Source organism: Arachis ipaensis, chromosome B1, assembly GCF_059453495.1.
Source record: "Arachis ipaensis isolate K30076 ecotype BB chromosome B1, ASM5945349v1, whole genome shotgun sequence".
NCBI classification, from domain to species: domain Eukaryota; kingdom Viridiplantae; phylum Streptophyta; class Magnoliopsida; order Fabales; family Fabaceae; genus Arachis; species Arachis ipaensis.
The window spans coordinates 148,740,163-148,812,251 of NC_142436.1; the positions used below are offsets into that span (position 1 = coordinate 148,740,163).

General features: G+C 34.1%; 6 protein-coding genes and 2 long non-coding RNA genes across 9 annotated transcripts; 4 read left to right on the forward strand and 4 right to left on the reverse strand.

Moving 5' to 3' along the window:
* Positions 1–4,339: 4,339 nt before the first annotated feature.
* On the reverse strand, positions 4,340–7,367 carry LOC107640302 (serine/threonine-protein kinase PBL34). Of its 2 annotated transcripts, none has more exons than XM_016343837.3 (6): positions 6,982–7,367; positions 6,236–6,555; positions 5,999–6,134; positions 5,741–5,874; positions 5,538–5,661; positions 4,340–5,213 (listed from the first exon to the last, which is right to left on the reverse strand). In XM_016343837.3, the coding sequence occupies exons 1-6, from the start codon at positions 7,103–7,105 to the stop codon at positions 4,759–4,761; spliced, it is 1,293 nt and encodes a 430-aa protein (XP_016199323.1). In that variant the 5' UTR covers positions 7,106–7,367; the 3' UTR covers positions 4,340–4,758. The 2 variants fall into 2 exon arrangements, with proteins under 2 accessions (XP_016199323.1, XP_088358304.1); XM_088502178.1 differs by having other exon boundaries at positions 7,057–7,246.
* A 497-nt stretch (positions 7,368–7,864) lies between these two features.
* LOC148578851 (uncharacterized) lies at positions 7,865–8,260 on the reverse strand. Its single transcript, XM_088503228.1, has one exon. The coding sequence runs from the start codon at positions 8,258–8,260 to the stop codon at positions 7,865–7,867; it is 396 nt and encodes a 131-aa protein (XP_088359354.1).
* Positions 8,261–14,480: 6,220 nt separating this feature from the next.
* LOC107615278 (uncharacterized) lies at positions 14,481–20,204 on the forward strand. Its single transcript, XM_021112471.2, has 6 exons — positions 14,481–15,074; positions 15,267–15,443; positions 15,600–15,689; positions 15,795–15,954; positions 16,861–17,223; positions 19,474–20,204. The coding sequence occupies exons 1-6, from the start codon at positions 14,481–14,483 to the stop codon at positions 20,202–20,204; spliced, it is 2,115 nt and encodes a 704-aa protein (XP_020968130.2).
* Positions 20,205–23,051: 2,847 nt separating this feature from the next.
* Positions 23,052–25,641, forward strand: LOC107640312 (Ubiquitin system component Cue protein). The gene is made up of 4 exons (XM_016343847.3): positions 23,052–23,625; positions 23,704–23,866; positions 24,339–24,559; positions 24,735–25,641. Exons 1-4 carry the CDS (start codon positions 23,440–23,442, stop codon positions 24,993–24,995), a joined length of 831 nt encoding a protein of 276 aa, XP_016199333.1. The 5' UTR covers positions 23,052–23,439; the 3' UTR covers positions 24,996–25,641.
* An 811-nt stretch (positions 25,642–26,452) lies between these two features.
* On the reverse strand, positions 26,453–27,908 carry LOC107640321 (calmodulin-like protein 2). Its single transcript, XM_016343853.3, has one exon. The coding sequence runs from the start codon at positions 27,776–27,778 to the stop codon at positions 27,038–27,040; it is 741 nt and encodes a 246-aa protein (XP_016199339.1). The 5' UTR covers positions 27,779–27,908; the 3' UTR covers positions 26,453–27,037.
* Positions 27,909–33,009: 5,101 nt separating this feature from the next.
* LOC107615286 (uncharacterized) lies at positions 33,010–33,510 on the forward strand. Its single transcript, XM_016317377.1, has one exon. It carries the CDS (start codon positions 33,010–33,012, stop codon positions 33,508–33,510), a length of 501 nt encoding a protein of 166 aa, XP_016172863.1.
* Positions 33,511–65,204: 31,694 nt separating this feature from the next.
* LOC148578852 (uncharacterized) lies at positions 65,205–66,391 on the reverse strand. Its single transcript, XR_015902607.1, has 2 exons — positions 66,252–66,391; positions 65,205–66,145 (listed from the first exon to the last, which is right to left on the reverse strand). It is a non-coding gene; the product is annotated as an uncharacterized LOC148578852 (long non-coding RNA).
* Positions 66,392–67,269: 878 nt separating this feature from the next.
* On the forward strand, positions 67,270–69,696 carry LOC148578853 (uncharacterized). The gene is made up of 2 exons (XR_015902606.1): positions 67,270–67,408; positions 67,544–69,696. It is a non-coding gene; the product is annotated as an uncharacterized LOC148578853 (long non-coding RNA).
* Positions 69,697–72,089: the final 2,393 nt, after the last annotated feature.

Here is a 72,089-nt window from a genome sequence, read left to right on the forward strand (position 1 = left end):
TGCTTACCCATTGTGCGCGCTCGTCTTTCGACGCCGGCCTGTCTCCGCGCCAGTAACTTGCATGCACGGTGTGCGCACCCTGCGTCTGCCTGGCTCCTGCCTCCTTCGTCAACTAGTTGAAGGCGTGACCGTTGGGCGGGTCACGGTCGCATTAGTGTTACGGCCCCTTCACAACTACCGTCGTCGTCTTCTCCTCATCTATTCAAGCTTTTTTTTTTTTCATTTTTTCATTTTATGGTTACATCAAATCATAAGACTCATGTGTCAAATTACACATTTTTTCTTTTTTTTAATAAAAATTAAATTGTTGGATGATCATAGTTGCTTCTTTTGTTTATTCATCTCCTTCTTCTTCTATTTTAATGGTCAATTTAGGATGGTCATTTTAGTAGGTATGCAGATGGTTATTTTAAATTTTATGTAGATGATTATTTTGACTGGATTGGATTTAGTTATATATAATTAAAATATGTTGGATGTTCAATTCATTAGGTAAGTAGATAGTTATTTATATTCTTAAGTGGATGGTTATTTTTAGGGTTAAGTATGATTTTGGTCTCCAACGTAGAGGTTGAAAATCGGAATCGTCCCCAACTTTTTTTTTGCTACGAAATGGTCCCCAAAGTTTCAGTTTGTTTTAAAATCGTCCCTCGGACAAAAATACCCTTCTCCCTTCACCCCAAAATCAACCACCACCACCACCACCAGAACATAAGTCTACGCCCAACCAGAATCACCACCACCATCAGTATCATCATGGTCATCATCATCTTCATCATGACTTTTCTCAAAATAATCAAGAACCCACCAGCACCACCACCATTATCATCATGCCCTCATCATCATCATCATCATCAGAAAAAATAATCAACAAATTTGTACCATCACAATAATCAACAAATTCAGCAACAACAATATTCCAAATTCAAATTTCAGCAACAACAATATTCCACAACAAATTTCACAAAAATATTCAAAATTTCACAAAAAATCCAATTCACAGAAGAAGAAGAAGCTCGTGGTGGTGCGGTGGTGCGGTGCGGTGCGGCAGGACGGCAGGGCGGCAAGGCGGCAGGGCGGCGAAGAAGAAGAAGAAGAAGAAGAAGAAGAAGAAGAAGAAGAAGAAGAAGAAGAAGAAGAAGAAGAAGAAGAAGAAGAAGAAGAAGAAGCTGGTGGTGGTGCGGTGCGGTGCGGCAGGCGGCAGGCGGCAGCGCGGCAGGCGACAGCACGGCGGTGTGGTGGTGCGGCAGTCCCCCTTCTCTCCCCCCTTTCTCACGCCCCCTTTCTCTCTCTCCCCACCTCCCGCTTATGTATCACTTTCTTTCTTTTTTTATTTATTTTATTTTATAATTTTTTATTGAGGGGTAATTTAGTAATAAGAAAATAAAATTAGTGAAAATGACGATTTTAAAGCTTATGTATCCCTTTCTTTCTTTTTTTTTATTTATTTTATTTTATAATTTTTTATTGAGGGGTAATTTAGTAATAAAAAAATAAAACTAGTAAAAAGGACGATTTTAAAACAAATTGAAATTTTGGAGACTATTTTGTAGCAAAAAAAAAGTTAGGGACGATTCTAATTTTCGACCTCTACGTTGGAGACCAAAATCATACTTAACCCTTATTTTAACTTAGGATGAGTGGCGTGTGGCAAGTCAAGCAACGAATGTGAAGTGGGATGATTATTGACGAATGTGGGGTGGCTGCCAGTTAAAAAGAAGAGGATATTATTGGAATGAAATATTTTGGTAAATTAAAATTTTGGATGGTTATTTTTTTTTAAATAATTGATTGGATTTTTTGAAAATTTAAAATTTGACGTGAAATAACTGAATGAAAACTTTTGAATCTAGAATAACGTGTGGAAGAATTTTTATTATTTATTTTTATTGTACTAAATAATTAACTTATTATATATATTGTCAAAATTTTTCATTATCTCCCTAATGAAATTATGAAAGAATAGACTTATAATCTTTTATATATATGGATATTAGGATGTAAATATATGTAATCCTCAACCACTATAATAATAAACAATAGAATTAAGGATATATATATATATATATATATATATATATATATATATATATATATATATATTTGTTATTGGAATTAAAGATATATATTGTTGGTTGTAATTACCTAAAGATTCTAGCTTGTAACATGAAGGGATAGTGATTAGAGAGTGCAGATTTAGAGATGTGTCTCTCTTACTCAAATTCCTTTTCGAATATAGAATAATAGTAATTAAAAAAAAAAAAAAAAAAGCATGCCCTCAAATTCAATTGTTGACATTGTGTTGCACGTACGCCAGGTTAAATATAAATATAAATATAAATATAAATATCTAACAACTCTTCTCTGACAGAGTGGATTTAAATTTTTTATTAATGCTCTATCCACTCCACTAATTAAATGCAAAAGAGATAATCAGATATCACGTATTTATTAACACACAGCTTTGAGCGGCCAATTTATTCCACCAGATATTTCAATTAAGAGTAATTCGATGGAGATAATAATTTAAAATTATTCTATTTAATTTAATATTTATAATTTAATATATAACATTTAAAATTATATAGTTATTATATTTAATATTATACATTTATTTTAGAATTAATTATTAAATATAAAATAAAATAATTTAATATTAATTTAGACTAATTTTTATTGTCTCTTGAATATTTTCGTTTTAATTAATTTGTAGTATGTAGTTATTAATTATTGCATACCATCACTTTTTAGTTATAGATCATTTAAGAATAAATCACTAAAAATACATCTAAATTATTTTGATGCTGACAAAAATATTTTTAAATTTTATTATTGATAAAAATATTTTAAATTATTTAAAAATGTGATAAAAATACCCTCATTCTTTTTGTTAATATAGAATGTCTCAATTCACGGGATATATTTTTTACATATTTTTAAATTATTTGAGAGTATTTTTATTGATAACAAAATTTTGAACATTTTTATCAATAACAAAATAATTTGGATGCATTTTTTGTGATTTACCCTTCATTTAATATCTATTCCAGAATATATAATCTACACGTACTAAAATTACATATTTATTATATCTAATATTATATAATTATTCTAACCGTAATTAAAAAAAAACAAAATACAAAATAAAATAACTTTGAGTTCCTTTTCATTAATTTTTAAATATTTTTTATCGATAAACTACTAAAAATACACCGGAATAAATTATCACTAACAAAAATATACTCAAATTTTGTTATCGACAAAAATATCCTCAAATAATTTAAAAACGCGATAAAAATGTCTAACATTAAAGATGTATTCTAAAAAAATGCTCTAGAGATTGGATTTTGATGTGATTTTTTGAAAGAATAATTAAAAAAATGAGATATTTTTATTTTTCAAATTTGATGATTTTTCGCTAAATATATTTTTTTGTGTTTTTTTTAACAACTAATAATACTTTTAAAAAATAAAAAAAAATATAGAGATAAAAATTTTATCTCCTTTTGTGTGTAGATTTTTTAAACAATTATCTAAATATTTCTATAAAATTTTGGATAAAATGCATAAGCGGTTTGTCAAATACAAAAATTTGTCACATACAAAAAAATAATATTCTTTTTAGACATTTTTATCACATTTTTAAATTATTTGAGGATATTTTTGTCGATAATAAATTTTTGGTACATTTTTTTCAGCAACAAAATTATTCGAATATATTTTTAGTAGTTCATCTATTTTTTATATATAAAAAAGGCTCAATTTTTTATGCTAAGAAACTTGAAACAAGTGATGTGAGGTGAGGTTGGGGAAAATTAAAAGCATGATTAGTACTAACTGCGGCGTAATTTTCCATAATTGACGCTAATAACCAAATTCTATGTAACCAACTAATTACCAGAAGGTGAACCTTTCTTGTGTTAAAAAAAAAAAAAGAATAAGTTAAAGCAAGAAAAATAAACAAAAAGAATAAGCTATAAAGCACTAAAGCAAAGTGAGGTTCTTTTTTCCAATTCAATTTGTCACTTGAAAACAGATGTTTATAGAATGCAGTCCACAGACAACAAATTATGCTAAGCATAAAGGCATTTATGCTCTTTGCATTGATATATATATATTTATCACCAAGCATATATGCTAACTTGGTTCAATTTTATTCAGCATTAACCACATGAGAATATAAGATGCTAATGCTATTTTTTGGGGTCATAAAAGCCTGCAACGTGTACATAAATATGTTCACATCACTTAACAGAATATTGTGAGTTCAACTCTTTTCAGTGCCTTTCATTCTTCTATCTATTTATCTAAAATTATTGTGATTAATGACACTAAAGAATGCATAAATTTGTGACCATTAATTGAAGGTGCATGAACAATAATGTTACTTCAACTGCTAATTGCTAAATGCAACTGATTTCATGTTGCAGCACACAAACTACTGAGATGTGAGACCTTTCATATACATACAAGATTTTCTGAATTACACAGCATTAGCAAACAGGAAATTAAAGTATATTAATGATGGTTAGCTCTCTAATAAAAAGAGCACAAGAAAATCAATTTATCAATACTTTTCCATCATTCTTCTGGCCTTCATCATGCAAGACAGGTTCTAAACACCCAAAGATTATGTAAGCTTGAAATGTCCATCTCCACAAACCAACACCACCAACAACAAAGGAGGCATTCTAACTCTTGTTTCAATCAATGATTGAGCAAGTAAATACAGAAGAAGATCGATCGTTTCGCTTCCTATCATCGACGCTGCTTGCTGGCATTCAAGGGAGAAGCCCTGATGATGCTCTTGGATTGTGTGTAGCTGAGATGTGGAGTTCCATCCGATTTCTTTTTTCGCCGCCCTTGCTGGGATATTCGAGAGTGATATGACAAGATTGCAAGGTCATTGAGATCTTGCAGCGGCATCAGAGCTTTCACCACTTCGTCCATGTTGGGACGGCATTTCGGGTCTCTACTGAGGCAACTGTAAGCTAACTGAGAGATTTTCTGCACCCCTTTTAGAGAATAATTTAATTCCAGCCGAGGATCCACAAGTTGATATAGCTTTCTCTTGTCAGCTAAATATGGCCTAGCCCATGAAACAAGATTCTGTTCCCCGCTCGGGCGCTTCTTGTCCATCGATCTTCTTCCTGTTAAAATCTCAAGTAATACAACTCCGAAACTATAAACATCACTTTTAGCCGTCAAGTGCCCTGGTAACAAAAAATTCAGAAACAGACAAGTTATTAGCTCTTTTAATTTCTTAGAAAGTCAAATGTGTACTATCATCCTGCTAGTTAGTTACAACATTACAAACTTAACAATCCCATAGTGATTGAGTTCTAGAACATGCTTACTTGTTTACCAAGATAGGGGGTACTGAAATTAATCATCTTGACATAGTGTGCTCTTTTCTACATTATGTTATGCTTTGTAGCAGAATCAATAATCTATCACACAACTTTGTTTAAGCACAGATTTTGCGAAAGCACATACGTGTGTGTGCATGTGTGTGTCCTAAACTGCTGCATTCTTACCTGTCATGACATATTCTGGAGCAGCATAGCCATATGTTCCGACAACTCGGGTAGAAACATGCGTCTTGTCTCCTTGAGGCCCTGCTTTTGCTAGACCAAAATCTGAAAGCTTTGCATTATATTCCTATAAAACAAAATGTGAATAAATCCGTAGACTGCAAAAATCTTCTCGGACACTAATATTGCTAACCAGATACACATACCGTATCAAGCAAAATATTTGATGTTTTAAAATCTCTATAAATGACTGGTTCAGGACCATTATGGAGGAAGGCCAATCCTTTTGCTGCACCAAGTGCAATCTTAACCCTGTTGGACCACGGAAGAGGTACGGTTCCTTCAAAATGAAGGAAACATCAGCAGTTTTATTGTAAGACACAATAATCAAGAGGAAAGCAACACCTAGAAATTATTTATCACACACTCCAGAAACTAGATTCTAAGTCAAGGCAGAAACTCACTTCTGAAAAGATGATTCTCTAGACTTCCCCGGGTCATAAACTCATATACAAGAAGCCTCTGATCATCTTCAATGCAGTAGCCAATAAGTTTGACAAGGTTAGGATGATGAAGCTGTCCGAGAAAGGTAACCTCAGCCTGCATTAATAAAATGCCATGTGACAATCCAATGAACCAGCATGTCCTAAGCAATTCTTTATGAATTCAATCTACTAACCCAAAGGCAGATATTTACTAACCACCCATTCTCTATGGCCCTGAAGACCATCTGGCTTTAAGTTTTTGACAGCCACGGTAACCCCTGACCCAGGTTTCGCCGGGGCGGTTCCGTCTTCCTCTATCCACCCTTTGAAAACATAACCAAAACCACCCTCCCCAAGAATACTATCCGGTCTGAAATTTCCGGTTGCAGCTTTAAGTTCTTGAAATGTAAATTTAAGAAGTGGGCAAGGAGCCTTATTCTCCTGAGGTGGAGGATCAGGATTGTCAGAAGATACTCTAGCTTCATTCGGAGGGCATAGTTCTCGATTGCTAGCATTCAGGTATCTTGTCTCAGTTGCTGCAACAATGCAAAGAAATGTGAAGCCTTCCTTCTTCAAATTTTAACCACTTTATTGAACATGATTGATTATACATGACAATTGCATTTAGCTTGGTTTTTGGATCTGATATAATGTAAATAGAACCAACATAGACAAAATTGGCTAACTTACTGAGAGTAAATTTATAATGATAGAAAAATCATGAAATTCGGCAACACTTAAAAGAAAGAATGAGAAAATTGGAGCAGTCTGTAGTTGAATGGAAGTGTTTAATTTTGTTTATGCAGTAGCAGAATGGGGGGAAAGGGTACTGGGAAAGCAATAAAGCATAGTTAGAAAGAAGAAAAAAGGATCCATGTTTTTTGATAGGAGGGAGCAGATGAGAATTGAAATCCATAAAAAAAGGAGCTTTCCCCGAAAAACAAAGTAATGAAGAAGGGTACCTGCATCATAAACGAGACTAGTACGAGGGATAGTGTTAGGGGAGTGTCTGGAAGCTGAAGAAGATTTGCACGAACCTCTAACACCGCGTTTGAGGACAGACCAGCAACCGCACTTGTTCTCCATCTAGCAGTTGAGTGTGGTTGCATGTGGTGGTTCCATAAGAGAGAAGAGAGAAGAGAGAAAGAGAGAGAGAGAATGATGATCGTAGTGGCATCATGGCGGAGTGTAGAAAAAGAGGTTTTTGTTGCCACCACCTTTTTCTGTGGGGGATGCCATGCCCCAATTCCAATGGGGACACTCCACTCTCTCTCTCCTCCTCTCTACGCTTTTTCAAAAATTAAAAACCAGTTAACAATTTTATATAAAGTTAACTGTATTTAAATTTTTTTTTTTACTATCAATAATAAAATAAATTTATATAATGATCTTATCTTTAGGCATGGTAACACCGCTCGAATTCGCGGGTTTCTACCCGTCCTTATCTGTTCGGGGTGAATAATTATCCGTCCCGTATCGGGCAGATTTTTAGTGGGACAGATTGTTGGGCAGAGTGAGGTCGGGTTTAAGTACTATCCGCCTCTACCTGCTCCGATATATATATAATATATTTTTTTGGGTGAACAACAAAAAAAAAAGAGCAGAAAAGAAAAAGAAAATAAATCAGGTTCTTAACCGTAAGAGAGGACAAACCACTTCTGGTGGCTGGTGCCAAAGGTGAACCTCATCAGTTTCGCTACCTCCAGATCCCATCTTTGTCAACCGATCTGCCACGACATTAGCTTCTCTCGGGATAAGCTCAAAACGAATATCCCAATCCCTTCTTAACTTCAAGTCAAAGATCAGTTGTATTACTTCTTTTTCAAGATGCCAGAGTGGAACTTGTCAACCAGTCACTAGCTCAAAAGCTGCTGTGCAATCTGTCTCACAGACAACAAGCTTAAGACCCGCCTCCCAAGCCCAAGCCAAACCTTTCCATATACTCCACAACTCCATCTTGATGACACTAGATCCAAAGGAATTTCCTGAGCATCCCATTACCCATTGACTGGAGCTATCACGAATTACCCACTCAAAACCAGCACAATCATCCCCCAAGTTCACACTCCCATCACAATTTAACTTCCAAGCACCAGGTTCTAGCGGAGACCAAGACAGAGGTTTTAATCCCTGGATGCAACACACTCGATTCTGAGTTGTATATTCAAAATCCACCATGCACCTGCGAGCCTTGTATGCAATTGACCCGGCAGATCCAAAAACTCCCTGAAAATTACCCATATTTCTGTCTTGCCAAATTGACCATATTATAGGTGCAAATTTAGAACAACCTTCATTGAGGAGGCCATGCTTGAACCAATCATGCACCTCGTGAGAGCCAAAGAAACACACATCAGAAAAACCTAGAGAAACCCAAACTGATCGCACCACTTCACAATCCCGAAAACAATGAAGAATTGTCTCCGGAAGTTGATTGCAACGTGTACATAAGGATGAGGAGGAGAGATGTCGCCGAAAACGCAGATATTGAATTGGTACAGCATCATGAAGGCAAAGCCACACTAGGAGCCTCAACTTTTCAGGGACCCGCGCCTTCCAAAACCAAAGCCAATTGATATTCCTATCCCAATTATATATATATAATTTTAATATATAATATGTGTAATATATGTAAAATAATTTAGTAAAATGATTGATAATATTATATCATATTTAAAATTTTACTTTAATTTATGTGATGTATTTAACGATGGTTATATAAATTTTGAAATTTAATTTTATTTATTAGATTGTAATAATTATAGGGGCGAGTATCTGCGGAGGCGGGTTAGGGTTCAACCATTTACTATCCGCCAATAAAAACGGGTTTATTGCGGATTATTATAAAACGATGTGGGGTCGGGTAAAGCAAAAATCCGCTCCTATCCGTCCCGTTGCCACTCCTACTTATTTTAAGATTAAAATATGTTATAACACATAAATTTATTTTCAAATGGAATTATATAAGTGTAATACATTAAAATAAAGGTGACATAGTTAAAAATAGACTAGTTACATAACAAAAATATTATTTTCTATTGTTTTAATTTTTTAAATTTTAAAATTAAAAATAAAAAAATTGATTGAGTTAGCTTATACTATATAATTAGCCCCTAGACTTTTTTTTTTATTACAAGACATGTTTTACGTAAGTCACGTATACTAATGTATGAATGAAGGAATATTACTATTTTTTCTAATTGATTTCAATTTGTTTCATAAAGAAATGTATGCAATGTGATGATGAGTGCGATATAACAAAGATTCATGTTATTGTAGTTTTTAAAACATTAGCGTACCTTACACAAAATGTAATAATGTACCTGTCTTACAAAATAACTAATATGCATTAAGGGTGGTGATAGTAATTTTATCCGCGGGTATCATATATATGTTAAAGGGTGAGGGGTTAAATCAAGAATTTTATTTATATAAAAAGTATTTAATCATTAAATCAAGATTTTTAATTAAAAATTTAATATTTTTATCTATATAAAAATCAAATATATTTAGTAATATATAAATATTAAATTACAATCTTAAAATCTCATTAAATTATTAAATATTGTAATTTTTTATTATCCACAAATAATATTGTCATATTATAAATTTATAGATAAAATAAGATTAGGTTTTACTGAAATTAATTTACAAATAAAATTGGATACCTATAAATTAAAAACAGATATAATTAAAATTGACATGTTATAAATTTACGAATAGAATAAAATTTTAATTAAAAAAATCAATTTATAAATATAATTAGGACTAAATCTAAATTCTATCTTATTTATGGTCACTCCTAACATGTATGGATAAAAAGAAAGCCTTGACAACTCTCATGATACTTTTCACTTTTTGAATTATCAATGGATTTTTCATCAATAATTTTTTTTTTATAAAAATACATTATTTTTTAATGGAATTATCGACGGATAATTGTATCAATCTCATATTTCATTAAAAAATAAAATTGACTGTATGATTTATTATTTTATGTCTAATTTATAATTTTTTGCTTTGTGGGATTCATTACTCTATTAATTATTTTTTGAAAAAAAAGAAAAAACAAAAGTATACCACACTTAACCTAATAATTATAAAATTAAATAAGAAGTTGAACATGCTAAAACAAATGAGGGTAATGTTAGAAAATTATTAATTTTCATAGCTGTTTATTGCTAATACATATATTAATTATAATCGTAAATTAAATTATTTTATAATAAATAACTTATATGATTTTATTTATTATTATAAATATTAAATTGAATATGTTATGATTACTTTTAATTTTGAATTTAATAAGAATTAAATCATAAATATTATTTTACTTGGCCTTTAGAATTTAATAGGTGTCATACTCAAATATAAATAGTAATTTTAAATTTTTGGTTTCTAACGCACCAAAATCGCTTCTGTAACTCTTTTTCTAACAGAGATGTTACAATTCAGCGCTACTAAAATACAGAAGGATTTGGTTAAGAAAAATTGAAACAACTCTTTTATTACTTTTATGAGTATAAATACGCTTCTGTATCATGATATATATATATATATATATATATTTGATAGTTTAATATGGATGATCTGGATTATAAAATTATGAGAAAAAGACAAATAGATTCTTAATCTATTGATCCGTAAATATTTAAATCCTCAGACATTTGAAAATACATTTGATATGAAAAAAAGATAAACAAAATGACATAAATTGAAATTGAATAAAAAATATACATTAAAATTAAAATAGAAAAAAAAATAAGTTAAAATTGAATGTAAAGATAATCACTTCACTTTATATCTAATTTCTTGATACAACAAGAAAAGAACTCCTCAACTTAACTTGTACACATTATAATTTGAGAATTGAATCGAAAAGATTTATCAACATTCTATCCAATTTTCCGTGCAATAAGAGAGGTACTCACTCAACTACACTTGTCTACACAATGGTTTCATTACGAAAAAAAAGTGCTTTGACACATCTAATCACTAATACTATGACTACAAGAGCTAAAGAGGTATTTATAATCTCATATTAGATTAAAATAAAGAAAATTCTAAAACTCATAAACATAAACCCAATCTAATAACTAAATAAATAAAAATAAAAATTCATCAAAATAAACTAATAACTTTTAAATAATATTTGATCTTTTCATATCACGAACATTTGAATTTTGAAGCATGTATCAATATTTAAGTCCCTGACCTTTTCAAAACTTGAACATATCGTTTCATCATGTTCACTTGGTCTGTCAGACCCAACAAAAAAATCAAACGTGATTTTTATTGTAAATCTGGTTGATACAAATGTACACGTGAGAGAGTTTTTAAAATAGGACAAATTAGACCCAAAGATCAATGTGTCTAAATTTTAAAGAGGGTAAGGACTTAAATGTATTTTTTAATTTTCAGAAGCTTAAAAATCGATTTGTTTTTTTTTTAATTATTTATTCTAACAGAAAAATATGAATTATAAATATATTAAATTAACAAATTAAATTAATAATTAAAAAATAATAAATTTGGATAGGTTTTAAATATTTCTCTTGCGATATATAAGCAATCTCCAAAATCCTACAATTAGGCGTCAATTAAGTTAGAACAATATGATAATTAATTAAAACAATTCAGAATTATGTTATATATTGCTTGGTCAAAACTAACGAAAAGATGGTCAACAGCATATTTGAGTGCAATCCCATCACTCTTTCTCTCTCTTGCCCCCAATAAGGGAGGAGACCATATATTCTTACGTGGATGATCAATGGCTTTAGAATAAAAAGAAATAGTTGTATTATTTTTCTATATTCTTATGCTCTGTTTTTTTATTTTTTCATAAATCACTTCTAGTGAAAAAAAAAAAACATATAACATTCTTTTCATCGAAAGCAATTTTTTTTTTTTTAAATTGAAGGATGACTTATAGGTGTTTTTAGAACTAGAATTAGATTAAGTGTTCTAGATTTGTTTTTGTAAATCATACACTATTTGCTGCAAAACAACGACAGCAGTAGTGACTAAAAAAAACGTAAGGGTGATTTATCGTCACCAATAATATGGAAAAGAGTGTATATATATAGCTATATCTAAGAGTAATTCACTTAAATAAATTGTTTTACTTTTAAAATTACGCAAATGCATTGTTTTCAAAACGAAGACACAAATGCATTATTTCACATATCTATAAAAACTGCTACTGGCACAACTCAATGTAATCTGGCAGCAGTGGATTTTGTATTTGTGTAAATTGCTACTACCAGTAGCGATTTCTATAGATATGTGAAACAATGCATTTGCGTCTTCGTTTTGGAAACAATGCATTTGCGTAATTTTAAAAGTGAAACAATTTATTTAAGTGAATTGCCCTATATCTAATGGTAGTCACAAAAAATATCTAATAATAATAATAATAATAATAATAATAATAATAATAAAAGAGTGTACATATTATAATTTTCTTGGGTTAAAAGCTTTTAAGTGTTTTTCATATTTAAGGTGTGTTTGGCAAAGAGAAAAAATTTATAGATAAATCAAATCCATCTACATATTTTGTTTTATAGTATCTTTTTATACAAATAATATTTACAATGGTATGTTTATTATATTTAATATTATTTAATTAATCTAATAAAATAAAAAATATAAAATAAATAATTCAAAATTATTTCATGTTGATTTTTTATTATTTTCTAAATATTTGTGTATTCTGAGGGTGTTATAAATATTTTCTCTTAATAGAAAAAGGGAAAGAGTAAGTGGGGAATGGGGGGAGGGCCGATGGAGAGGTTGCAGAGTGCTTGGTGAGATGTCATTTCATCAACCAACAATAAACAAAATTGTATTCTATATATGATGCTTCTATGAATGAAAAGCAATTTCAGATACTATTATTTATTTATTTGTATTTTTTTTTATTGTCTACGGTATTTCCTAATTCGATATGCCAAAAATTAATCTGTCACAAATCTGAGCTCCATTTGAGGGTTAATGGCTAGCCAATAAGTTGCTACATGCACAAGGTAAGATTCGAAGTCCAAACACTTACTTAAGCGAACGAATGAGCTGACCACTTGACCAATCCAAGTTGGTTTAATTATTTGTATTTTGTATACTATTATTTGCAACTTGACATGCCTTGTTGGAAAGGAAGTGATGCCAATTTTTTGACCCCACTAGGTATGTGGGTTCCACTAACAAATACAAGACAAAGAGGGTGTTTGGAATGAGAAAAACTCAAAAAAAAAAAATATATCAGCAGAATTTAAAATTTTTATCTATTATTTTTAATTATTATTCTAATTTCTTTAATTTAATAATATATTTTTAAATATTATTAATTAAAAATAATAATTAAAAACAATAAATTTTATCATCTTTTTGTATTTCTCTTCTAATATTTTTCCGTAAATAGTGATCACTGGTCACTCATGAGTGTAAGGCACTCAATTAGATCATATGGCCAAAAACAAAAGTTCCTGTTGTTGGATCCATAAAGTTAACACTCGAAATAATTGGCACAATAAGGTGAAAAACTAAAAGTGCTTATCTGAATTTCTTTACATTTTTGCAGATGTATATATTATATAATGTGACGCACAATAACAAATGTGCCAGACTTTTTGAATAATGCTAACTCCACAATTATTGGGGCATTATCAGTGCCCAAAATTTTCCAACTAAATAATTTTTTAATTTATTTTTTAAAAATATTTAAATATATAAATTTTAATTAAATAATTATATAAATGTTTGTACATAATCAATATACTAAAATTAAACTTATATTAAATTTGATTAATATTGTTAGTTAATATATATGCTGAAAATAATATTTTTAAATTTAAAAGATTTGTTAGTATATTTTTGTTTGTTTGTTAGATTGTTTAGCTGACTAGTTTGTTAGGATTAGCTAATATATAGTTTGTTATTCCTTTTTGTTTTTACACCTTTTGCACGGCTATATAAACCATATAGCATAATGTGAAGTTCTTATGATGTATCATTTAATTGGAATCAGAAAATTCATCATCACAACACTTTTCTCTCTCGGTTTCTTCTTAATCATTATTTTCTTCCTTTTTTTTCTCATTCTGCTGCAGCCATTTCACTTGCTGCCAGCAACTCTTTCTTTACTTTCTCCATTTATTGTTAATTTACTGCTTAAGATTGATACCATTTTACATGGTATCAGAGCCTGGTTACATCAATGGCAATAAACGAAGAAAACAGCTCAAATGCCAACACTTAAGTAGATTCCGCTGCAGATTTTGAATGATTCACAGCGTTTATGCGTCAATTATCGCAATTTCAGGCTCAGCTCAACAGATCGAACTCTTCTTTTCCAATCTCTAACCCCATCATTCCGTATTATCTGCATCTAAGTGAAAGCTCAGGTACGACTTTGATTCCGCTTCAGCTTACTTCTCAAAACTATTACCAATGGTCACACGATATGTGGAGAGCACTCAGATCGAAGAACAAGGTGAAGTTCTTGGATGGTTCGATTCCAAAACCAGCTGAGAATCAACCTTTGTTTAAAGCTTGGGATCGCTGCAATAACATCTTGCTTTCATGGCTCAACCTCTCGCTCTCCCCAGAAATTGCTAAGAGTGTGATGTGGATTAGCAATGCTTCAGATTTGTGGAAGGACTTGAAGAATCATTATTCACATGGAGATGTCTTCAGAGTTGGAGAATTGAAAGAGGAATTCTACACTATCAGGCAAGGTGATTTAACTGTTACTTCCTACTTTACCAAATTGAAGTCTATTTGGGAAGAATTAGAAAACCTTCGTACAATCCCTAGCTATATAGCTTGTGTTAATGGATGCAACTGTGGATTAAAAATTATTAGGGATTATGCTTCTGAGAAATACGTTGTGAAATTTCTCAGAGGTCTAAATGAGCAAAACTCTACTGTGAAATCTCAGATTATGTTGCTAAAACCTTTGCCTGATATCAATGCTGTTTTGGCAATGCTAACTCAACAAGAGAGGGAACTAAGTTCAGATTTCTTGGATGCAAAGATAATCACAAATTCTATGAAAGTACAACATCAACAAAGAGGTAGTTATTCTTCAAGAGGCAGAGGACGAGGTCGAAGTGGTGGCAAGAAAAACACTGCTCAGAAGACTTTTGGTAAATGATACACTCTCAAATTATGCACTTACTACAACAGAATTGGACATTTGGTTGAGAATTGCTACAAGAAAAATGGTTTTTCTGCACACTGGAAGCAGAAAAGTGCAAATCACATCAGCACTGAAGGTGAAATTGAAGATTCAGGTGCTGGTGGTGACATTACTGATTCTGGTCAAGAAGAAGGTGGTAATGAAACTGCTCTTGTCTTGACTCCAGACCAGAAGCAAACTTTAATTGCTCTTCTCCAGCAACCACTCATGACAGCTTCAAGTAGTGTGAATCATATCACTTCCTCAGCCACCTTAACTCAACCAAAAGGTAGACATATTTTGAATGCATGTTTTACTAAAACCTCTTGGATACTAGACAGTGGTGCTACTGATCATACCTGTTATCTTCAAGATTTTTTTAAAACTTTTTATCATATAAAGCCTGTTTTGGTTAATCTGCCTGATGGATCTAAGATCTCTACGAATATTTGTGGAAATGTGCAATTGTCAACCTCTTTAATCCTTACCAATGTTTTATTCATACCTCACTTTAAATATAATTTAAATTCTGTTTCCAAGCTTACTAAATCATTACATTGTGAATTTAGATTTACTGATTCTTACTGTGAGATACAGGCACTTCCTTCATTGAAGATGATTGGGCAAGCTGAGATGCAAGGAGACTTATATGTGATGAATACTGAACCTATGAAATTGCTTTCATTAGATTTTAGGATACAATCTATAGCTCTTAGTGTGCAGCAAGACCTAGGAATTCTTTGGCATGATAGACTAGGTCATTTACCTTACAGCAGAATGATTATTATGCAAAAAGACTTTCCTTTTATTGATTGCATTGCTTCTTCACATGTTTGTGATTCTTGTCAATATGCTAGACAAAGAAAATTACCTTTCACAACAAGTAATACAAATTCTGAAAATGCTTTCAATTTATTGCATATTGATATTTGGGGACCTCTTTCTATTCAATCAACTTCAGGTCATAAATATTTTCTAACTATAGTTGAGGACAAAAATTGGTTCACATGGATTTATTGCATGAAATTAAAATCTGAAACTAGAAAATTGGTTCAAGACTTTGTCCAACTTGTGCAAACACAATTCAGCAAAAGAATTAAGCAAATTCGAACTGATAATGGTATGGAATTTAAAATGGACTCATTTTATAGTTCAAAAGGCATAGAACATCAAACTTCTTGTGTTGAAACTCCACAACAAAATGGTGTTGTGGAGAGAAAGCATCAACACCTACTGACAGTTGCAAGAACATTATTGTTTCACTCAAATGTTCCCAAATGCTTTTGGCATTATGCTGTGCAACATTCAGTTCATTTAATTAATAGGTTGCCTAGTGCCTTTTTGAACAATATAACTCCATATGAGGCTTTATTTCATTCAAAACCTGATCTACATGAGCTTAAAGTTTTTGGTTGTCTTGTGTTTGCTTCAACACTTACAGCTGGTAGGATAAAACTAGATCCTAGAGCTCGAAAGTGTACTTTCTTATGATCCAAGTCAGGAACCAGAGGTTCTATTTTGTTTGATTTAAACACAAAAGAAATTTTTATCTCACGAAATACAGAATTTTTTGAACACATCTTTCCTTTCAAATCTGTTCAAACAACAACCAGGACTCATGCAAACTCAAATTTTCACCCACAACACTCTTTTAATCCAACAGATTTTGATCCTTTTCCTGAATTGCAATTGCCTTCTGCATCACATTATGAGGATATTATTCATACATCATCACATCCTAGAATTACTGTTGATGTCTCTAATAACAATAGCTCTCTTTCATCTTTGAATAATGACATTAGTAAGAATTCTACATCTTTTGCATCTGCATCATACATTCATGAAAATAGTGATAATGCTACTGCCCTTATGCCTCATGTTGATCACATTCAACCTGAACCAACTCAGCCTGCCCTGAGAAGGTCTGAGAGGGATAGAAAACTACCCTCATACCTTAAGGACTTTCATTGTTTCAGTATGGCATCACATGAGGATCCCATCAATGCTGTTCGTTCTTCTTCAAACTGTAAGTACCCTTTATCACACCATTGTCATATGTATCTTTCTCTCCAAAATACCTAGCCTTCACTTTTGCACTTATAAATAACTAGGGGTGTAATTGGTTCGGTTTGGTTCGATTTTGGACCGAAAACCAACCGAACCGACCTGATCGGTTGTATGTTGATATCAACCATTCGGTTGACTGCTTTCTGGACAACCGAACCGAACCGAACCGAACCAACAGCGGTTTGGTTCGGTCAGTTTTTTCGGTTTTTTTATACCTAATAAACAAAATTTAAAATATCATAAAATAAAGTTTAAAACCTTCAATAAACTAGAATAACAAGAGTATATCACATTCAAATCCAATACAAATTCAACTTAATTAAATATAAAACAAAGGCAATTAAAAATGTCTAGCAAACCAACAAAAATAAACACACTTTAAACCGTAACAGTCACTTTAAAACAAATAAAAACCAAACAGCCAATCAACCACCATGCTTAATCTGAATTCACACCAGACTCATCCTCATCTTCTCCGGTTGGTGCAATTTCTACAAAAATAAAACAAGAAAATCAATATAGATTATAAATATAATATAGATTATAGATTATAAACATAAACCATGAAAGGAACTACAAAACTATGCAGCCATATATATGCAGAACAAAATCACAGCAGCTCATAACAGTACAATTGGCTAGTTTATTTGCATCATTTAATACTCACCAACTGCCATATAATCAAGCAGAATTTAAATTCATTAACAGCTCTAACAGTCCACCAAAACAAGCATCATTGGATTTAAAAACAACATAAATGATTTAAAAACAACATATTCTAACAAGTAGAAGGCAAGTTATTATTTCACAAGCAATGTATTCAATGAATATCTCTATTTCTCATCCAGGAAAAAAATTAAAATAAATAAATAAAGCGATGCATTATCCAGCCAATTCTATTTTATATATACCTTGTTATGTATATGACATTATTATTACAGAAAATTACTCTACACAAATTACTCTAATGATTCAGCCATTGCACAAAATCTTCACATTAAAGGATCTTGGTTCCTTATCATAGTTTCTTGGAATTGAAGTTCATAGAACAGATTCTATGCAGTTTGTCCCAAACAAAATATATAATAGACCTTCTATCAAAATTGGGAATGAGTGAAGCTAGTCCAATGCCTATCTCAATGATTTCATCCCTAAAATTACTATCAACTGGATCAGAGAAGTTTAATAGTAACGAAAGTTAGCCAGTTCATGCATAGTCCACTAAAGCTAAATTCTAAAGCTTGACAGCTGCTGAAGCAGAGATCACATGGGTTTAGAATCTACCTCAAAAATTAAACATCAAACTTCATATTATTTCACAAGCAATGTATTTCACAAGCATTATCCTGTGAGTTCTTGATGCAGCCAATACAAACAGACTATCTAAAAATAGAATTTCTAAAAAACATAACCACAAAGGCACAAACAGAATTTCTAAAAATCATAACCACAAACAGAATTTGTAAAAACAATTGTTCAGGCTAAATCAAGCACAATATTACTAAACAGAATCTCTAAAAATAATTGTTCAGAATTTCTAACCTCCGAAGAAGACATTGTGGAGTTGCTTTTTGCAGGAGATGGGAGATGGCTTGGTGACAGGAGTGCTGCTCTGTGCTCGAGTTGGACTGCGACGGCCACTGGAGTCTTGCTTGGAGACTGGACTGCTGCTCGGTGACAGGACTGCTTCTCGGTGAATCGATTGCCCCTCGGCGACGGCGACCCAGCGACGCAGCGACGGCGACCCAGCGACGGCGACCCTGTGACGGCGACCCTGCGACGGCGATGACTGAAGAGAAGAAGAGAGGAAGATAAGCTAGGGTTCTCCTTCAGGGTCTCCTTCTCTCGAGCATGGTGGAATCGAAGGTGGAAGTGTGGAACCGTGGAAGAGAAGAAGAGAGGAAGAATGCTAGGGTTCTGGATTTGGTTTTCGCGTAAAAGAGAGGAAGAAAGCTAGGGTTGTGTGTGAAGTTGCCCTTTTATACCTAGGTTAAAGGGCAACTTAGTAAAAGCACACCATTGAACCCTCATTCTTCGGTTTGGTTTACTTCGAAAAAAAAAATTGATTTTTCGGTTTTTTAATCGGTTGTTGTAAAATTCGGTTTGGTTCTGCGGTAATTTTCGGTCCGGTTCGGTAACTTACACCCCTATAAATAACCCTGACCCAAAGCACTACTCTGAGGCTGTTATGTATGATTGTTGGAGAAAGCTATTGATGTAGAACTTGCTGCTCTTGAGCAAAACAAGACCTGGATCATTACTTCTCTTCCTCCTGGCAAGAATGCAGTAGGTTGTAAATGGATTTTTCGCACAAAATTCAACCCAAATGGGACAATTGAAAGACACAAGGCTCGGTTAGTTGCTCAGGGATTCACTCAAATTTCAGGCATTGATTATATTGACACTTTCAGCCCAGTTGTTAAAATGAGCACAGTGAGAGTTCTCTTAGCAATTGCAGCATCAAAGAATTGGCATCTTCATCAACTTGATGTCACTGCTATTTTGGTCTATGTCGATGATCTTGTGTTAGCTGGTGGTGATCTCTCGAAAATTGAAGCTGTCAAACGCTTCTTGGATAGCAAATTCAAGATAAAGGATCTTGGTATTTTAAAATTCTTCATTGGCATAGAAGTAGCAAGAAGTAAAATAGGGATTGCTCTTTATCAAAGAAAATACGCTTTAGATTTGATTAATGATTGTGGGTTACTTGGAGCCAAACCTGCCACTACACCCATGGATTATACTACATCTTTGTCAAAAAATTTTGGCTCTCCTCTACCTGATGCTGCTCTTTATAGAAGGCTGATTGGTCGCCTTCTTTATCTCACCAATACCAGACCCGACCTGAGCTACCCTGTAGGTTGTCTTACTCAATTCATGGATTGTCCCACTGATGTTTATCTCAAGACAGTTTATAGAGTGATTCGATACTTGAAATAGTCACCAGCATCAGATCTTTTTTTTCTGCCTCTAATTCTCTTATTCTCTCTGGCTATACTGATTCTGATTGGGGGCTTATAAGGATACTAGAAAATCTATTATTGGTTATTTCTTCTTTCTTGACCAAACTCTTATATCTTGGAAAAGCAAGAAGCAAACAACAGTTTCTAGATCCTCTTCTGAAGCTGAATATTGAGCTCTAGCAAATGGAACTTGTGAACTTGTATGGTTGCTAAAATTTCTAAAAGAATTCAAGATTTCTCCTTCCCTGCCAGTTGATATATTCTATGACAATAAATCTGCTATATATATTGCCTCAAATCCAGTTTTTCATGAACGGACAAAGCATGTTGAAATTGACTGTCATGTAGCTTGTAACAAATATAAAGAAGGAGTTTCAAATCTTCAACATATTGCCTCTAGTGAGCAGCTGGCTGATCTGTTTACAAAGCCTCTTGCACCGGGACCCTTCTCCTACTTGCTATTCAAGCTGGGATTACTTGATCTACATAAGTCAAGTAATACCAGCTTGTGGGGGATGTTAGTTAATATATATGCTGAAAATAATATTTTCAAATTTAAAAGATTTGTTAGTATATTTTTGTTTGTTTATTAGATTGTTCAGCTGACTAGTTTGTTAGGACTAGCTAATATATAGTTTGTTATTCCTTTTTGTTTTTACACCTTTTGCACAGCTATATAAACCATATAGCATAGTGTGAAGTTCTTATGATGTATCATTTAATTGGAATCAGAAAATTCATCATCACAACACTCTCCTCTCTCGGTTTCTTCTCAATCATTCTTTTCTTTCTTTTCTTTCTCATTCTGCTGCTGTCATTTCACTTGCTGCCAGCAACTTTTTTTTACTTTCTCCATTTATTGTTAATTTGCTGCTTAAAATTGATACTATTTTACAAATATTATTTCAATTGAAAAATGTGTGTCTAATTAAACTATAAAATCAATAACATCAAGATTTAAGGATGCAGTAAATAAAGATGCCATTAGAACCAAAGACTAAAAGACTAAACTATGAAATCAATGGCAAACTATGATAACATGTTTTTTATATGGTAAAAAAACTAAAACCTCATGCAGTTATTTTTTTATAAAGTTAATAAATAAAAATTATTAATTTTATATAAAAATAACCGCAGATAAATTTTTATTTTTTTATGTCTACTTACTTTAAATAAAAAAATAATAATATTTGAATGATAAAAAAATTAACTAAAATAGTTTAAATTTATTTTATTTAATATTTATTAATGATCGCTACAATTAATAATATTAAATAAGATAAATTTAGTAAAAAAAAAGAAGATAAATTTGATTACCGATAGAGAAATATGGAGCATAAACCTATACCGAAGAAATCAAGAAGGAAAAATTAATAGCAAAACGCATTTTCACATTCACATAGTAATACGTAATGATTAAGATTGGCAAACAGTTATAAATGAGCTTTTATTCTTGTGATATGTTTGATTATTATGTCTCCTTAACGTAAAGTAGAGCAAATGATGAACCTAAACCATTTATTGGAAAGTGACATCTTGAGTAAGATTTGTCCAAGAGAAAGGTTAAGATTCCCATGGTTTGATGGACCAAATTAAATCTCATGTTCTTTTAAAATTGTGCTAATCAATCAAGCTTGTTAGCTGGTAAAATTAAAGTGTTTTATTATTGAGGATGCATCATGCATTTCCTCAATTAATGAATGTACGTTGTTTTTAGGTTACACCGCTTATTTTTAGTCAAATTTTATTTTATTACTCTTCTGCTAACCTACCTTGTGGAAAAAGCTTTGGTTTCATGACTTTTTCGGATAATAGTCACCATCTTTATATAGTAGTAGATACTAATTAAGTGCATGGGATGGAACATACATACAAGTCTCTACCTGTAAGCTAGAGTTGATTTATTTTATTATCTCAACTTTAATTATTAGATAAGACATTAAAAATAATAATTGGAAATTGGAAATGGGATAAGAATTAATGTATAATTTGATTGCATAAAACTGGGTTATTAGCTACAAAGGAACCTTGACAAGATATTGCTCGTTATTATTGCTGAATAATTGAATCCGTTTGGAACTGTGGACTCGATTCATAGTCATAAGCAACAACATTCATTAATAATAATATAAATGAAAAAGTATAGTTAGGGAGAAAATCTTTTCTACCCAATTATTTTTGGTGTATTTTTTTCTTCTTAAGATATTTTTTACCTCTACAGATTAATAACTAATCTATAATTAAATTATTGCATGTATAATATGAAATTCGAATTTTCGATTCGTAGTTTTTTTTTTTATCTTTTGTATCTACTCCACTCATTTTTGCTAAAGTAGCGGGGCCGGAGGAAACCCTTTTTAAAGAAAGTCTTTCGTTTGGATTTGTTTCTTGATCCACATGTGTCGTGGGATCGTGGCCCAACTTATTTTTGTGTAAACCAAAAATAAAAACCAAAGAACAAGGAAAGATAAATTTAGAGTGAAAATTTACTATTCAGTATATCAAGATATTTTTTAGAATAAGGTATTATTTTTATTTTTAACATTTAGAATAAGCTTTAAAATTATTCTTAACAGTTAAATTATTATATTTAAATTTTTAATATTTTAAAGTTGTCTCAATGTTATTCTGCTGTAAAAAATTTATTAACAAAATTAATACAGGATAAAATTGAAATATTTTAAAATATTAAAAACTTAAATACGACGAAAACATTAAAAATTAAACGATATATTACTCTTAAAAAAAAATCAAATCAAGTAAAATTTATTTAAATTTTAAAAATTATTTAAACATTATAGACAACTTTTAAATCTTGCACTAATCTTTGCACAAAAATAATACTTTCCTCTATTTTGTTAAATAATTTATAGAACACATTATTTAAATAATTTACTCAAACCATTCATAACATAATGTCATAATCTAAAGAAAGATGCAGGAATTAATGAAAAGTGTATTTGATTAGTGAATGGGAAGTGGATAGAGGGGTAATCGGAAGGGACGGCTGACAGCTGTGTGATTCACCTGATTGGTGATTGCTCCTTCTTCATCGTCTTCATCTTCATCTCCATTTTCTTAGGGTTTGTTTCTCTCTTATCCAATTGGGGTTCTGGAATCTGCATGAACAGATCGGCGACGTTTGTAACCGCTGGCCATCGGAGGAGGAGGAGGAGGAGGTTAAAGTAATCTGTCGAAGCAGTTAGAATAACATGTCTGCCATCGTGTGCGGCAAGAGATCCGCCATATTCGAAGACCTTCCTTCTGCTTCTGCCTCTTCTTCTTCCTCCTCCCCTCCCGTCTCCAAGAGGATCCGCTTCTCCTCCTCTTCCCCCGTTCGCAGGCACTCCTTCCTCCTCGATCATCTCGTCGCTTTCTTCCCTGACATGGACAAGCAGGTTAGCTTCTTCCTTCGTTTCTTCTTTTTACCATTAGCGATTCATTATTGCTCACCGCCGTTTTCGTCTTTCTTGCAGCTACTGGAGAAGGCACTCGAAGAATGCGGGAATGATCTCGATTCTGCCATCAGGAGCTTGAACGACCTTCGCCTCGGAGGATTTCACGATAACTCCATTGATTCTGCTCCTGCCGTTGGCTCCCATGTACCGATAGATCCAACTGCTCACCTTCTTCCCCAAGGTAATGCCTACGAACGAACCTCTTGGATGTTGATATCTTACGAATATGCTTATGTCATCATGTGGATTCCGAATCTTTCTCTTGTGTCTGTGGTTATATGCTGATGCCTACAAGTATTGAATGTAACAGAGTTGTATGTATACATAAACAGGACAATTCTATGAAAAAGAAAAACTAGTCACAACGTATCGGATTTTATATATTCTTCAAGTTAATATGTAACACTCTGCATCCTTGAACTCAAGTTCCTAATGGTTCATGTTCACGTGCCGATGTAAGAAGTATGTGATTTATAGCTCAAATTCAATTGAATTCAGGAAGAATGTATGGTGATATATAGCAGTTACTATGATAGTAAGGCGAGTTTTGCTCTTGCTCTTCTTAATGTTACTTTTATGTAAAGTCTTTGCTTGTCATTATACATAATGAATTCTTGGACTACTTATGGAGATAATTGGCTACTTTGTTGTAGGTGAACCGAAATGTGAGGCAGAAGTTGCAGCTTGTGAGGAACCAGTCCCCGGACAAGATTATCCTTTAAATGGTGCCGAATGGGTGGAGCTTTTTGTTAAAGAAATGATGAATGCCTCAAACATGGATGATGCCAAAGCTCGAGCTTCAAGAGTGCTAGAGGCTTTGGAGAAATCCATTTTCACTCGAGTAAATGCAGAAACAGGGCAGAGCTTTCACCAGGTTAGTTGTTTTATCCATGTTTCTCGTGTTTTCATTATCAACCCAAATATCACTGTTATACTTCATTTCTTTGTTCCTTGTGTTCCCTCTTATCGATTCATCTATTTCTTCTAAAGACATCCAATCAAAATGAATTGTCATAGCATGTGTTTTACTTATGGTTTTCTTACTATAGGAAAAGTTGGTGCTAAAGGAACAAATGGAGGCCCTTATTCAAGAAAATATAGTTCTAAAGCGAGCAATCTGTATTCAGCATGAACGCCAGAAAGAGTACGAAGACAGGAATCAAGAGTTGCAGCAGTTGAAACAATTAGTATCCCAATACCAGGAACAGCTAAGAACTCTAGAGGTGAACAATTATGCATTGACAATGCATTTAAAGCAAGCAGAACAAAGCAGTTCCATACCTGGGCGTTTCCATCCGGACGTGTTCTAGTCATCTCACAACAACCTGTTCTATCGCTGCTGCTTTTGTAGTTTAAATAAATCAGGAAGAAGGAATGAGAAGGCAAATGCATGGTTGTTACACTCCACCTTTATCAATGGTGGATAGTGAGATTTATAACTACTTGATGATGCTTTGATACAGCCGAAATATTAGGCCGTACCCATTTAGTAAATTGTATTTGATATAGTCTTATAGATAACAGTCTTATAGATACACATTTCTGAAGTGGTGTATTAAAATTTGGAAACCCTGGATCAAGTGAATGGTGTCAACCATGAAGCTAGAGTTATCATCAAGGGTGCTGTAGCAGGAGAGTAGTGGTTGCTTGTTTTGCAGGATTCAGGAATGTCACGAGTCCAACCAGTGTGCTGATTTCTTGGCTGGTCTTCCATCAGACTGATCAGGATTGTGGTGACTATATCCTCTGAGTTGTATCTGTGTAGTTATCTATATTTTCCTGGGCATATAGATTGCTCATCAATTCTCTTATCAAGTATGATTTCTTAGTTTATGCAAGTTTATACATGGAATGTAATGGCGAAGATTTGATTCTGGGCCCTTATTAAGTTCAAGGGCAATTTTGCTTTAAATTTTATTATAATACCAGTTCTGTTAAGTTTTATTTTAAAGAAAACTTACTGCAGTTTCTTCTTGCAACAGCTATAATTTACTCTTAACTTTGCAAGAGACTAATGGTTGTTGTGCTGACATATAAGCTTGTCTCCTTCTTCCCAAGGTTAAGATTTCAGGTCTGTCTGTCTTCCACCTTCCCTGGTGTTTTCTCCGTCAGAGGGCACTACTCAAAAAGATAAAGAAGACATGGACTAGTTCAGTAGTTCCTCTTTTGGAGTGTCATAACTCATAACTAGTCCGTTATTATGATATTATTTTGGGTGATGCTCTTTAGTGTAAAATACTTGAAAAATATTTTACAATATTGAAATTTGACCATAGAGCTTTATTGGAATATTGATTTAGTAATAAGCAAAAGGTTATTTGTTTACCCGAACTAATAAAAGTAAGAAAGAATTTAGGATTGAGTATTTCAAGTTTATTAGTAAACAATAATGAGAGATTGTGAGTCAAATAATCTGATTTGAATATGTTGATCCACTATCAAATAGAATGAAGTCTAAATTAATCAGTTTCGTCTTAAAATATATTCCTTTAAAGCAAGTATAAGAAGTATATTTTTCTTAAAATAATTCTAAATTTCGTTACAATTTTAATATATCATATGCTTTTAAAAAGTAAATACTAAATACATTCTCATTTGTTTACTTCATAACCAAGTTTATTGTGACAGATTTTCCTCTCTTATGTTTGCATTGCTTGAAAAAGTAGAATGAAAGATTGATAAATAATGTTGTATGTATTCATTTTATCTCTTATATTTATTAAATTGATATATACTTTTAATCATTAAACACAATATAAAACTCATATAAAATAGATCTTAGACTTCATTTAATAGTAAAAAAATATGTATAAGACATAAAAGAGGTACAAATACCAAATCTTAGAGCGGAAAAAAAAAAAACTAAAAGACACATAGGAATGGACCTGGACCATGCAGAAAGCCAGCATTACTTTCATCATTATATGCACTTTTGCTTTTGTTGACACCCTTTGAAGAAGGAACTGGAAAAAGGGAAGCAATAACCCACCCACATAATGAGAGATTGAGGAAGCATTGTTCGTACCCATGCCTTAGGGTGTTCTGTTTCTGTAAGCCAAACTTTCAAGTTTTGGTCCCCTTTACACCTGGATATTTCTGCTTTAAAATGTTTTATAAAATGTCTAACATCCCTCTAATTATTAAAGAAATTAAAACCATGGTGGAGGGAAAATCCTAACCTAAGCATCAAATCACAAATCTTGGCATCTTGCTTCTTGAAATAATAGTTGAAAATTTATAAGGTAGTCATAATAATAAGTCAAACATATAGATATCAAAGAAACTTCAAAATGAATGAGTGACAATAGTAATATACAATAGAGAATACAGAATTTGCATGGTGATGAGGGTTTTATGAAAAGATGGATGGATTGAAACGGTTTCCTCCATTGTTATTGATCATCATTTTCTTGAACTCATGAAAATTAACCATGCCATCACCATCCATATCAACCTTCCTAATCATGTCCCTGCACTCTTGAATATTCTTCCCTTCCCTTAATCCCAAGGAAGTTAGCACCAAAGCAAGCTCCTCCACTGATATTAACCCATCTTTGTCTTTGTCAAACACATCAAACGCCTCCTTCAAGTTCACCTCTTCTTCCTCTTGTTCAACTTCACCTCCCAATTCCCTCGTTAGCAAGCAAAACTCTTCGAAATCAAGCAACCCGTCCCCGTTGGAATCAAACTTGACAACAATGTCATCAATCTCTGTGTCCGTCATCAACATTCTGATGTTCCTCAGTGACTCCTTCAGCTCCTGCCCTGTGATGAACCCGTCCCCGTTCTTGTCGAAAGTCGAAAACACCTTCCTAAGCTCCTCTTTCCTCAACGCAGATGCTGCTGAGGATCTAGAAGATGATGATGGAGCTTCAGCAGTAGTATTGGTTTTGGTCTTCTTGGGGAACAAAATTTGAAGGCACGCACAAATCTTGTTAGTGGGTATGTTAAAAAAGATGTTGATGATGGCTGCAATGAAAAGCAGTAATAGCAAGAGTGTAGCTAGAACCATGTTTAAGAATTGGATAAGGAAGAAGAGGAAGACAAAGAAGAACGAAGGTGTGTAGTTAGAAGACAATGAGTCAATGAGCATAAGAAAACAAAACTTTATCGTTGTTATAAAACAAATTAAACTAAGGTTCCAACTTCCAAGTGTAACACAAGTTACGCGGGGTTTGGTACATATAAAATGCTCTTTCTCTTTTTTTGATCCCACACACAACCGCGTGATTTCTAAAGTGTAACTAAGCACACGAGTAAATAAAATATCGGTCGAATTTTATGGCATGCCTCTAGTGTAAATCCAACTCGGTTTGAGGTCATGTTTTATAGTGAAAATATATATTTTACGTTAAACTTAATAAGAAAACGTTATATCTTATGTTTTTATTAATATTTTTTATATTGTATAGTATAATTTTTTTTAAATAATGTATTTTGGTATAAATGTTATATAATATTTATTAAATTCAATTTTTAAAAGTAAGACTTTATTAATTAGTTATATCAAAATTTACAAAATTATATATATACTAAGTATGTATTGGGTCAATTTGGTGTAAATTGATTTATTTCGAGTTAATTTAGGTCGAATTTAAAGCTTTAAAATAGACTCTACTTTAAATTTAAATAATTATAAGAGAGAGAAAAAAAATAGAGAATATATACTTAATTATTATGATTAACATTCAACTTAATTATAATTATAGACACTATATAAATGATTCACCATAATTTAAACGGTTGGATAAAAATATACAAATAATTATAAGTTGAGTTACTGTGATGGGAGGAATTGATTCACTACCTTGCCCAAAGGTGAAGAAATTCTACCTGTCCGATGTGACACAATGGGTAGCGGAATTTTTCATTCCACATCCAATAGTAACAGCAGATTTAAATTCAGTGGATTAAGGAATTTTGTGCCTTGGGTCTAATTTAAGTTTAAACCGGTTTCGGACATGGACAACTCTCACTCAAAGATTCTTGAAATGAAATCATGATGAAGGGCCTAACTTTTTTTAAATGACATGAACACGCCACACGTTTTATCGCACCCTCCTCATTAGGTAGTGTGTTGACGAAGGATTCCGTAATTTTTTTTGAAGAAGGTTATTAATTCTCTTTACGAAACTAATTTTACTTTTGTTCCGATCCAGTCTAATAAGGGTTTCGGCTCCGACCGCGACCTGCCGATCCGTCGGACCCGACTTCGGATGACTCGCGTGCCGCTTCACACCTACTGAAGAAACTTAGACAATTAGCGAAATCTTTTAGGCAGATGGGCCAACTCGAGTTAGAGTATAAATGGGGAGGAACCTACCCACATTTCTTACTCTAATCGGTCGCCTCTTAGTACGGACACTAACTTAAGCATCGAATTGTCTTTTTAGGTAGACCCACCACTGCAAGAAAAAAGGCATATCAACACTTTTTTCTTAACACGCTTTTATGAGGGTGGCCACTGATTTCTGATTTGACCACGCTTTTTTACTACGCTTTTGAGAAATTTTGGCACGCTTTTATGAGGGTGGCGACTAAGTAGAGATTTAGCCACGTTTTTTTGTCACGCTTCAAAAGCGTGACCATAGAGAGCAACATGCACGCTTTTAAAGCGTGCCAATAGAGTTATGTTATGGTGATGTTTTTAAAATTTTGTCGCCACGCTTTTCATTGCCACAATTCAAAAGCGTGGCCTAAAGGTATCAATCAGCACACTTTTAAAAGGTGACCATTTTTTTGTTTTGGTCACTTTTTAAAAGCGTACCTATTTCCTACTCTATTATATATATTAAGATTCAGAAACCCTAAATTGGCATACACTCCTCTCTCTCTCTCTCTCTCTCTCTCTCTCTCTCTCTCTCTCTCTCTCAAAGCACTCACGCCGCGTGCACACACAAACTCGTCTCTCACTCACGCAACCTCAGGCTCCATTCTCCTCTCTTCGTCACAGTCCTCTCTGTCGCTGTCCGTCGAAGACTCACGCCATCCAGCAGCCGCGTGTGCTTCGTTGCAGTTCATCAGCCTCTAGCCGTTCTCAGCGCCTTGGTGTTTTGTCGTTCTCAGTGCCGTTGTGCTCCATCACAATTCGTCAGCTGTCCAGTCTTGCAACGTCCAGCCTCTCCGCCACCATCAAGTCTCTTCGCCTCTGTCGCTGCATCTTCCATTCTCTTAGGGTTTTTGATTTTTTCTTAATTCTGTTTTTAAATTCTTTTTATTTGTCATAATTTGTTGTTGTGATTCTGATTTTTGAATTCTGTTTTAAAATTCTTCAAGTCTTAGGTTTTCTGATTTTTTAGTTATGTTTATTTATAGCAATTTATTGTCATAATTCCGTTCTTAATCTGATTATTTGTTACTTGCTGATTTTTGTTAGGATTATTTGTTAATTTTTTTATTTTGCAGAGTTCATCAAACAAACACAAATCAAGCCCGCACGTTATCCAATTAAACTAGATATAATACTCTTTTTTACTGACTTGTATTTGATGGTTTTAACCTCTCCCTCTAAGATTTTGAGATCTGAAAAGCATAAAAAAACCTCTTAGAAAAATATCTTATTTTTAGTAATTTGTCTTTGAGGATTGCAGTAATTCAGACACTAATCTTGATGAGTTGGGGAAGGAAAGCATTAAGGAAGATGATCGAACCATTTTGCTTGAAGCAAGGCTTACACGATCATCATCAGCAAAATTCTATGGATCATCTGTCCCTCTCTAAGTTTCTCCTTTGTTTGTTAGCATCACCCATTTTAATTCTCTTGTTAATAAACCGAGGTGGGTCTATGGCTACCCTTTCTCTGTCCCTCTCTGTGATTTCAAAATGGTTGAACTATGAATTGTGAACTTGTTTCTTCAATTGTCTATTTTCAGGTTAATTGATACTAAACATTTTGATTCCTCTATTTTCTGAGAATTTGAGCTGTTCCCTGAAAATTTGAGCATGGTTTTGATTCCTCTATTTGTTTAGAAAATGTTATTGAACTGATCTGAACTTTAATCTGCATGGTTTGTTTAGCAAATGATTTTGATTCTTCTGTTTCATGAGAATTTGAACTGTTTCTGTGTGTTTTATAGCGTTGAAAATTATGATTTATTGATCTGTACTTGATGAGAAATTTCTGAAATTTTGAGGTTGAGGTTAAGTTTGATTGTCCCAACTCATTTAATACTTCCGATGAGTACCATTCACGAGAACTATCTATGACACTTTATCACAGAAAAGACTCATTATCCAAGAGAAGTAACCTAGTACGTTAGTTTCAATTTTCCAGCTTCATTGATAATATTATTCAATCTAAGAGATAGAATTATGTGACTGAGATATTACATTATCCTGTTCTGTTTTCATTGATAAAGTGATTTGTAATATCTGATCTATATGAAATTTGAAACTTGTAATGTTATACGCTAGGCAATTATTTGACTTCAAAGAGAAATTTTGTTTTTTTCAAGAGCATAAATGGATCAAGCATTGTTTTGTTTTAGCTTTATGCAATTTATGCATTCTTACTGAGACTTTATTTTCATTTACTTCCTTCGTTACAGAGTTCACAGGATCAAGGAGACATGGTTGATTTTTCAGGACCCTTAATATCTCAAATGCACACCGTCAATGAGATCTTAGCAACGACACATATGACATACTGTCTGGCGATCATGGTTTCAGAAAGGTATAACAACATTTTCAAGCTGATAGTTACAATTCAAAACTGCAGTATATTTTGTGTAGTTGTGCTTAGACTTGTTGAAATCATTATTAAATGAAGATAAAATGGTTGAGTGTGTTTTCATGGCATTTCTTTTAAACTTGTTACAGGTAAGAAGAATGGAAAGTAAAGAAACTGCATTGATATTCATGCATGAAGAATATAAAATCCTCAAGCGCTACAAAAATAATAGAAGTTCTTTCAAGAGGGCCATCTCCTTTCTCTAAAGCACAATGTTGTGAGCTACAAGATTCAGCAGCTTAAGTTTTTGCCTATAAACCGTGAAACTCAACAATATTATGTTTGGATTATTGATATTTATCTTTTAATTTCTTTATTTTCTACACAAAAAATGACAAAGAGATAGAATAAGTTAATGACTTTTAATAAGTTTTATATGTATTGATATTTTTATCCCAATGTATTTTATAACTACTTTGGTTATAAGAGATTGATATAGCTAATTTGGTTTGAATTTTATTAATGTAATACTAATTTTCATCAATTAATTTTTTTAAATGTAATACTAATTTTTATTAATTAATTTTAAATGATATTATTTTTGGAGTGCATCAGAGTACGTGTAAAAGCACATGCCAGATTTTTTTAATTTAATAGGGATATAGCCACGCTTTAAAATGGTGGCAATAGGTCCATGTGTTTTCGACTATTGGCACGCTTCAAAAGTGAAGCCATATCTTTTACTATTGGCACGCTACAAAAGCGTAGCCATATCTTTCACTTTTCGGTACGCTTTTAAAGCGTCGCTATAGGGTTATACATATGGCCACGCTTTTAAAGCGTGACAATAGATGAAAGCGTGGCAAAAAAGAAAGTGTGCTGATAGATTTACAAAAGCATGGCAATGCAGCAACCGGCACACTTGTGGATGTGACTATTTCAAAAGCGTGCCGATAGCTCAAAAAGCGTGGCGAAAAGCTATCGGCACGCTTTTTTGCACTTTTCGGCACTCTTTAAAAGCGTGGCAAAAGGCTTATTTTCTTATCGTGCACCCGCCGAATCACTGACAACTTGGATGATCGCCTCACCCTCGAAGCTCGTGCCCAGGTCCAGATCCCCTCACACCTCATTACTCCAATCTCGACCTCATCCGATCTGACATTTACCTGAGCAACCAAACATTGGCGTCGTCTGTGGGGATTTGGCACGTGTATGGAGCTCTTATCTCATGTAGAGGAAGTACGAGAGGAGGGGGGAGCCCACTTGAGAAACAAGGTAGGCTCCACAGCCTCTTCTTAAGAATGCTCAAGACCACCATCCCTTCGAGATGACCCCCTCCAGATCTCCCAAGAGATGCCTATTTAGTGGTATGGGTGATGACAACTCAAAGATCACGCAGGAACTCCGGCACCGAGTACAAAACTTTGAAAGAGAGCTAGCGACAAAGGCTCGCTACCGTCCAGACACAGCAAAGACTCTCACCCAAATCTGTCCCACACCTGATCTCCTACTAGGTTGTCGGAAGGTCGTGGGAGAAGCCCCAAGAGGGAAGCGAATGAGTTGATGCTCGATCTCACTCCTACACCTATGATAGGTCGGAAGGACGCGGGGAGACTAGGAGAGATAGAGGAAAGAAGCGATGGGACCCCATCATTATGGGTGCAACCCCTTTCCACCCTTCGATCCTCAAGGTCCAGCTACCGAAAAACTTTGACAAGCCTACGGACATGAGGTACGATGGGACGAAAGACCCACAGGAACATCTGACGGCCTTTGAGACCAGAATGAACCTGGAGGGTGTTAGTGAGGCTGTCAGGTGCCGTGCTTTCCCAGTAATCCTGGCAGGTCCAATAATATGGTGGTTTAATGCGCTCCCGCAGGAGTCTATTATGGCCTTCGCGGACATCTTACAGAGGTTCTTAGCGCAGTTCACCACGCGGATAGCCAAAGCCAAGCACTCGATCAACTTGTTAAGGGTCACGCAACGTGCTGGCGAGCCAACGATGAAGTTCCTCGATCGGTTCAATGATGAATGTCTAGAGATTGATGGCTTGACGGACTCGGTAGCAAGCCTATGCCTGATAAATGGCCTATTGAATGAGGACTTTAAGAAGCATCTCACTACTAAGCCTGTTTGGACGATGCAAGAAATCTAAAATGTGGTGAGGGAGTATATCAACGATGAAGAGGTTAGTCAAGTGGTGGCCGCCAATAAGCGGCAGCCACCTAACCCGCCAGCTTGTCAAGCCGGATACGTAAAAAAGCCAAAGGAGATGCCGAGGGAGGGAACCTTAGGGAAGCCATTCAAGCCGTTCTCCCGGGTGGGAAAGTTTACTCACTATACCCCTCTCACAGCATCTATTGTGGAAGTTTACCCACAAATCACAAATAAAGGCAAACTGTCGAAGCCTCAGCAGCTGAAGGATAGGACATGTGAAAACAAAAGCCTATACTGCGACTATCACAAGGGTTTTAACCACAAAATCCAAAACTGCTTTGATCTGAAGGATGCTTTAGAGCAGGCCATCTAGGAGGGTAAGCTGACTAAGTTCTCGCAATTCATACGAGAACCGAGGAGGAGAGAGCAAGAACAGTCCGAGGAGGACCGCAATCGAGCTGTGAAGCTGAGGCAAGGGCCCCCCGAGAACGCTGACAATGCTCCAATTGTAGTCATTAATGTCGTGGCTGGAAGAGACGCACCACCCAAGTCGAAGTCAGCAGCAAAAAAGGATGCTAAAATCCTAGTCGTCTATTCAGGAAATTCTAAGGACCATTCCACGGAGTTTCCCAATATATCTTTCGGCCCGGTAGATCGATTGTGTCACGATCTCCCCGAAAACCCACTCATGGAGAATACAAAAATGATTGGGATGGGCATCGTGAAGCGAATCCTAGTGGACACCGAAGCTAACTCGAACATCATGTTTAGAAATGTGTTTGATGCCCTGGGACTCAAAGAAAACGACCTCAAAAACCACCAGCACGGGGTCGTTGGCTTGGGCGATAACTACATAAGACCTGACGGGCTAATCACACTTCCTATTTGTGTTGGATCTGGGGAGAGCAAGAGGTCAGTGATGGCAGAGTTAGTGGTCTTGAGGGACTCCACAGCCTACAACATCATCTTAAGAAGGAGGACTATCAACGAGTTCTCGGCTGTCATATATACAAAGTTCCTAACAATGAAGCTTGTGACGGACAATGGAGCCGTAGGTTCCATCCGAGGATACCTGGAAATGGCGGTTGCTTGCGACGATGCCAATCTCTCACTAAGGAAGAAGTTAAAAGAGGCAGCCGGGTGTTCCTAGCGGATTTGGATGCGATGGTTGACGACAAGCCGAGACCAGAGCTTCAGGGAGACCTGAAAAAGTTCCGGGTGGGAGACACAAAGGACAAGTTCATCTTCGTGAACCGAAACCACCCCCACGAGTTAAAGGAACCTCTCATCGAGGCCGTCAGAGCAAACGGCGATCTATTCGCCTGGACCCCGGCTGACATGCCAGAAGTGGACCACGATTTCATGTCGCATCGTCTGGCCGTGAAACCAGATGCCAAGCCAGTAGAGCAATGGCAAAGAAAGATGTCTCCAGAGAGGGCTAACGAGGTGGCCAGACAGACAGTCAGCCTGTTGGAAGCTGGATTCATAAGGGAGTTAGAGTACTCAACGTGGCTCTCAAACGTGGCCCTTGTTAAGAAAGCCAATGGGAAGTGGAGAATGTGCGTTGACTATTCGGATCTTAACAAAGCATGTTCGAAAGGTTCATTTCCTCTCCCTAACATCGACGCACTGGTAGATGCAGTGGCGGGGTACCGATTTCTAAGCTTTATGGACGCGTACTCAGGGTACAATCAGATCCCGATGTATCGCCTAGACGAGAAAAAAAGGGCATTCATAACTCCGACTATAACACCCTAATTACTCTAAGCCTTACCTCTAGCCGTAAAGTAAAGGATAACTAAGTGCCACGACAGTTCTAAGGCTTATACGATAATATATATATATATATATATATATATATAAAGGAATAATAGTACGAGAAACCCGATGAAGGATTACAGCTCAAAAACTGAGATACAAAGGTGCGAAGCGTTCACACGAAGCTACAATCCTAAAGGCACAAGATATAGATACAAGATAACAAAGTATATGAAAATATATAAGCATAATAGTCATAGAGTACTAGCCACAACCTGCAGAGTTTTAGGCCCACTAGCTATATACAGATATATATAGTTCTGAAAGTTAAAACAGCATATACAACATCTCTCTCCAAGTTTGCCTTTAAGGCAAATAAATATTCAAAAGTGAGAGTACTAAAACAAATTATCCAAAAGAAATCCAAAAGATTATAAAGGTCCTCTGTTTTGTCACCATCACGCAACTCACAAAATATGGTACGAGAACCAGAGGTTCTCAGTATGGTAACAGTCTTTGGTAATGTAACATATAAGATTCCGGAACGCCAGAGGCAATCCTAGAACTTCACATCATGGATAGTATTCAAGCTTATAAAACAAGTAAATAAATCCTTAAACAGGTCCTCTAACTTAGGGGATTTCCAATCTAACATTTACACTGCTATCCCACAGCCTTCGCTAGCCTAATTGCCATGCAATTCCATCACCACCGCCTACCAAACCTTCTCAATCCTAGTAGAAAACACAAGTAATTCATACAAGTAAAGCACAAGTAATTATCATGTATAGCAAGTAAATCAAGAAGCAATTAAGCATGTTATACAATTAGGCATAGTATGCAAGTAAACAAAGCAAGCAACCACATAGAAAATGCACATGATGAATGCCTGTCCTATTGGCTATGATATCACATTGTCGGTTCAACTGCCAACCCGACACATCCTTATGGAGATGTTGCCTTTCGGGAACCCCCAGGGATATCGTGTCTGGCACACGGTCCAAGGATATAGTGCCCGGCACACTTTTGTAATTCCGAAAGGATGCGAGCGGGATACTCAGCCACAGACCTCACATCTCAATGTAAGCGGGACTAACCACCGCCCTTACACCGCCACCGCGACCTCGACAGGCGGGATTAACCTACCATCCCTGCCAGGCGTATAGCGTCTCAACCATATCAGTATAATACAATATATATCCATATCTCATTCAGTGATCACTTTCAACATTCAATAATTCACCATTTCTCTTCGAGTCTCTGACTCGTCATAACCATCATTAATCCCTTGATTTCACAAGTTTACCATCAGCTTTTAAGTTCCCACAATCATCATCAATATAGTACTCCAATGGTTCACTCACAACTTCAGAAACCTAAACCTCCGTCTTCTAAACTTTTCACCAGAAATTATCTTAATTAAACTCACTCATTGTATTTTATATGTTTCAAAGCCTAAAATAAGCTAAGGGGTCTTAAACAAGCGTTACGGAAGTTTGCAAGCTTACCTAGAAGGTAAAATGATTGAAAACAAAGTTTTTATTTAAAAAGCAGGGCTTGTGCGTACGCATAGAGGTGTGCGTACGCACTCAACAGAATGCTCTTCCCAGTTTGTGCGTACGCACAACTTGCAACTTTCACAGGGTGTGCGTGCGCACACCCCTCGTACGTGCGCATGAGTCATAACACCCATCCTGCTCGGTGCGTAGGCACAGGTGTGTGCGTGGGCACACAAACCAGAACTTACAATTTTCTGCAACATCACAGAATTCATATTTTTTACACTAACTTCCAACGATCATATATTTTTCTACATAATTTCAATTTCTACGAAATCTATACCATTTTAAAGCTCTTTGAATTATCTTTAATTTGATACAAAATCCAATCAATTTCAAAAATCGAGGCTTAAGATATGATCCCCAAAGTTAGCCAAAAATTCATTTTTACCAAAAACCTTTAAACCTCAAATTTACCAAACTCTCAATTCAAAACCAATTATTCCACATCCAAAACAGCCCCAAAGTTCCTAAATTATATTAATATACCTTCTTATCATTCCACAACTTAGCAACGTATAATATCATCCATTCCATACACCAAATTCTACTTATAAAACTCAATTTTCAATAATTAACATCACAAAACATCATTTCACCATCCTCAACATTTATCCACATCAACAAGCCTCATAATTTATTATTAATCCTCATAATCATCATTATCCAACCCCACATTATAAATCAACATCATCATTCACCGAAATCATTACAATCATCAAAATCATCATACATCACATTTATCAACAACCAATTCAATCCTATCCTAAGGTCTACTAGCCTAAGTGTCCAGAAATATTACATATTTCATAGAAAAAACCGAAACTTGGCCGATTTTCAATATACACCAAACACCGAAATTTGACTTCAACGAAGTTTCTACAAGTTTTCAAGTTCAATCAAGCCACCACAACCAATCCAAAAGCTCCAATAATCATAAATTTCAAGTTATACACAATTAATTCATCATAATTAATACTTAGGGTTTACCAAAATCATAAATCCATAAGGGTTTATGATATTCTTACCTTACCCAATAGTTTGGGAGGGCAAAACCCAACAATACTTCAATGCTACAACACCCATAAACAATCAAAATCACAAAATCTATTCAATATCAAAACCTAAATTTTTGAAATTCTTAGAGCTGAAGAATGGGGAGGGAGTTTTGAAATCTTACTAACAAAAGTTAGATAGAACTAACGGGCTCGGCGAGAACTTCGCATAGCCGCAAACGGGACGCGAATCGGAGTACCGTAGATCAAGATATGATCATTTGAAGAAGAAAGTGAATAGTACCACTTCTTCCTCCTCTTTCTCAATTCAGCAGCTGCTTTTTGTGTTTTTAGGTTGTGTATGAGGCTGAATGGCCTTCATTTAAGTATATATATATATGTTGGGTTTGGGCTCAACTTGGGACGGGTCCAACCCGTTAGCGTTTTTTGATTGGGCCAAATCTTTAAAATTTGTGCCCGGTTTTAAATTTTAAAAAGTTTTCCCAAGTTTTTCTACTGTTTTTATTACTCTCACACAGTACCAGACAGACTTAAGCCAGTACTGCCGACTAATTTATCGGTACGCATTTTTACGCAAATTTTCGCAGAAAATTATATTTTCCAACTAAAAAAATCTACTAAGTCCAAATATCATATTTAAATTTTCTAATTAATATTCTAAATTTTTGGAACCTATTTTAGACAATTAAATTAATTAATTAAACGGTTTTACACCAACTGGGACCTACTGCTATAGGGTCATGCCGTTCGGACTAAAGAATGCGGGAATCACATATCAAAGATTAATGAGCAGAGTTTTCAAGGAGCTTATCGGCAGGACGATGGAAGTCTACGCCGATGACATATTGGAAAAGATAGCCGAACCGAGCCGTTTGGTCGCCGACTTGGAAGTCGTCTTTGGCTTGATTCAAAAGCAAAATATGAGGCTGAACCCTCTGAAATGCGCATTTGCTATGGAAGCAAGGAAGTTCTTGGGCTTTATGATCACACAAAGAGGGGTTGAAGCCAACCCAGACAAGTGTGAAGCCATCCTTCGGATAACAAGCCCAGGATGTGTTAAGAATGTTCAAAGATTGGCAGGGAGGCTCACGACTTTGTCTCGCTTCCTTGGGGAATCGGCAGCGAGGAAGTCTTCAACCACTTCAAGAGGATTTTATCAGAACCACCAGTGATCGGGAAGCCGAATGAAGGAGAAACTTTATACCTATATCTAGCAGTGACAGAGGAGGCCATGGAGGCCTTTTTATTGGGAGAAAGACAAACTCCAACAACCAGTGTGCTTCATTATCAAGGTGCTCCAAGGAGCGGAGCTGAGGTACACCAAGCTAGAAAAGTTAGTCATGCCCTGTTAATCTCCTCTCGGAGGTTAAGACGGTATTTCTAGAGGCACCCAATCACTTTGAGAATCGACAAAGCCATCAGACAAATCTTACAAAAACCCGACCTGGCGGGCCATATGAAGACATGGGCAATAGAGTTGTCCCAGTATGATATCCAGTATGAACCTCGACACGCAATTAAGGCGCAAAGCAATGGTAAATTTTTGTGTGGAGGTAACGGGGGACCCTCCCGGGAACGCGAACGTATAATGGAAACTCCATGTTGATGGAGCGTCCAACAAGGCTTTTGGGGGATCTTGGATCATTTTAGAAAACTCGAAAGGAATGACCTATGAACATTCAATCAAATCTGAGTTCCCGGTCTGAAACAACCAAGCGGAGTATGAGGCCCTGATAGGCGGCCTAACCTTAGCCAGAGAAGTCAGAGCAACAAAAATCGAGATCAACAGCGACTCACAGGTTGTGACTTCTCAGGTAAACAGAACCTACAGGCCAGGGATTCTTTGTTACAAAAATACTTTGTGGTCCAGCATGTACCCAGGGAGTAAAACGCTAGGGCCGACCTCCTATCAAAACTAGCGAGCTCTAAACCTGGTGTAGGAAACCGATCCCTAATACAAGGCTTAGTAAAGGAGCCATCAGTGACCCTCTGCATGACCGAAGTCCCAGACCCCCCCCTTTGTGGATAAACTCGATTAAACGCTACCTCGAAAAGGGGACGCTCCCAGAAAATGAAAAGGAGGCTAAGGTGATAAGAAAAGAAGTTGCTAAGTACGTAGTAATATAAGCGCAGCTGTACAAACGAGGACTTAGCCAACTCCTGTTGTAGTGTTTGCGTCACGACCAAATGAACTATGTTCTAAGCGAAGTCCATGAGGGGTGTTGTGGCCACCACATTGGAGGAAAGGCGTTAGCCAGGAAGCTTGTTAGAGCAGGATATTATTGGCCTTTTATGATAACGGACGCTCAGGAGTTCATGAGAAAATGTTAAGAAAATGAGAATGTTTACAAGGCCCCAGCGTGAGAGCTAAGATCCATGCTGGCCTCCTGAACTTTTTTCTAGTGGGGAGTCGACCTCCTGGGGCCATTCCCAGTAGCCCCAGGCCAGGGTTAAAGAAGTGTCTTGACCAGCAAAAGGGCTCTTGGATAGATGAGCTAGCCTCTGTGCTATGGTATTACAGAACAACACCACAATCTTCTACCGGGAAATGCCCTTCCAGCTTACCTACGGTGTGGATGCGATCATCCCTGTGGAGATCAGGGAACTAAGCCCAAAGCTACTTCTGGGGCGGGGTAGTGTAGCGTTTGGGAAAGATTTGATTAATGAGATAAGGGAGATAGCCCATTTGTCAGAAGCCGCGCTAAAACAAAGGATAGCTTTATGTTATAATCGCAAAGTGCTGAACAGGAGCTTGGAGGAAGGAGATTTGGTGTTACGACATAACGACATCGGCTCTCTGGCGCCATGAGAAGGTAAGTTAGCGGCCAACTGGGAAAGGCCATACAGAGTGAGAGAATCCCTCAGAAATGGTGCATACAAGTTGGAGTGGTTGGATGGAACCGAGGTCCCAAGGACATGGAATATTGAAAATCTGAAGATGTTTTACTCTTAAAGGCCATTTTGCCGACCTAACGGTTACTTATTCCTCACCCTTGTTATTCAAATTACTGTCATCCTTTACTTTTGTTATCTTCCTGCTAGATACCTTTTTTCTCTTTCATTAAACTTGTTGCAATGGACCTTTTGTATTTTCATGGTCAATTTATATCATGCTTCATGTCATATCTGTGGTTTACTATTATTAGTAAGATATAAAAACGGCAACCCGGGATAGGTTTCCCCGGGCGCCACAATTCGACAAACGGATATCCACGACACAACAAATCAACGACCAAATAAAGGAATAGCATCAAAATAAACGTTAAGGTTCTAACAGCGGATCGAGAACGTAACAACGGTAGCTGAAAAGGGCATCGGGGCGGCCCGACGATCAGAAAATCGTTCATATTCAAAAGGCATCACGCCGATCTAACGACAAGCAAAAATAAAATTGTTCATTATCAACAAAGGTACCATATCGGCCCAACAATTAGAAAGATACAAGTTCACATCCCAAATTACCAAAGTACTACGAAAAAGCAAAGTCACTTCCTCGGGATATCAATAATCTTGCCATCTCGGATCGTCTTGAATGCTCCAATGGCTGAGGTATCAAAGTTAGGGGACAACAACTTAACCTGAGCCTTGATCGCTCCTTCGGTAGCCCCGATAGCTTCTCAAGCATTCTTGACGGTTTCTTTGTTCTTTTTCTTAAGGTTGGTGGCCTCAAGCTTGGCAGTGTCAGCCGAGTGGATGGCTGCGGCCAACTCCTTCTCCAGGTCGGCTACCTTGGTCTCCGCTACAGACACCCGACTCAAAGCAGCACTAAGCTGGCTCTCTAGGGAAAGCTCCCAATCGAAAAGACGGGCCACCGCCTCATCGGCAACCTTCAGCTTTTTCTCGGTCTCCTCGAGGTGAACCTTCATGACCTCCACCTCGGCTTTCAAGTTGCCGATGTCCCGCAGAGCCGTCCGGTATTTATCGTTCAGGACGTGAAACTGGGCCAATACAGGTTCTGCCTTTCTAACGATAGCAGCAGCGTGAAGAAGGCTCCAACAAGTCCACCTCGCTTGGGAGGCCAAGTCTTCATCTTGAAAGAAGGCTTCTGTGCCTGACAGGAGTGGGAGTCGATGAAGCCTTCGGCGTCAAAATTCCTCTTCCTGGGGTTCTCCAGGATGGTCATCTCAGGACCAGAGTCCTCTACGATGACCTCCTCGACCAGGACATTCCCACCAGTTGCACTAGTGCCGAGATTCTCCTCGGTGGGAGGATGGGACTAGACCTCGGCAACGGGAGAAGGAGGGGCATCTGCAGAAGGAGTCTCTGTGCTATCCTCACTACCCCCGGGAAGAAATTGGGCCATCAAGTCAATAAGACCAGTTTGCCCGACTGCCATAGACACTAAAATAGAGAAGTGGAAGTAATGAAGCATAATTTTATAAAACGAAAAGCTAAAGTACATAAATCAGAAAAAAAAAAAGAAAGAAGGAGAAAACGGAGGATCAAAAACAAACTCTTATCTACTTGGTTCCTACCGGTCTCACGATCACCCATCAAGAGGTGGGGGTTGAGGTTATTTACGCCAAATATGGCCAGTAATATATGGGTAATGTGCCGGTTTCGTTGACTCAACCTCTCGTAAGTCACCTTTATTAGATAGTTCGTGCCAGCACCGAAAATTTAGCAGGTCGGTATACAGCGTTCTCCCTCAAAAGTAAGCCAGAAGGGATGCTGACCTTCGACAGGCCGTACCTTAAAAAACTTTTCTTTAAAGCCATGATACGAATTCTCGAAGTGGCCGAAGATCCGTCGGTTCTGCACAGCTCAGAACGAAAGGTACCCTTTTATGCTTCCCTTCTTTCGAAGGATTGGTCAAGAGAAATAAGTAAAGAAAAACTTTAATGGAGGCCGAGAGATCCAAGTAATCGCACACCATCTCGAAACAACGGATGGAGGCCCAGTTAATTGGGTGAAGTTGTGAGGGTGCCACATCGCACCAGTTCAGGAGCGACATGATAAAGGGAGAGAAAGGAATCTGAATCCCTAGGTTGGTGAACATGGGCTTGTACACCCATAACCAGTTGGTGACCCAAGGAATCGACATGTTTATATGGCAGATGCGCTCTCGGTCCCCGGGAACGAACACATCGTAATTGGCCTCCTCAGGGCCACTTCCACATAATGACTCAGAGTCACGAAACACTTGTAGTACCTCCAGGGTTATCTTGGAGGTTGTGTCCTTCACGTCGGTTGTAACCCAAGCGTAACGATCTACAGGGGCTCTCGCTGCAGGATGCTGCGCCATACCTACAGTGGAGGCACCACTTAAGTGAACTCGAGAGATCGAAAAATCGCAAGAAAGGAAGAAAAACTAAAACACAATCCTACACTACACTGTTTCATGCTAATTTAAGGTCTAAGTCCAGAAAAAATGATAGCTATGGCACCCCCTAACAACTAACTAGCAATGGCGAGGCTAATCTACACAGAACCAGAATCAAACATGGAGCTAAAAAGATAAAAATGCAACAACCAACGATAAGAGAAAAATAAATCAGGAATGAGAGAATTACTTACCAGGGAATAAAGCAAGAAGGGTTGATGAAGGGACGATGCAGTAAGCCTCGCAGTAAGCCAAGAGTGGAAGGGAAATCGAAGAATAGGAATGGCAAGGGAGAGTGCAGAAGCAGGAGAAAAGAGGGTTGAAATGGTGGTTGTGATGATGAGAAGGTGGAGTGCAAAGTGATAACTGTTAGGGGAGAGCACGAAAAGGCAGGGGTAAAATCGAGCTTTTACCCCCCACTTTCAAATCAGTCATCAAGAGCATTTAATACTCGACATGAAAATCGAAGTGACACCCCAAGCAATGGATGGGGCATCTCACACGCATTGAAAGTACAACCCCCATCGACGGGTTCCTGGGCCGAACAAGGCTCGGCCCAAGAAGGCGTGGGTTACTCAAACACACCAATCACGAGCACCAGGTGATGGAGGATAAATGTTAGTCTAGAATTTCTCAAGAAAATTTCTTTGTAAGTATAGTCTAAACCAACAATTTATCCTCAATCAAAGTTTAAAAAGGTTTGTCATAATACAAATCAAAATAACCAGGAGTATTAATTCCAGGTCGTTCTCTCTAGGAATTGCAATTGAGTGCTCAATTATTGGCTATGAAGAGATTGGGGGTTTTTGTTTGAAATAAGCAAGAAATGTAAATAACAAGAAAGTAAACAAGCATGTAATGAATTAAATGAAAATCAATTAAAGTAACAAAAGTGGAAATTAAATGGCAAAAAGAACTCTTGGCTAAGGCATAGAAATTGAGATCACTATCCTTGTCTAACAACCATATATTGACAATTATGAGGGACCAACCCATCAAGTCTACTTCTATGCTTGAAGTATGTCAAATAGGCTTGATCAACATCAACCATAAGTCTCAACCTAGCCACTAATTAGCTTAATAGTAGGTTGGTGTCAATGGACATCAAATTGACCAATAAGGGACCCAAATCACTAATTCAATTAGACCCAATGACTCAAAGTAACTCAATTCCCTTAACCTAGGCCAAGAGTATAGAAAACTACTCCATAACTAGTGAAAATATTTTGTCAAACACTTAGAGTGCAATAAAGGCAAACATCCTACAATGCAAGAATTAACAAAAACCATAACAAACCCAAGCAAGAAATCAATAATAGCAACTAAAGTAAATATCAAAAGACATGAAAACATGAAATTGCATTAAAAGGAAATCAAAATCTACAAGAATTCATAAGCATAAAATCAACCAAGTAAAGAAAATAACAAGAGAAACTAAGAATATTAAGACAATAAAACAATAAAATATAAAGAAGGTTGAATTAAAAACAAGAATTAAAATTTAGATCTAAGAAAAATTGACATAAACTACCCTAAATTTTAGAAAGAAGAGAGAGCTTCTCTCTCTAGAATTCTAACCTAAAACATGATGAAAAACTAAATTATGACTACTTGGTTCATTCTCCCCTCAATCCTTGGGTTCAATAGCATCAGAAAATGAGTTGGATCTGGGCCTGGATGGCTCAGAAATCGCCCCCAACGTATTGCCTTTAGGTTGGTCACGTGCTACTTGTCACACGTACGCATGGGTCACGCGTACACCTCGCCTGGCAGATTTCCTTCCCACGCGCACGCGTGAGCACGTACACGCGTTGCCATGAATTCTGCAAATAGTCATTTTTTCATGAATTCTCCACTTTTCATGTTGTTCTTTTCACTTCTTCCACCCAATCCTTGTCTTTATGAACCTGAAATCATTCAATAAACATATTGGTGCGCAGAAATTGTGATCCTTAACAATGGCACCAAAGACTTGGTGCTCTCAAATGTAATTCACACTTTGTCACAACTTCGCACAACTAACCAGCAAGTGCACTGGGTCATCCAAGTAATAAACCTTACGTGAGTAAGGGTCGATCCCACGGAGATTGTCGACTTGAAGCAAGCTATGGTCACCTTGTAAATCTCAGTCAGACGGATTCAAATGGTTATAGAGAATTGATAATTAAAGCATAATTAAAATATAAAAGGGGATAGAGATACTTATGTAATTCATTGGTGAGAATTTCAGATAAGCGTATAGAGATGCTTTTGTTCCTTCTGAACCTCTGCTTTCCTGCTGTCTTCACCCAATCATTCCTACTCTTTTCCATGACAAGCTGTATGTAGGGCATCACCGTTGTCAATGGCTACATCCCATCCTCTCTGTGAAAATGGTCCAATGCGCTTCACTGCATGGCTAATCATCTGTCGGTTCTCGATCATACTGGAATAGGATTTACTATCATTTTGCGTCTGTCACTACGCCCAGCACTCGTGAGTTTGAAGCTCGTCACAGCCATCCCTTCCCAGATCCTACTCGGAATACCACATACAAGGTTTAGACTTTTCGGATCTCAGGAATGGCCGTCCATGGGTTCTAACTTATACCACGAAGATTCTAATATCTCGGACTCGGTCCCCTGTATTAGATACCTAAGAGATACTCATTATATCTCATCTTCATGTAGAACGGAAGTGGTTGTCAGGCACGCGTTCATAGGTGAGAATGGTGATGAGCGTCACATAATCATCACATTCATCATGTTCTTGGATGAGAATGAATATCTTAGAATAGGAATAAGCTTGAATTGAATAGAAAAACAATAGTACTTTGCATTAATTCATGAGGAACAGCAGAGCTCCACACCTTAATCTATGGTGTGTAGAAACTCTACCGTTGAAAATACATAAGAACAAGATCTAGGCATGGCCGAGAGGTCAACCTCCAAAACGTGATCCAAAGATGAACAAAAGATGTAAATACAATAGTAAAAAATCCTATTTATACTAAACTAGTTACTAGGGTTTACAGAGATAAGTAAATGATGCAGAAATCTACTTCTAGGGCCCACTTGGTGTGTGCTTGGGCTGAGCATGAAGTTTTCACATGGAGAGGTCATTCTTGGATTTAAACGCCAGTTTGTATCATGTTTCTGGCGTTTAACTCCACTTTGCAACCTGTTTTTGGCGTTTGACTCCAGAATAGGGCAGGGAGCTGGCGTTGAACGCCAGTTTGCGTCGTCTAAAATCGAACAAAGTATGGACTATTATATATTGCTGGAAAGCCCTGGATGTCTAGTTTCCAACGCAATTAAGAGTGCACCATTTGGAGTTATGTAGCTCCAGAAAATCTACTTTGAGTGCAGGGAGGTCAGAATCCAACAGCATCTGCAGTCCTTCTTCAACCTCTGAATCTGATTTTTGCTCAAGTCCCTCAATTTCAGCCAGAAAATATCTGAAATCACATAAAAACACACAAACTCATAGTAAAGTCTAGAAATGTGATTTTTATTCAAAAACTAATAAAAATATATTAAAAACTAATTAAATCATACTAAAAACTATGTAAAAACAATGCCAAAAAGCGTATAAATTATCCGCTCATCACATATCAAGGCATTGAATGGAATTAAAGTGAATTAAAATTAGCAATTTAAAGGTCTAAAAAGCATGTTTTCTCTCTTGAGCACAAATTAGGAGAAATCCACAAAATCATGCTATTTTATTGAATAAATGTGAGATAAGTTGATAAGATTCACTAAATTCAACCCAAGATAAACCCTAAAAATGGGGTTTATCACTAGGCTTCACGGTTCGGTGCATTGGGGGCACTGTTCCGGCCCAACCCAACAAGGGCTTTGGGTCCGACTGCGACCCGCCGCCCTGCCGGGTCATTTGACTCGACCTCGGGTGATCGGCGTGCCGTCTCACACCTGTTGAGGAAACCTGGATAACTAGCGAAAGCTTCCAGGCAGATGGATCCAAATGAAGGAGGCCCATCCGAGTCAGAGTATAAATGGCGAGGGACCTACCCCTCTCCCAAAAGTACGTCACCTTTCTTACCTTAATCGGCCGCCTCTTAGTACGGACACTAACTTAAACATCGGAGTGTCCTTGCAAGTGGATCCACTTACCGACTCACTGACAACTCGAATGATCATCTCACCCTCAGAACTGCTCCAATCTCGACCTCATCCGATCCGACATTTACCTGAACAACCGAACAACTTTAAGTCTCACTTTTCATTCGAAAGTTACAAAATTTTCCAAAATCATTAAATGGTTCTCCTCAAAATCCAATATTAATAATGAGTTGTTCCTAAACAATGTTGCGGGTCCTGCAATTGTTGATGGTTTGGTGCTAATGTTGAGGTTGAAAAATAAAAGTTTATGAGTATTGAGTTTTCATACTATTCTTGAAGGCATGGATGAATCTTTTCATAGCTGTCCAATGGGTTCATACTGTTGTATACAAAATAAGTAAATGTTTTTTCAAAAAAAAGAATTTAGGTACAGTTTATTTTATATAAAGTTGATAGATAAAAATTGTTAGATGATAATTTAATTAAATCTATAAAATTATTTAATAATTCTTAATTATCAATTTCACATGAAATCAACTGTACCTAAATTTTTACTTTTGTCAAAATTTTAAGCTCTGTTCTATAATGATTTTTTCCATTGAACGCTTTCTTTTGTTGCTTAGGGAAGCATAACGGTGGAGGAAAAGAAATTTGCTTAAAAAAAATATCATAATTCAAGAGAACAATTATAATTTTAAACGAAGAAATAAAATTCAAATTATAATTAGTTTAAAAAATGGTTAGCCATGACCTTTCCTTAAAACTGGCTACGGGAATCCTTATCCTTCTTTGTCAACTCTCAACAGGAAGCAAAGTATTTGATCCGATCCGTTAGTATGACTATGATCACAATTCACAAAACATAAAGTATCAATGCAATTACAAGAATTTGTCCATTGCCTATTACAAGTTTGATCCTAGCCCAATTATTCCCCTTTCCTTGTCACGTGGTTGAAAATTATATTAGCGTGCATAGAGGGTAAAGTTTCTAAATATAGATAAGGATAACCTATTATTTGTATTTACGAAGGTTTACAAAACTAATAATTTTACTCGTAAAAAAGCAAAAATAATTTTGTACCTACAAAAAATAAATTTTAGTGGATAAAATTATTTGAACTGTAAAAAATTATCAAAAATTCTTAAACTACTCCTTTTAATTTAATCTATTCTATCTCAAACTCTTATCCTTTTTATAGCCACTTCCTAAATCTTTTTTCATCCAACTCTCCAGCTATTCCTAATCTTTTTCTTTTTCTTTTTCTTCTCCTTCTTCAATTTCAATTCACTATTTGAGTGTTGTTTTTTCCCCTCTGTCTCTCTCATTATTACTTCTTAAATTCAAATGGCAGGTTCAATGTAAAAAAGTCACTTGCTGGCCATTTTTAGTAAAGTTCTATACTATCTTTTTTTTTTAACTTTTTACAGTATCTTTCAGTCTGGTAGGTCAAAGACTAATTCATCGCGAATCGGAGTTCTATTTAAAAAATTTTCGCTGGCTAATAAATTATTGCATGCAAAAGATGATATTCGAACACCCAACTCGCATACCAGTAAAATATGCCAATACCAACTACACATTATGCTCTTTCAGCAGCGTCCATATATTTCTTCTTCTTTTTTCTAATCTTGGCCCATATATTCTTTGAATTGCATTCCTATGCTAATAAACAGGGCTAGGCCCTTGCCCAAAAAAAAAAACAGGGCTAGGCCCATGGATAACAGATAAGCGTCCAAGTTGTGAACTAACCCAAACTAAACGGATACACTACCCATGACAAAAAAATTCGAAACACTAAATAAGAGCCCAAGACTGTATTAAAAAAAAAAACACACAAAAAGTACAAAAAAGAGCCCTTAAGATCAATTGTAGGATGTGGGATAAGGTTCGAGGCTACACAAATATCATGATGTAATGCCTTCTTTCCCCTTCTTTTTTATATTCATCTTACATACACTTGAGTTAACATTAATTAATAAAATATTTATTATATTAGTTAGAGTGAAGTAGCATTTGTTAAGTGAAAAAAAATAAAAGAAGAAAAAGAAGAGGGAAGGATATTACAACATTATAACACTTTACATTACACACTTTCACACCCAATATTAAGGGTTTTTGTCCACTGTTAATCTGAGCCAAGTCTCGAACAAGATTTGTAATTGTTAGTGTTGTTTAATGCTCCATTCCTGTTGGACCTAAGCCCTCAACCAAAAACTAGTGGTGGTTCCCACTACAATCTTAAATAATTCATGCAATCCCCCAAACTTGTATGCTATATAATACTAACAAAAACAAACAAACAAGAGAAAATATTCCCACTGCTGTATTTATTTTTGTACCGAAAACATCACCTAATGTAGCTTCATTTATCCATCTTTTCTTTATTTAAATCCTTAATTAATTTTGTTTTCTAAATATATGCACAACAAGTTAACCTACCCTAATATATAAAAAAGAAAAAAAAATTAATATAATAAATAAATTTGTTTTATCTTATATTGATTTAACATATTTACTAATTAAATTGTTATTTAGAACATCACAATTAAACTTTTTTATAATGTGATGATTGGGTCTAAAAATGATGTCATTTTATAAATTGAAAAAATTCATGATATATTGAAGACAGCTTTGTGATAGACGGAGTATTTATTTTTTTAATATATATATTTGTCGCCTTTATGACATGAACAGAAAATATATAGATTCATGCATTATATAAATACACTCAACAATAAAAGGCTGCCAGCTAAAAAGGAAGTACAAACTACATACAAAGTATAACATTACGTTCATACAATAACTTTTATCTTTTTTGTCACAAAACATAATTTTGATTTCCTTATTTGAACTATTTAATCCATGTGTGAAAAGTTAATTTACAAACATACGTAATGCCCCCAAATAGATAAAGAGAGAATATGAAAACTAGAGAAGGACTGAAGGCAATATATATAAATATAATAATGTATGTAGAATTATGAAAATGATGAATTAAATTAAAGAAGGATGTTAGTTTGGAAATTGAAAAGGGAGGGTGGGAATAGGAATAGGAATAGAAATAGTTATCACAGGCTGTTAGAGTGACCCCATGAGTGAGACTTGTTACGGAAAGAGACAATCACACTTCTCCATCTCTCTCTATCAGCAGCCCCTCCCTCCTCCGTCCCGTTTCTAAAACGTACATTCATTTATTTACTTCCTTTTCCCTTTTGGAGTAGTTCATCACATGCTCTTGCTTCCACCCTCCTTAGTATGGTCCCACCCCCACCATCACGCGCTCCTCTTCCTTTTGCCCATTTGCCTTTTTAAGTGGTAAAAATTTATAAGCAGTTGTCTTTCTCTTTTTGTGAAATTCTCTTATTTTAATAGTTAAGGATTATTAGATGGTAATTTAAATAAAAATATTAAATTATTTAATAATTTTTAATTAACAATGTTATATGATCATCGTTTTTATTAATATTTAGTTTGTATTATGAAGCACGGATATTTCGCTGAGTTGTCATGTACGCGTGTCGGAAATATTTTGGATACTACCGACATTCGTCCGACACGCGTGTCTGCAGTGTCCAACTGTGTTTTAATAAAAAATAAAAAAATTCTTTTCCGGACACGTTTGGACACACCTAAATATCATCACGTGTCAGCATGTCCAGTCTTATTCTTAACAGATATTCTTAAAATAAATTTAGATATAGTATATATTATTATTTATTAAAATAAAAAATATTTTAAATACTTGATATAATTAAAATAAGAGATTAAAAATAAAAAAAATTAATTTATATTTTAATATCAATAAAATATCAAAATATCATTGCAGTTTATCTAAAAAATGCTTTATATTTTATATGTATATATGTTCCCGTGTCATGTAAGATTTTAAAATTCGCGTGTCGGCGTGTCTCGTGTCGTGTCATGTCCCGTGTCCGTGTCAGTGCATCATAGGTTTGTAATAATTTGTATCTATATTTATAGAATTTTACACACAAAAAATATATAGCTTATATCTGTATTTACTAAAATTTGTACATATAAATCAATACAATTTATACTCATATTATTTAAAATTTGCACAAATAAATTAATAAAATTTATTTATTAAAAATGATTTAGCGTTTATATTAGTCAAATGATGACTAAAAATATTAAAAATTGTTAGCCCTTAAAAATTTTTCATATTTAATTATTAATTTCACGTAAAGACAAATAATTTTTTGTCTTTTTAGAACGAATAAGTTTATAAAGTAAGAAAATAAAAATTTAATTTAATTGTTCTTAAATTGTTTGATAAGACATATGGATTAGCTAAAAATTTATTTGATTTGTGTTTTTATTTTGGTGAATATTAATATAAAAGTAATAGTTAAAAATTGTTCTTACATAATAATATTTGCATGTGTGTAATAATTTTATTTATTTATTTATTTTAGTATTTTGTAAAAGAAAATCTCATTTTAGAAAATCCAAATCTGAAAGGCTCCCTCTCCTTTCTAGATTAGATTGGCAATCTGTCACGTGATGAGTCTCAATCTCATATATGACACCAAAAAGGTTAATATCTAGTTAAACACCAATTAGATTAAATTGCAGATCTCACTATATGAGTCCCTTATTCACTCTGTTGATCCTTTAAGTTTATTATGTCTAAATAACACACATTACTCATTTAACTTAATTTGGAAATGTGCACTTGAGACCAATTTCGAAGTAGAGACACGTGTGCAAGAATGAATGTTTGGGTATAAACATTTTGAATTTTGAATTAGGGATGTTTAAACATGTGCTTATTATTATTATCCACACTACTATTCAAGTAGGACATGGTATATTCAAATGCAATTAATTTAATTAATTAAGTATGTATGTATGTATGTATGTATGTATGTTAAAGAATAGAGAAAGAAGGGGGAAAAGTGTGATAGGATAGGATTGGGAATTGAAGAGATATATCCGTACGAGTTCATATCATTAGATGCCGCGGGTGCGATGCTCGTGCACCTGACTTGTCAAACCCATCAACAAATTGAATCAATCCCTCATTTCCACTTTCCATCCTGTCCGATGTGGGCCCTTCTTACTAACTTCCAATTATATTTATACATACATACATACGTATTTCATACATGCGCATTTTTTCTCTTTACTTTAACTGACTCCAGCTTCTTATGAGAATGTTATCAGCCTAAGATGACAATAATTTTCACATTAACCAATATATAATAATAATAATAATTGGTATTGTATGTATGTATGTATGTATTTGTGTTAGTTGGTTGGGGGGGTGTGTATGCATGATTGTTGTGTGAAGAGAGTACAGTGTTTGTGTGCAGTCTGCTGGCACACGCTTGGGGGGTGGATCCACTCCTCACAGTCACACACAGATTCTTCATTATTCACTTCCAAAAAATCACATCAATTTTGCAGACTCCTATTTACTACCAAATGAAATAAAAAAAAAATCCCTCTACTATCTATCTCAATCTCAGTCTCATCACTGCTTTGCACTTTGGCCCTATTAGGTGACTTTGCCCCTTCTCCTGCCTTCTGCATACTCCCTTATCATTAATTAATTTCATCAATAACTACTATATATCATTACTTTGAATGCATGGAAAAAATTTTGTTTCACAATTATTAATTCATGAGAAAGTATCAGAGGTGAATATTTTTATTAGAATTTAGTTAATATTTAATTATAAAAAAAAATAATGTATAATTTTATATTATTAAATATAATTTTATATTATTAAAAATACTAATGATAATTAATTAATGACTATAAATGTTAAAATGTGCTGGCCGTTAGCTATCACTACTGTTAATTCATTCTCCCATATCGTGCGTATGTGGTGATGATGCTTTTCGTTTAGATGCTCATAACTCGAAATTTGCAGTTTTCTTTGCTCTTCTTAATTCCTTTTTGTAGTTTTTTATGGCTCGGATCTAATTAATATAATTGAATTCCTTGGATTATAGTCATGCAAATGTATCTCTCTCGCACACAAATTCTCTCACTCTCAAATTTGAATATCACTCTTCTTTTATTTATTTTGCTTCATATATATATATATATATATATATATATATATATAATTTTTTTACATTATATATTTCTATGGATTTATAATAAAAAAAAGCATTATTAAAATAAAAGTGCTAGTTTTCATTCTCTATATATATATATATATACTTTCTAACACTGAATTTTAGAAAAAAAATTTTAAATTTTTTAGTTTTGTTTCAAAAATTTAAAATATATTTCAATCATACTTTTAGGAGGTTAATACTATTAATAAATATATTAATGTGACAATTATATGGTAATGTATCATTATCGTATAGTAACTCTAGATTAAATAGTAAATTTTTTTGTCTTTAATATTTATATTTACTTCAATTCTATTCTTATCGGTTGGTTTTAATTTTACTCTAAAATTTTTATATTTTAATTATATATATACATACACTAGGTATGTATGAAGAATATATAAGGTGATAATTTTATAGTAACGTGTGATTGGTACGTGGAGTTAAACCCTAAAATAGTTTTTGAGATTAGCATCGTACACTAAAATCATTTTTAAGATTTTAATTATATCAATTACGTCTCTAAGATTGACAAAAGTGCACCACGTTAGTTTTTAACCCATTTTTTATTAACGACATAATGACATGACTTGATGACATGAGCTATTAGGTAGTGTTTGGTAAAGAGATAGAGACGGAAAGACTGAGACTGAGAGACAGAGATTGAAATAAATTTAAGTATTCTGTTTGATGCAAAATGGGAGACAGAAATTGAAACAAGAATGAAACTCTAATTTAATTTGCACAAAGCGTAAAATTGAAATTAATTAATTGAAATGAGGGTATTTTAGGTATAAAATGTTATTAAAGTTTCAGTCTCCATCTCTAAAAATTTTAGTCCAATGTGTCTCCATTTTTTGGAGGTACTGAAATACTAAAATTTTAGATACAGAGACAGAAATTTTAGTACCAGTCTTTGAACCAACAAACATGATATTGAGTCTTAGTTTCTCAATCTCCGTCTCAGTACCTCAAAACAAACGTTACCTTAGTGACACGTGTCACTCCATGATTTAGCCACGTATAATGGTATGATAATGTGACGACCAGTGACACGTGACAACCAGTAACACGTGACATGCTGATGTAGATGATTGTGCCACGCGTCATAACAGTATTCGTCAACGTGTCGTCTATTATATCATCATTGTAGATGCACCAAATTAGTCCCTCATTTTGTATTAAGTGACTCATTTTAATCTCTAAAATTGAATGTCATGCACCAAATTAGTTCCTTCTCCAGTTTTTTCTCATATTTTTTAAATTTAAAATTTTCAATATCTTATATCCACTAATTTCAATTCTATTTTTTTATATATCGTTAAATATAAGTGCTTTCATAAAATTTTTTAAGATTTTAGTTTTAATTATATAATTTATTTCGATAATAATTTAACATTGATAAATTTTGTAATATATAAGTATGTTATTATAAAAAATTTTATATAATTGATTAGACACATTTTTTCATAAAAAAATATGTGTTTTTAACAAAAAATCAATAATTAAAATAATTTTTTTTGTTCTTATGAAATACATGTTTTCGTTGTGTGTAAATGGGCTAGACTGAAGGCACTTAAGCATCCTCATTACCATCTCCTACCTCTTCAGTCTAGACGAAAGAGGTCAGAGATGGTAGTGAGGGTGCTTGAAATGCCTTCACGTCAACTCCAAGACTGCAGTTAGGGGTATCCGCAAGAGAAAAAATATTTTATAAAAGCACTTGTATTTGAATAACATATAAAAAAAATAGAATTGAAATTAATACATTCAAAAATATAGAGAATTTTGAATTTATAGAAAAAAATGAGAAAATACTGGTGAATGGACTAGTTTGGTGCACAACATTCAATTTTAGGGATTAAAATGAGTCACTTAATACAAAGTGAGGGACTAATTTGGTGCATCTACAATGATGACATAATGGACAACACGTAGACGAATACTGTTGCGACACGTGGCCAAATATGATTGTGACACGTAATACAGCTGTATAGCTATCCACATCAACATACCACGTGTCATTGGTCACCACATCATCATACCATTACACGTGGTCAAACCATAGATTGCCACGTATTACTAACAGGCCACGTCATCAAGTCATGTCATCACGACGTTAATGGAAAATGGATCAGAAATTAATGTGGTGTAGTTTTATCAATTTCAAGAACGTAATGATGCAATTAAAATCTCAAAGACAATTTTAATATTTGACGTCAATGTGAAAGACCATTTTGGAGTTAACTCTTGGTACGTGAGTATGTGTATTAACGGTGTTAACGTGGAAGCATATAGAGTAGTAGATGCATGTATGTATATATCTAGAAAGAGATGATGAGAAACGCAACAGATTAGAGATAGATATATATGGACCCCTTTAGCATGGTATAGAAAGGGAGAAGGTACAGGTTAATGACGAAAGGGAATTAGATGAATAGTGTAAGAATAGAGACATTGCATATATATAGTACCCCCTGCTGAATGATTTCTCTGGCCCTCTTCAGCCCTGAGCTATAACATCAAACTAAGCATCTTTACATATAATCCAATATGCCAACCAACTTACTTCAACACACATACACTAATCACCTTTAAACTTCTCCTGTACCCTTGCCCCCTCACTAATTGTCTTCTACTCTTCTCTCCTGAATTGACCTTACATTCTTCAACCCTCTCTCTGCCTCTTCTACATGTGCAATTCCCTTCTTACTCCTTCTTCAACTTTCATCTTATTTCACTTACTCCTTCTTCAACTTTTATCTACTAATCACTGTTCAACCTATGGAATAAGTATGCTTATAATTTTACTGGTAAAATTAAAGTAACGTTTTTTATTATTTAATTATATTTTTAATTTAAAAAATAAAAAAAATATTACTTTAATTGTATGAAGAATTTGAATATATAAAATAGAGAGAAAAGTGGTGGTAGACGAATCTGAAAAGCGAATTAAAGCAAGAACAGGAAGTGTGTTGGAGTGATCTGAGGTGAGCAGTGGCGTGGAGGAAGGAATTGAATTGAAAATTTGAAGGCTAGGTAACAGGTTTGTCCCCCAGTTTGAGTGTGAAGTGTGAACCCTAAAAGCCTAAGAAGTCTCTCTATCTCTTTCACCCTAAGTAGCTTTATTTTTGTCTCTGTGAGAGTGAGATAAGGGTTTCAGCTTTCATGGTTCCATGAAATTAACAACAGGACAAGACCCTCCCCGGCCCGACCAGACCATGCATGTCCCCAGTCCCCACTACTACTAATATTATATATATAATCAACTCCTTCATTCATTCATTCATTCATTCAATAATTATTATATATATATGATCTCATGTCATATGGACCTGTATAATTGAGCCTATGGCAGGCCCCCCCTCGCTGCTGCCAACTCTTCTCCATATTAATCATGACTGCAACTCATCGAATGTCTCTCTTTCTCTGTAATTTTTTTTTATTTAAAAATTATTTTGTTTATCTTAAATTTTAAAATTAACAACTAACTAAAAAAATTAATTTCAAAATTTTGTGTGTTTAATATAAGCTCAGCAACCCAAACCCTAATAATTGCAAGGGATTTTGATGGAATATAATATATATATATATATAGGTAGCTAGGCCCAGTGGGCAAACACGCACAACACACTTGTGATTATAAAATTAGGAAATGCAATGATTTGTCTGATTTAATTTGAAGCTCGCTCCTCGCTCCACGAGTAGTGCACGTGTGAATAGATATATATAATGTTATCTTGTTGATCGATCTTCCAAAGATATTGGCATAAAGAAGAATGAAATAAAGCCTTGTTTTGGGGGGAAGTTACAGAATACGTAGGGATACGGTAGGAATACGTAGATGTAATTGTGCGGGCGTGTGGAAGAATTGATTGTAGGGCCATGGGAAGGGAAGGGAGTAAGAAAGTGACACCTAATAAGAACGATGGAGATTGGAATTTGAAGTGAAAGATGGGACTTTGAAACATTGTCAACTTGCTAGTAGTGCCTTCAGTGCTCTATCTCTCTATGCCTCTACACTCATTCATTCATTCATCATCCATCTTCCCTTTCCATTTTTGAATTTCGATCAAAATTTATTAATAAATTAATTAGAGGCAATGTCCGATCGATGCTGCTTGCCAGCAAAAAACACTCAGACATGTAGCCGGCAGTGAGTGCAGAAGGCAGCAATAATGGCGAGGCACAATCAAGAACAATATGAAAACTCGTGGCTTAATATTAACTTGATGAATATTCATACTGAAATTATGAACATGAGATATATGTGGGGTCAATATATAATTATATATAACCTAGCTATACTACAACGAGCAGCAGCAAGGAAGCTGTCACTAGCTTCAATTCATACACTATTATTGCTCTTGTATCTCCATTTAAGGGACAACCACTACTACTCACAAATTTTCAAGTTATCAACTAATTCAAACTTTTAATACTAATTCAAAACTATTTATTTATTTACTTACATTAATATTTTCATATTTACTAGTTTATTGACTGTTATTTATTAACAAATTTGATTCCCTAACAAAACCGTTGAAAATATAAAGAAAAACACAATATTCTAACCATTTTATTTTAATTTCTAAACTTATCAAATAATTTATAGTGATTTTCATTGGTTCTGATTCATTTTATAAATTAAATACAACTTTATGTATTAAATGGTTTGTTTAATTAGTATAATCTACTAAAATGGAGAGAGAGAGAGAGAGAGAGAGAGAGAGAGAGAGAGAGAGAGAGAGAGAGAGAGAGAGAGAGAGAGAGAGAGAGAGAGAGAGAGAGAGAGAGAGAGAGAGAGAGAGAGAGAGAGAGAGAGAGAGAGAGAGAGAGAGAGAGAGAGAGAGAGAGAGAGAGAGAGAGAGAGAGAGAGAGAGATCCATAAGACTCACATAATCACCAAAAATATATTTTTGCATCGATATCGATTTATAACAATTTTCGGAAATAAAATAAGTTTAAGGAAAGCGCCCCTACCTCAATTATTCGCAATTCGCATAATTAAACGCATTGAATTCCTTTTTCCCTCGGCCCATCACAACGGCAACCACAACCGCAATTCCAAACCACTTTTGCTGCAATCACAGCTATTCTAATTGCAACATGTAATAACTGAAACTCAATCATATAGCAAATAGCGTCGCAAAATCTCAGCTACATATAACAGAACAGTGACTAAAAGAGTTTCGGAGCAAAAACAACTCACTGTACCAACAAGGAGCTAAGTATAGCGCAGCCGCAGCTCCAGCGGTTAACTCCGGCAAGCTCCAACAGCAGCGGCTTCAACCAGTAGCGAAAAACCTCACTACGACAACATCATCAAACATATACAATTTAAGCGACGACCCTTAAGGTAACAAAGATTTCGACTGACAAGGAAAGAAATCTGAAACAAGGCTAAAGCTTACCAAGAAGATGGCGGCTCCAACACTCGGGAGAACAAAACCCGGCATAAACGAACCAGAGCCGGAATCTAAACTGGAGTGGGATGAGATTTGATAGCTACAGGGATGTCTTCTGGCGATTGCAGTTACGGTTTTTCGAAAATTCTAGGTCTTACACCATCGAAATTTGCTACGGACCTTTTCTCGAATTTGTTGGACTCCCACACTATGTGGTTCAAACAGGCATGTTTTCTTTTTCCTAACTTTGACCAAGGCAAGCGGTGAAAAAATAGGAACGACCAGAGTGAGTGACAAAAAACCATGACCGACCAATGCTAGCGATGAGCCATCTAAACTACGGCGTAGTAGCGACAAAATGACGATGGTCAGTGAGGAGCGAGAAAAGGAGATGCGTGACACATGAAAATAGTAGTTAATTTGTATTAGACTTATATACATGTACAAATATAAAAATACATAATAACTAATTTTAGTGACTGATATTAGTATATATTTAACATTTTTTATTGAGATCATGTATATAAATATGAGTTGGTCTGCTTTTCACAATATGCAAAATATCAAAGAACAGCCACAAGTCACAATCTCTTAAAATGCTTTGATTCAACTTTGTCCTTAATGTTTATCCTTAAAATGCTTTGATTCAACTTTGTTGGACAAGTAATGTATTTATTAAATTAAATATGAAATAATTTGTGTTGAAAAAGAAAAGACACACAAAATTATAATGTGATCGTAACACAAAACAGAAGTAATAAAATAATTTTAAAAATTTATTTTGTATTTAAAAATTTATTCAAATAACATATATCAAATCTAAATACTTGAGCACTTTAGTAAAAATAATTTTTTTCTTTAATCGTACAAAGGCGTTATGCATATTTATATCGAGATTAATTTTTACTGTTAATTTTTTACTAATAGACTTTTGATTTAAATTGTAAAAACTTCTTTACAATTCTTTGTACATCTACCACCAAATTTTTCTCCAAAAACTAGAGTTATATATATTTGTGTATGTAAATGTAAGGGAATAAAAATTTTTAAGTGTCTTTTTTACTCTTATCATACATATATATATATATTCAGATTTGTTACTCATTTCAAATTTTAATCTCATTTTATTTCAAATTGAAATCTTATGAATCATATAACATCATAACTCAATTTTAAATATGGTCGATTAAGATCTCATCTAAATTAAAATAATTAATTATTCTTGATTTTCATTTAATATATTATTATTATTATTATTATTATTATTATTATTATTATTATTATTATTATTATTATTATTATTATTATTATTATTATTATATTTTTAGTACTAGTAAGGAATATAATAATATTTTATTTTTGAATTAATATTATTATTTATTTGATCGAATCAAAATAATAATCAAATAATTTTTTAACAAAAAATAGAACCCTCATTAGTATGTGACCCTAAATGTTCAATACTAATTAAGCAGATAGTAAATTAGTCATATTAAATTTACTAATCAAGGTTCGTGTCTAACAACACTCCTCAATAATTAGATAGTATGAAGTAATATATTTTTTACTAAATTTCAGAAGAATTTGTATAATTCCTTCAATCTTTTAAACTCTTAGTTATGGTTTAATTGTCAATTCTAACTTATTACCATTATTATAATGAATTTTAAATGACTTAAGAAACACATTTCTTTATTCATTCAATTTCTTTGGTCAATATTTTATTTATCTTAGTGTTTATAATCATAAAACTCAAACTCTATCAAGAATAGACGGATTTCATATTAACTAATTGGTAATTCTACAAATATTTAAAGTATGTCCAATGTCCATTTAACTAGTACCCTAAGATATTAGGTATCCAAAAATAAAGTATAATAAATATATTATTAATTACCATGACGGTTGCAGGTAAAAAAAAAATTATTATAGTGTTCATCTTGAGAATATGCTATTAAAAAATATGCGATAATTATAACCATTATGAATTTTTAGAGTGAGTTAATTCAATGATCATATCTCTATATGCACTGTGTATATATATAATTTAATAAATACGATTTATTAATTTTCATCTAATTAAGATCATTATATATATTTAATTTAATTTAATTTTGATACACTGATACAGTTGTACAATCACATTCCTTTTTTAGATGATCATTTAGACGGTCAATATAAAAAATAGTTATTTTTACTGATGTAACATTACTTAATTGAATACATGTATAAAATTACTATACACTGACAATATATTAAAATTAAATTCACACACACATATATATATATATATATATATATATATATATATATATATTATTAGTGTCCCTTTTAATGATTTTACAAACAAAAAGAAATTAAATTATAAAAAATTTATTTTTAATATTATATTTACTATCTTATAATAAATTTTTAAATTTAATCTGGAATTTATTGTATTAACCTTTTTTTATTTTTTATAGTATCTTTTAATTCGACAGATCAACGACTAATTCGTTACAGATCAGAATTATATATGGGTCATTGGTTAATATATAAGTTACTGCATGTACAAAATAGAATTTGAATCTCAATACTTACTTAAATGAACTAATAAGCTAACTATAAAACCAACCGAAGTTGATTTTATTGTACGTGGTAACCTTTAATTGAATAATAGAAAGAGACAGATGCAGGGCAACTGCAAGAGGCACGCACGCATGAACAAAACGGTAAAAAGCCTCATTTCACATCCCAACATTGAACAAACAAACCCAACGAAGCCACTTGCTGTTCCGTACGCTAACCACCGGTGGACCTCACATTTCATGATTATCATTTAACAAGCAGCCCCCTCATCTTTTGTTGATTTCGTTTTTCACCCCCTCAGTTAATCAGAGTACTTAGGGTGTGAGCGGGGTGGGGGCCCATGGTGCCGCAACACACCACATGATCATGATGTGATGATAATATATCTTTATAATGTTATCTTGTCATATATTTAATATAAATAAATAATAATAATACAACTAACACATACAGTTTCCTACAGAACTTTATGCGTGTGTATGTCATGATGTCCGATGCCTATGGCTATCTATCCCACTCATTATTCATCATCTTCACAGTACATTTTATGGTCCTGCGTCTAGGATGGTCCGTAAATGTACGTACCATTCCATTTACAACTGATTATTATTATTATTTACTATTACATTATATATTATAATATCATATATTGTGTCTCTCATTAATTATAATTCATCACAAACACTCAACATTAAACTACACTACTAGCTCTATATATTTATTTACATGGGTTTTGACCACGGAAAACAGTGAATAAAAGACAGATACACTAACATTTCAATCAAAATTTGGATTCCACTCTTAGGTAGCGTTTGGTGGAGAAACAAAAATAGAAAGATTGAGACTGAAAGAGAGAGACTAAGAGACAGAGATTAAAATAAATTTTAGTATTTTATTTAGTGCAAAATGGAAAATAGAAATTGAAACAAGAATGAAATTCTAGTTTAATTTGCACAAAAGATAAAATTGGAATTAATTAATTAAAATGAGGGTATTCTAAGTATAAAATGTTATTAAAGTTTCAGTCTCTATTTCTAAAAATTTTAATCCCTTATATGTGTCTCCACTTTTTGGAGGTACTGAAATACTGAAATTTTGAAGAGAGAGATAAAAATTTTAGTAACAGCCTCTGAACTAACAAACATGATATTGAGTCTCAGTCTCTCAGTCTCTGTCAATACTTCAAAACAAATGCTACCTTATAGATTATTTCAAAAACTCTTCCAAAATAATTATTATATATATATTGTCTTAGTAATAATAGAATATGTTTAAAAAGATATTACATAACCAAATTATTTTTATAACTAAATTTAACTAATTTTTTTATGTATTTTTCATTTTTGTTCAACTGATTTTTATTATGTCAATAATTTATTAAATTAACTTAGTTAGATTCAAACTTAATTACAAAAACAATTTGATCATATAGCACTAAGTACTTTTTAGTACTTCAATTCATCCGACATTTCCTTCAACTAGTCGTGATAACTTGAATCGCAATCCAATTAATTAAACAAATGAAATATTTTTTATTTTTTATTTTTTTTTCCAACAGAAAGAGGAACAACTTAAACGGTAATTTTCACATTACAAACTGTAGCATTACTGAAATAAATAAACGTGGTCCAAAATGACAAGTAACTAGTGACTTGTTTTACCAGTGAATTGAATCAGTCAAAAGCGCAACTTAACTTTTTGTCTTTGAAATCAAAGATTCTTTTCATTCAAGATTAGTTCATAGTAGCATCTAAGCACTGAAAAAGTCATAGCATCTATCATGGAATATACTTCCACAGTTTTTATTAATAAAATTTAGTTTTATTAGGAAAAAAACTATATATATATAGAAAATTAAATTCTAAATCTTTTTGGATATAACAACTTAACAGGATGTGTTATTTGTATTTTTTTTTTACAATTCCTTTATAGGATAATGTTAGGTAGACAAAAAAAAAAAACAGTTAGAACTTGTCTTATTTAACATTAATTAATTATCACAATAATAAATGAATGTTAAATAAGACAAGTTATGGCTGTTTTTGGCTGATTTTCTTTGATTACCAAACATTTCCGCTTTTTAATATAAAAAGTAAGTTTTTTATATATATTCTTCTATTTTTTATGGGTACATATAATAAAATGTCTATAAAAGAAAATTACTTGAATAGTATATCCAACATTTTTTCTGTACATATATACATGGAAGACACTTTAAATAAATATTTTATTCAAGTTAGATAGATATTAAGATTATACCACAAAATTCTGAAATAGATAAAATAATTATTACAATATTAATTTACTAAATAACAATATAAAATAGAAAATAGAACTTAAAAATAAAAAAGGATAAAAAAGGATGCATACAAAATTTTAAAATTATAGATAAATTATAAATGATAACGATATTACTATTATATTTTTCTACCACTCCCTTAAAACTAATTGTAGTCATGTAAACTAGAGATTTAGCTTATTTAAATCCATAATTGTTGCAAAATCCAATATTTAATTGCAGCCCTATATTTCAACGAATTTTTGAATATTTTATACGAATTCTAGTATCTAACTAGATCCTCCACTCGTCCACTTCATGTTTACTCAATTTGAATATTATAGCTTTTTATATGCTTTATAAATTGTGTCATGGATAATTAGGTAAAAATTAAAGGGAGATATATAATGTTATATCCTCTGTTATGTGAATTAATGATCTACCATAATTTCATGGTTAATTGCTTGCTAGTTCAGTAAACTAAACTAATGTGGAAACAAAGAATGAAATGTTTCCACTAAGAGGCAACTTTAAAAAAATTAATAATAATTGCAATAAGATATAAAGTGCGAAAATGAATTATGAAGGGTATTAAAGAATATAGATGAAGCAGACAGACTTTAGACATATTAATATTTTGTTAGAACTGTAGTGGCAAAAATGCAGATGAAAGTGGTCACATATTTTCTTTTATTTTGAGGCAAGATTTGGCAATAAAAATTGAAGCAGTTAGTGGTATGGTACATCTTGATCTGTGTACGTAGCTAGTTGTAGATGTGTAGCACACAGTGGATAGCTCCCGGATATAATACTCATATAAGTAGAAAGAATAGAAAGGCACTTTATATGGAAACAATCTTCAACTCTACTACTTCTTTTTATCCCTTTCCTATAATTAGGACTTTGAAATTGTGCACAATATATAGATATGGGCACCCTCATCACATGGATGGCGCCAATTCCACCATAGTCTCAATAATCATCACCATATAATTACTTACAATAAATCATTATCATAATTCAATTCTAACACTCCTTATAAGAATCCGCCCACCTCTATGTTTCTTAATTCGATAAGTTAAGAATTAATTTATTATAAATTTAAATTTTTAATATTATTCACTTAAGTGAATGAGTGATCGAAAATGATAAATTTAGAATTTAAAATTTAAAATTGGTCAAATATAAACGGAAAATGATAAATGAGTAATGATAGGGAAACAACAAAAACAGTTAGAACTTATTTTATTTAGCATTAATTAATTGTCACAACAATTAATGAATGTTAAATAAAGTAAGTTATGACTATTTTTATCTAATTTTCTTTGGTTACCAAACATTTCTGTAAATTTATTTGTCACATATAAGTGTTTATGTAAATATTTGTTAAATTTTAGTTTAGAGTAGACGAATAACAATTTAGCTAACAAACATGAATTTAGATAGTATAAAAATGGATTAATATTATTAGAGATGAAAGCGATAGAAAGTAATAGACATAAACGAATAGGACGTATAGAAAGAAAGATTGGGGACCATAAACAACCCATACCTTTAAATCTAACAGAAAAAAAAAAAGAAAAAAAAAAGAGAGAGAGAGAGATCGTGGTCACATGGTGGCATGTGAGGGGAAGAATGGGGGAAGGTTTTATATAATTTTGTTAGAATAATAATGAATATGCAAGTAAAGAAAAAAAGAAAGGGTGATTTGGGTGTGAATATAAATAATTACAGTGTTGGGTTTTGATGGATTTGTCTGTTTTTGGGAAGATTATTGTTGGGTGAATGTGTTACTACCCATGTGACGTGTATGTATGTATGTGATGGGTAAATGAATGAAGAAGCAAGAAACGGTGAATGAATGAATGAAGCAGAACCCTACTTACTTAGTTACTTACTTACTTACTACATAGTGATGATGGATACTGCTGTTATCTCTGAAACCCAAAAAGCAAAGAATTTTCCACCACTCTCATCTCTCTATAAATTAAAGCTGCTTCTAGAGTGGTCCATGCTCTTCTCCTTTCTATACCAATGCTTCACTATTTCTTCCTTCCTTCCTTCCTTCCTTCATTCATTCATTCATTCATCAGATCTGAGTCCTGGTCATGCTTTTCCACAGCTTTCTTGAACTTCTTGTATGTGCATCCATCTCAACTTCTTCTAAGTAAGTATGTAATTACAGTCTTAACCAAGAAGCTCAAGAAAGCTGTGGGAGAATATGGCAATTTCAGGCCTTTCTTGTAATTTCTCTTCTCTGATTCTCTCAACATCGGTAAGTGCTATTACCCTACACCTTAATATTGTTGTTATATAGATAGAGTCATCATATGCTGCTGCTTCATGGTTCTGTATGTAATTAGATCCAACCAAATCAAATTGTTGCATTACATTATATTGTTTCATCTCTGTTTTGTTTTAAGGAAATATATAAAGAAAGAAAGAAAGAAAAGGTCTCACTTGACCTGTTCCCTGTCTCCTCTGATCTGATCTCATGAGAAATTTCAGTGGTAGGTTCAACTTTCTCTCTACCTGTTACCTTATTAGGATATGATGATGAACAATCTTCATGCAAGAAATTAAACTAACAATGAATTAGAGAAATGATTGAAAGTAATAATAAAAAATAATAATGAAGTTTGTTTGGTGCAGATGAGAGAAGATTCCTCACCTTTCCTTTTGATCATTAATGATGATAGTTGTTGGCGTTGCCCTTTTGGTTTAGTGAATCCACATATCCCCCCTTCCTCCCTCCTACATTTCTGTGAAAAAGGTTAACCTTTGTCACTACATGACATCATTTTTTTAACCACTCCTCTTTCTTCATTTCTCTTCTTCTCTCTCTCCTGACACCATTTCATTTTTAACCTCTCCCTCTCTCTCTCTCTCTCTCTCTCTCTGCCATGCTGTCTCTTGAAAGCAATGTTGGTGCTGAAATCTTGGGTAATTTATGATACTACCATTCCATTGCTCTATCTATGTATCTCTTCTTCACCTGTCACTAGGTTTTCAACCGTATTACAGTTTCTGAACACACACACACACACACACACACACACAAATTTATTACCAGAATTTTCACATCCAATCAATTGCCTCCTCCTCCTCCTTCTTCTTCTTCTTTCTTCTCATTATATATATAATATTGCACATGTCATAAGGGAAAGGAAGGGCCCTAGGTGGCTAGTTAGGATTATATTACAGAATGAAGGGAAGGAAAAAGAGAAAAAGAGAGAGAGAAAGAGATAAGCTTTACCAAATTGAAGGGCATAAAGTTAAGATACATTATTATGAAGATTTAGCCAAAGAGAATGCAACAAGTTGTACAGAGAGGAGTAGGACCACCAAAGATATATCAGATTAAATCAATCTGCCACAAGACACAGTGGCATGGCATGCCACTTCAATTCTGATCTCATCTCTCGTCTATGTATCTGCATCTGCATCTGCATCTTTCTTTTTTTATCAGAATTATATCATTAGCATATTGATTTCAAGAGATTCTGTCTTGCTCCTACTATTTATATATCTATATGTGTGCGGTAATAATTAAACTCCTCTAAATTATATATATATATATATATTATATTATATATATTATGCACCTAGCTACCTTTTCAGGGAAATAGTGGAAAAATAAAGAATCAACACTTTGAGCAACGGGCACACGAAACCCATGAAGCAGCTTTGTGAATTGTGACACGACATCGTATGAGTTACCAGAGATTCAGCTGTAAGTAACTGATCATGGATGCTTGGTGATTGGTGACCTGAACCCTTCAATGACACGATGAAAAGATGAAACTGAATCATCAGACAATTTTCCTAGTACGGAATTATTCTTGCTTTTAAACTTTAACACCACTGTTCTACTTTTTTACAAAAAATAAATATGTAAAATATAAAATAAAACGAGAAAATTCTCGTGCTATGGTTTATTTACTTAAGTTTTCTGCTAAACAGGAACGTGTCAGCTGCGCCATGCAGTGTAAAACTACCTGCTCGTTACTTTAACCTAATATTTATATATATATATAATTTTCAGTTCACTTGATAAATATTAATTACTATTATTATTATTATTGAAATATTTTAAATGGGTCTTGTAGCTTTAAAGAGCTTCCCTACCACTCCCACCTTAACAAATATATAAATGGGAATGTTCGGATTCAAGCATCTAAGGAAAAGGAAAATGGTTTTTGCTTCGTTTTCTGTTAACTATTATGTTTAATTAACACATGATGATTTGTCGTCTACTTGAATTAAAAAGACACATTGTGAGGCACAAACAAAGGAGTACCTCACAATTATTCACGGAATTGAGTCATCAAAATTGTTTGCTTAGGGTGTAATCAACATATATTCATTTTATTATTATTTGTTAAAAAAAAAGAGCATCTATCACGGTTCAAGATTTGAAATAGATATTGGATCCTCACTGGAATATGACCATCATGTTGGGAAAGAGATAAGAGCAAATTTGTTTATACACAGACCCACCATATATAAAAGATTATGAGACATAATAATTCCGTTTAACTTTATCTGTGTCTTTATTTCTGTAAAGAAGTTACCTAGCTAGCTCCTCTCTTTAATTTAACAATACGATAAAACGTTTTAGCAAAGGGCATTGCAAACTTTGATAATAGAATACTACTTTACACATTGATGAAACTTATTCCTATTGTGAATTTCTCAAGCATCCAACGTTGTTTTTGCAAAAAGAAAAAAAAATAATAATGAATGTCCAAGTGCAACAGTAGGTAGCACCATTCAAAATGCAATATTTGGAGCAAGCGTGCTTAGCTTGACCCACTTGACATCGATTAATAAGCAGCACCACATACATAAACAAACAATTTTCCGTTCTTCATGGTGCTGGTCTGATCAGCTCATGTATTGTATTGTGACCTGTGAGCCCTATCGATCATTAACACTAATAAAGGGTTGATTTGATTGGTACATGCTTCTTAAGTGATTATTCTTCAAAAGTAGAAAAAGATAAAAATATATACCAATTGAGACAAGTAATTTTACTATATAGTAAACATTGCTAAAAGAGAATTGTCTTGTATATCAGATGTAGGTGAGTTCAATTAAGAGGCACGCACATAAAACCAAACCTGTTAGGCATAGGATTAGTCTTTAAAGCATAATGTCGGCAGAATCCGTTGGAGTTGGCTGGCTTTAATTTGTATATATTTACAGATTAGGTGCCCCGTGATAGATAGATAGATATAATTGAAGAAAATGAATGATATCATCATCATATATATATATATGAGGAGTAATGAAATGACAACAATAACACTACATGCCCACCATCAATGGTAGGGTATGCTATTGACGTAAGTAACTCAGTGATGAACCACCCATACAAAGAGGACGCCCCAATCAAAATAATAACTCCTTTTCCCCTTTCGCAAGTGAAAGTGCCAAAATAACAATAAATGGAAACTGTGTTGACCCATGATGCCAAATTAGAAATTGTACCCATCGACAAAGAACAATCATGGTGATCACATACATTACCGTACAATCTTCAATATATACATACATATATTATGCTCATTTTTAACCTGAGTTACCAAGAAACTATTTATATATATATATGGCTTATTCAATTTCTTATTCTTCATTCTCTTTTTCCTCCTCGCTAAGGGGGGTAGAAAATAAAGGACTAATTAAATATATGTGTTGTGCGAGTGTGGAAGGTAGGTAGTTGACTATAATTGCATAGATAAAAGCTACAAAACATTTACATACAATTAATAAATGAGGGAAACATGTAGACATGTTTGCATCTTCATTTCATAGAAGAATGCAATATTGGCTAGAATGAAGGGATACATAATAGCATCATATATGGGGACGGTGGATTAGAACTATAATAACTAATTAATTAACATTTTCTTTTTCTCTTTCTAGTTGGCTAGATCGATCTATGCCAATGCGATAAGCTAAAAAAGCTCATGAATTAAGGGGCTACGAAATTTTTGAAAAGCATTTAAAATATATAGAAAGATGGTTGTAGCCACAAGACAAAAGTGGCACTGCTAAGACAGCAAGATCAAGAGGTTTGTCCATTAATTTATTGCCTCCCTGTCGTTTCTTTTCACCGATCTTCCCCTCTTTTGTATATCACGGAGCACAAGAAAATCTAACTTTTCCAGTTCAACCATTCTCCGAAGAAGCAAAAAAAAAATTACTGAAGTATAGATATAATATATAACATCAATACAATCACACAATTCACATCATTTGATTGCAACAACGCACCATGCATGATGGGTGAGCTAGCAAGAAGCACTTTTGCATAAAGTAATATAGAGGCTGAGGTTATTACAATAGTGAATAATACAAACAACTAATAGATCCAAACAAAGGAGGAAAAAGCAGGACATGTTGCTGAGTCCGTTTAAAATTAAAGCATTATATTTATGAAAGCCATTGAATAAGGAACAAATGAGAATATACATGTTAGATTAGTGGGTAACATGTAGGATTAGGATATTGATTTAGCAAGAGTAAAGTGGCATATTCATGACTTTTGCATTATATATCTTTAGAAGGAAAAAAAGAAAACTCATAATGCCCGTGAATGCACCATGACCATGTAAAGTTTTGATGGAGCTTGAAGCTCACCGTTTTGTCGGTTTAATTGTCAGATATTATAAACCAAAGGGAGAATAATAGACAGTGTAGGATGTTATTTATTTTGGGGATTGGTCACTTCTTCTTCAAGCCCATGCAAGCTAAGGTAGATGCTTTTTTACCGTTTCTAATTTCTAATGCTTTTTGAGGGATATTTCTCTCTGATTCAAAGCGATCCGATTCTCCTCGGCACAAAAATAATGAAAGAAATAGTACTTGGCAGGTGGTCTAAAACTCCACCATTTGTAGCAAATGGTTCTTGTCTCTAACTTGATTGGGAAAATAAAGAAAACCCTAGCTTCCACCACAGGCTGCTTCTTCTTCTGCATATAGTAGTAGATATAGCCTTTATTATTTCATTTCTTTTTGCTCCAATTCACCACCATAGGTTAATTCTTGTGTGGATCCTTATGGTTAATCTTTCCCATAAAAGCCTTCACCTAATAATCCCCCTCCCTCCTCTTGCTAGGGTCATCAACCAATGGGGCTTAAAAGCATTCATAAGTTGTTGGAGAGAGAGAGAGAGATAAAGGTAGCTACCTAAGGCATAATGGTCACTACACTCTCTCTGTGGTCCATTCCCTAACAATCTCTAACTGAAAATTGTTCCTTCTGGTTATTAGTCCCCCGTGCACCCAAAACAAAACAAGTGTTTTCTTTGTTCTGATTTAATTATTTGAAGATATTTATATACCCTTTTAATAACCACATACAGTATCTTGATCCAGCTTATTAGCTAAGATATATGAATCTGGATATACTCTCTTGATTTTTGTAAACTAATGAATTAATACTATATAAAAACGTTTATAATTGTTAATAAAATATATGTATGAGTAACAATTCAAGATAACGATGGTGTTAAATTATACTCGGTTATGCTTGTCCTGCATCTGAAGGTTATAGAATATACATATTAAATAATAATTATTACTGAAGGGTACAAATATAAATACAGATAGATATATAATTAATGAAATGAGGGACATGTATGTTCTATATATAAATTGAAAATTTCTCAATGATGATGATGACGACCTTTAATTCCAATGTGAGTTGTAACTTTTTCTAGTATTTTTAGGTTTACAATTACATACACACATTCATTCAAAATAAGAGCAAAAAGACACCAAAATTAATTATATAATATTCAAAATTCATCAGACAAGATTAGCAAGTAGCAAGCCAAGACCACATAAAAATATTCACATAAATAAATAAATATATATTGTGGATTCAAACAGCTACACTTACATGATACATATCACAAATGTTCATCATGTGCAAATTAATCAACCACCATACCATAATCTTCAAATAAAATTTTCCTGCTTAATTTATTAAATTAAAATTGCTGAAACATACAAATATCTCAAGCTCCAAATGGATTACGATAAGATCTGCTGAAACGAGAGTTTCTAGTTTCTCACAGTAATTTCTGCTTCTATCAATATCATGAAAAAATTCCTTAAATTACGGATCGAACGAATACCTGTTAATTAGGCCATTTCCCTTGGTGAACCATCGTCGCCATCATCATCATCATCATTATATATAGGATTCGTTCTCTTCTGATAGCTGCATCTCAAAATTTTCCGATCAGATATATGTGAAATTAAAATTGCGAAAAAAGAAAAGAAGTAAATTATGTTATATAAATGGAAAGCGACGGTGAGAGTAGAATCCAGAGAGTGGAAGGTAATTTAGGCGTTTGACCCTATCTGTATCTTCCCACAGCTTTATTGAACCGCAACGCAAGAAGAAGAGTGCCATGGCATGCATGCAACAATTAGATGCAGTTCAAGAAAGCTGTGGAAGAATACAAAGAGGGCCATGTCATATTATCATGCATATT

Bases quoted from the DNA above. Each gene is read 5' to 3' on its own strand.
- LOC107640302 (XM_016343837.3), bottom strand. From the start codon at position 7,105: ATGGAGAACAAGTGCGGTTGCTGGTCTGTCCTCAAACGCGGTGTTAGA. The intron at 6,556-6,981 runs GTACCCTTCTTC...GCATTGTTGCAG, and splicing joins TAGTCTCGTTTATGATGCAG to CAACTGAGACAAGATACCTG. The intron at 5,875-5,998 runs GTGAGTTTCTGC...TTCATTTTGAAG, and splicing joins AGAGAATCATCTTTTCAGAA to GAACCGTACCTCTTCCGTGG.
- LOC148578851 (XM_088503228.1), bottom strand. From the start codon at position 8,260: ATGGGTAATTTTCAGGGAGTTTTTGGATCTGCCGGGTCAATTGCATAC.
- LOC107615278 (XM_021112471.2), top strand. From the start codon at position 14,481: ATGTGGAGAGCACTCAGATCGAAGAACAAGGTGAAGTTCTTGGATGGT. The intron at 15,075-15,266 runs GTACAACATCAA...CACTGGAAGCAG, and splicing joins TAATCACAAATTCTATGAAA to AAAAGTGCAAATCACATCAG. The intron at 15,690-15,794 runs GTTTTATTCATA...TGTGAGATACAG, and splicing joins CCTCTTTAATCCTTACCAAT to GCACTTCCTTCATTGAAGAT.
- LOC107640312 (XM_016343847.3), top strand. From the start codon at position 23,440: ATGTCTGCCATCGTGTGCGGCAAGAGATCCGCCATATTCGAAGACCTT. The intron at 23,626-23,703 runs GTTAGCTTCTTC...TCTTTCTTGCAG, and splicing joins TCCCTGACATGGACAAGCAG to CTACTGGAGAAGGCACTCGA. The intron at 24,560-24,734 runs GTTAGTTGTTTT...TTCTTACTATAG, and splicing joins CAGGGCAGAGCTTTCACCAG to GAAAAGTTGGTGCTAAAGGA.
- LOC107640321 (XM_016343853.3), bottom strand. From the start codon at position 27,778: ATGCTCATTGACTCATTGTCTTCTAACTACACACCTTCGTTCTTCTTT.
- LOC107615286 (XM_016317377.1), top strand. From the start codon at position 33,010: ATGGGTGCAACCCCTTTCCACCCTTCGATCCTCAAGGTCCAGCTACCG.